The 63749-nt window shown below is 35.4% G+C and overlaps 1 protein-coding gene across 1 annotated transcript; it reads right to left on the bottom strand.

Annotated features, from left to right (window-relative positions):
- Positions 1-19659: 19659 nt before the first annotated feature.
- LOC112506519 (actin-related protein 4) lies at positions 19660-53956 on the bottom strand. The gene is made up of 20 exons (XM_025110632.1): positions 53833-53956; positions 53621-53712; positions 50606-50752; positions 50442-50515; positions 49217-49297; positions 47689-47749; positions 47511-47560; positions 38421-38475; positions 25612-25689; positions 25462-25515; positions 24695-24748; positions 24555-24615; positions 24234-24285; positions 23723-23789; positions 22014-22076; positions 21845-21907; positions 20808-20870; positions 20438-20502; positions 19977-20045; positions 19660-19897 (listed from the first exon to the last, which is right to left on the bottom strand). The coding sequence occupies exons 1-20, from the start codon at positions 53843-53845 to the stop codon at positions 19852-19854; spliced, it is 1308 nt and encodes a 435-aa protein (XP_024966400.1). The 5' UTR covers positions 53846-53956; the 3' UTR covers positions 19660-19851.
- Positions 53957-63749: the final 9793 nt, after the last annotated feature.

The raw sequence follows: 63749 nt of genomic DNA, 5'->3' as shown, positions 1-63749 counted from the left end.
AGGTAGAAAACCCACAAGAATGGACAAACCGGTAAGAGATAAATGCGGAAAGAGGACCACAAGATAACCAAGCATCCTCCCAAGCATTCGTGTTCCGACCATCACCAATCTGAGAAAAAAGAAACCGACGCAATTGGCTCCGCAAGTCTAGAAGTTTACGAAAAACCCAAGACCAATTAGAATTCTTACGAACCATCCAAAAATTCGAAGAGCGGAGATTATTATTATAAATCCAACAAACCCACATAGAATCCCGTCTCCTAGCAATATCCCACACATGTTTTGCAAGTAAAGCCCGATTCCAAGTGGTGAGCCTYTTAATTCCAAGACCCCCAGATTCCAGTGGCCTACAAACCATATCCCATGATAACCGACATCTACCACGCGTATCTTCCCTTGGAGCCCAAAGGAATTTACGAAAAATAGATTCAAGATCATGAATAATACCCGAAGGAAATAAGAAAACCGACATCCAATGAAGTTGGAGAGATTGAAGAACCGATATAATAAGCTGACGTCGTCCACCAAACGAAAGAAATTTAGACTTCCAGTTAAGAATACGATTCTTCACTCTAGCAATCAGCGGAGCATAGTCACAAGACTTTAATCGAGATTGAGATAAAGGAACACCCAACTATCGAACCGGAAAAACACCAAGCTTGAAAGGAAGGCATTCAAGGATAGCCTCTTTAATGTTGGAAGGAACATTCCCAAAGTAAACGTCACTCTTTTCAAGACTAGGTGCTAATCCCGAATAGTTCTGAAAAAGAGCCAGAGCTTTTTTAAGCACTTCAACAGAAAGGACATCCCCTTTTGTAAAGACAAATAAATCATCCGCAAAACATAAGTGGGTCATATCCAAATCCTCACAACCCCGATGGTAGCCAAAATCAATAGCCTCACGAATACACTTTTGGAGAAGCAGAGAAAATCCTTCCATAACAATCGTAAACAGATAGGGGGACAACGGATCACCCTGACGAGGACCCCTCCCTCCAAGAAAGAACCCATGGGAGATACCATTAATGGCTAAAGAATAAGGAGTCGACACCATCTCTTTTATCCACTTAACCATAACAGGGTGAAATCCCAAACCTTCAAGCATAACAAAAAGGAACCGCCAATCCACAGTATCATAAGCTTTTCTTATATCAATTTTGAATGCACAGCGAGGCGGACCCGTATTAGATTGATAACCAGAAACAAGTTCATGCGCTAAATTCGTCAGAATTAGTGTAATCAGACATTAATTGGAGTGATTGAGGGTCCATTTGGTGTTGGTGGATATAATTGGCCTATTTTTCCTCAAGAAGTCCAATTGGGTCAACACGACTCAAACTAGGTCATAATTAGTCTTTTTAGATCATAGTTTGTTTAATGGGCCCAATTCTCCATACGGAGTCTAATTGGGTTGAAATGACACCAGATGGCCATATTTGGTTTGTTCAAACCATAATGGTTATCATGGCTTATTTCTCCTATTCGAGTCTAATTGAGCCATAATGGTTCTAAATGGTTCAAAAATAGTATAATCAGACGTTAGTGGGAGTAATTGAGGCAGAATGGGTCTTGACGGTCCTTAGTGGATCCGAATGGTGGTAGTGGATATAATGGGTCTATTTCTCGTTAAAAAGTCCAATTGAGTCAAAATCACACCAACTAGGTCATAAACAGTCTCGTTATACCCTGATGGGTTTATTAGCCCCATTTCTTCGTAACGAGCCTAATTGGGTCAAAATGACACTAAATGAGTTATAGTTAGTCTAACTAGTAGTTAATATGACTAGTTGAGGTAGAATGCATCTTAAGTGTCCTTAATGGGTCCATGTACACTTCTTGGGTATATTGGGCCTMTTTAGTATAATCGAGTCATTTGGATCAAAATGACAATAAATGGATCATAATTAATCTGATTAGACCCTAGTTGGTTAATAGGCCCATTTATCCATAAGGATTCTAATTGGCTCAAAATGACACTAATCGGGTCATATTTAGCTTGATCGGAACTTTTTTTTGAAGTATATAATATTTATATATAGCAAATGCAACAAATAAACCCACACACCCTCCTCACCTATGGTGAGGTTTGAACCCCTGACCTCTAGAAGGCCAAGGGCTACAATACCGCTAGGCCAAAGGCCCTTTGGTGTTTGATCGGACCTTAATGGGTATAATGTGCTAAATTCGTCAGAATTAGTGTAATCAGACATTAATTGGAGTGATTGAGAGTCCATTTGGTGTTAGTGGATATAATTGGCCTATTTATCCTCAAGAAGTCCAATGGGGTCAACACGACTCAAACTAGGTCATAATTAGTCTTTTTAGACCCTAATGGGTTTAATGGGCCCAATTCTCCATATGGAGTCTAATTGGGTCAAAATGACACCAGATGGGCCATATTTGGTTTGACGCGATGCTAGAAGAAGTACTCCAGTTTGAGAGAAACAAGGTATGGTCCCTCATGCCTCTACCCAAAGGGAAGACGACCATAGGAACCAATTGGGTCTTCAGAAATAAGAAGGACGAAGATAACATTGTCATAAGGAAAAAGGCCAGGCTTGTTGCCAAGGACTACTGCCAGGAAAAAGGGATTGACTACGATGAAACATTTGCTCCCGTCGCAAGACTTGAAACCATCAAGATATTCCTAGCCTATGCAGCTCACAAAGGCTTTAAGGTCTATCAGATGGATGTCAAGTCTGCCTTCCTCAATGGCAAACTGCAAGAAGAAGTATATGTGCAGCAGCCTCCTGGGTTTGAAGATCCAAAACATCCAGAGTATGTCTACTTTATGGACAAAGCCCTCTATGGGCTGAAACAAGCACCCAGGGCCTGGTATGAAACTCTATCCACCTTTCTCATCAACAATGGATTCGAAAAAGGTACGATCGATACAACCCTCTTTCTCAAGAAGCATAAGGGTGACATACTATTTGTACAAATATATGTGGACGACATCATATTTGGTTCTACAAATGCAAAACATTGCGAAAAATTCTCAGAGCTGATGAAAAGCAWATTTGAGATGAGTATGATGGGATAACTTAGTTTCTTCCTTGGTCTTCAAATAAAACAAACTTCAGAAAAGATTTTCATCAATCAGTCCAAGTATGTGACTGGCCTTCTAAAGAAATACTCTCTCTCAAATTCATCATCGATGAGAACACCTATGGCTACATGAGCTAAGTTATTTGCTGATCCATCAGGCAAATCTGTGGATGTAACAACCTACAGAGGCATGATGGGATTACTCATGTATCTAACTGCTAGTAGACCAGATATTATGTTTGCTACATGTCTTTGTGCAAGATATCAATCCAATCCTAAAGAATCTCATCTCTCTGCGGTCAAGAGGATCTTTAGATAACTTAAGGGAACTCCTTCATTGGGTCTCTGGTATCCTAAGAACTCTGGCTTTGATCTAATAGCCTATACAGATGCAGATCATGCAGGTTGCAAGCTTGATAGAAAGAGTACGTCTGGAAGCTGTCAACTCTTGGGGGACAAGCTGGTAAGTTGGACATCCAGAAAACAAAATTATGTTTCAACCTCTGGATGAAGACTCAGCTTAAGGACTATGGCTTTCAGTATGAAAAAAATATCAATCCTCTGTGACTCCAAGAGTGCAATAGCCATCTCTGCAAATCCTATGCAGCATTCCAAGACCAAGCACATCGATGTAAGGTACCACTTTCTGAAAGACAATGTTGAAAAAGGTGATATAGAGATGTACTTTGTTCCCACTGAGATTCAACTTGCTGACATTTTCATGAAAGCTCTTGATGAGAAAAGATTTTTATTCCTAGTCAGCAAGATGAGTATGATGAATCTCATCTATTAGACCCAATCATTAGTTTGAAACCAGAGATCCTCAATATCTCATGGTTATGTCTATAAGTGATAAATATGATAATGGCCATAAACACCAAGTACTCTAAACTAGAGCCTCTGGTTGTATAGACTAGAGCCTCTGGCCATTTAGAAACACTTGATTAAATTTTGGCTAAAATTTTTATCGCCTTTGGAACCAGAGACCTCTGGTCCAAAGCATATACTTGCTACCAAGTACTCCCTTCCAAACCAGAGCCTTTGGTTGTATAGACCAGAGCCTCTGGATGCCAATTGTTTGAGACCAGAGCCTCTTTGGTCTCAAACTTGAACTTAGTCATTCATGCATATAACCAAGTCATATTCCATCACCTTTGGAACCAGAGACCTCTGGTCCAAAGCCAATACTTTGTGAACTTTTTCACTAAGTACTCTTTTTTCAACCAGAGTCTTTGCTTCTAAAGACCAGAGCCTCTGGATTCAAAGTCTTTGGAACCAGAGCCCTCTGGTCTCAAAGGCCCATCCATTTCACATATACTTACATGCACTTAACCAAGATTTCATATTTCTTTGCATCGCCTTCACAACCAGAGCCTCTGGTTCTAAAGACCAGAGCCTCTGGATTTGTTGTCTTTGKAAMCAGAGCCCTCTGGTCTCAAAGACCCATTCATTTTCATATCCATTCACATATTTAGCCACATTTCATATAAGTTTTCATCATCATATTCACAACCAGAGCCTCTGGTTGTATAAACTAGAGCCTCTGGGCATCAAAATCAACCTTCTTATTGTATCTAGGGGGAGTTTTAAACTCAAATCTCATCCCCATGCATCATTTGAGGGGGAGTTTTTATTTCATCATAAAGAAGTTTCATTGCATAAATATGCATTTTCCATCCCAGAGCCTCTGGTTCTACTATCCAGAGCCTTTGGACACCAAAAATGCTATATAAATGATGAATAAATCATGTGTATTCAACCAAAGCCCCTCTGGTCCTACATAATGGGTTGTCCATGCTTAACCAGAGCCTCTGGTTTGTATATATCCAAGGCTCATTATTCATACAACCCAACATTCCATCGATGAACTTGTTCATCACTCTCAACCAGAGACCTCTGGTTCCCCATCCAAAAAGTCATGATCAACCAGAGACCTCTAGTTCCCCATCCAAAGAGTCATGACCAACCAGAGCGCCTCTGGTTCCATGACAAAATTATTTTAATCTAAAAACCCATCTTTAATTGAAAACTTTTTAAAGATTATACAAAATTGCAGCTTTTGTGACTAAAAACTATACAACATGGGTTTTTAGAAGACCAAAACTTCGTAATTAGTATTTATCTTACAATTAGATGAAATTTTTAAATATAATTTTTTCTGGATTGATATTCAAGAGATATTATTTGGGATAATTATTTAAATTATCCCAAGTAATCCAAACGTCATCTTACACATGTCTGCCATCCATACAACCTGTTCCCCATAAACCCCTTCACATTACCCATCCACCCTTCCCATATTGACATGTGTCCTCCAACATTAATGGTATGGTACAGTCAAGACGGCACACGATCCCCACCAAATCACCTTTTTGCCAAACGTCTCCCACCATAATGATTAACCTTTTTAATATAATATTTCTTCAAAACCGTTTCCCATTCTCCACCTATATACCTTCTTCCCCAACTATTTCTTCTTTACGCCTCCTAAACCTGCAAACACTTAAGACGAACTGCAAAAAGCAAAACCTGCAACTTCAATAACAATGGCTTCTTCCGCCTCTCACGAATCGAACAACAACGAAAGCCATGTGCAATCAACCGGCGCAGACAACCGTGCACTAGTGTACCTCCCAATCAAGCCAAACAATCATGCTATAGACCTTCGAACCAACCTGTTTGAAGACAAGTTTGCAATTATGATTGAATTTTTTCAAAACTGCATCCTCCAACCCCCCTTGAACTTAATCGACAATGGTGTATCTCTCAAGTACGTCCAACAGTATTGGCAAACTTGTGAATTCTACCCGAGAACCGTGGCATCATGGGGGACGTTGATGCCCCAAATGACATGGTTTGCTTGGTCAAGATCTCCTGAGCAAAGGTCTCTAAAGTCCTTTGCATTCCCACTCGCCAAGAACTCGGCATTGACCAATACGCTGAGCCACCCACAAGTTCCGACATCCCAGACTTCATCAAAATGCTAGGTTACAATTGTGACCTACTCAACGCCTCCGATTTCAAGAGGCAGTTCTTGCCCCCAATGTGGAATATGTTCTTTTCCATATTGAACAGAGCTCTCACCTGCAAACTAGGGTCGATGGATCAGGGCAACATCAACATCATGACGATAATGTACGACCTCTTCTTCAACCTACCGCTGGACTATGCTTACCTCATCTACAATGAGATCCACGCAGCGGTAGTCAAGAAATGTAAACTTAAGGCCGCAGGAAAGCCCATGACTTCTGTTCTCTTCCCTCGATTCCTCGTTCTCTTCATAAGGGACGCGATGATGAAGACACGATCTACCGACCGTACACTCCACAGTTCCTGATGAACGGCCATTGACCAACGATCTCCAAGGAAGGCTACACCACGAAGAGAACAGTTTTCACGAGCCATGCTCAGCGTCATACCAGAGACATCTGAGATAAGGCAGAAGTATGAACGCTCTCTGCTGTCCCATTAACCGAGGGCAGCTACCCCAGAGCACTTAGAGCCGTCCCCTCACACTAACAAGGGAGCATAGGAGTCGTCTTCATCGGAAGATGAAGATGATGATGATGACACTCCTCGTGCATCCCCCGGCCCTTCACATACAATTCCCATCCCCTCTTTCCAAAGGGCAACCACCACCACTACCCCTGACGATCAAGGCCAAAGGGGTATTGAACAAGGGCGACCCAGTCCAATCTCTATCCCTGCCAGCCATCCAGAGGCCACTCTTCGGGCCTTTGGAGATGATATAGCCGAGGAACCTCACCATCCATCGCCCTGCTCCCAACAGAGAGGCGATGAAGAAATAAGAGCCACTTCACCTCATGGCTCGCCACCACCCTTCACACACCCAGAAGCATGTGTTGCTTCTGGCATTGATGATCCTCAAGATCGTTCAGAGAGATCTCCTCTTCGTGCACAACCCCCCTCCACCTTCGATACTTGATCTAGCGAAGGGGAAAAACACTTACTTCTCTTACCCGGCCTCTGAAGCCAAGGAAGAAGAAGAAGATGTTGCAACATCAAGAGATAGCTCCTCACTAGAGGGCTATCGAGGACTTGGTGGAAGTCCTTCAATGCCTACATTTTCACAAGGCATCCGTTGCTGTAGGGGTTACCCCTGTGGCTGATCTAGTCACAAAGGCTGAGTTCCAAGACTTTGTCGACTCGATTCAGCGGTCCTTGGAAGACCTAAAACTCATCATCCAAGGGATTGTCGACAACCCACCTTCCATCGATCTAACACCCATTCGACAGTCCCTTGCATCCCTCGAAACCCAAACTAGAGAAAACACCACCCGCCTCCAAATGCTACAACAAATCATAACCCAACACCATAACACCACATCCACCTTTGCCACCCAAAGAAACCAACTCATGATGAATTCCATCGCCACCCTCACGGCCCAGGCAACTGCGACCGATGAGACAATAGCCTCCATCACCGCCCAAATAAACACCATCTCCCAAACCCTTAACACCCTCCCAGCCACCATAATCTCTGATAAGTGTTAATTTATTAACCTTATTACATCATTTTCTTAACCATTTTCCTTTGTTTTATTTACCCATTAGTGTCTTAATTGAGTCTTTTTATGTCTTTTCTATATAATAGTAGTATTATGTCATATCTAATGTTAATTCCCTGTTTATGCAGGTTTTTGATGATTTTTGGGCCAAATCCTGCAGCAGTCCTGTAGGAGCAGGTGTGGCAGAGTCTTATAGCACCAGCCCGTGAGCTGCACCTTTTGCCTGAGCCGAAAATTCTTGGGCTGCTCCCTTGAAGTTGCGTGGTCAACGGCCTTGGGCCTGGTCAAAGCCCATTTTTGAAGCTTCTTTTGTCTTATTAGGTGGCTCCCATTGTGCAAGCTTCCTTAGCCTATAAATAGAGGCTTAAGGCTTTGTTTTAAACACCCACTTACGCACTTTTTTACACTCAATCTTTGAGTTAGAAACAATTGATCTCTAATTTTTATTGTTTTCGGTTTTATGCTTTCGGTTTTCTTGCTTCCAACCAAGAACCGATTTTTGTGAAGTGAAGTTGCGATTACGTTCTCAAGTTTTAATACAAGTTTTCGTGGTTGAGTCTTCATCTCATTTCTGTTTTTATTTCCAAGTTACAATACGCTTTCTGACTTTCGTTCCAAGTTACGAATTAGTCGATCTCTGTTGCTTTACATTGGATTTCATCCTTTGTGGCTCACGATTAATTTACGTAGATTAAATAAGTTGTTCTTAAGACTTTGCAAGTAACTTTTCGATCTTGGTAACGAAACTTGTTTTGCAAGTTTTGTTACTTGTCTTTGCAAGTTTCCTCAAAGTCAACTCCTTTTTCCAAAGTCTTCTCCTCTTTTCAAGGTTTTCAAGTGTCACTTCTTAGTACATCAAGTACTTATTTTACATCATTTCTTAGTTTAATTTTAATTAATAATATTTAGTTATTAGAAATTTAATTTCAGTATTTATATTTCAGTCCTTTACATTTCAGTATTTACTTTTCTGCATTTTACTTTACTGCAATTTACTTTTCTGTATTTTAATTTCCAGCAATTTACTTTCAGTCATTTATATTTATGTCATTTAATTTCCAGTACTTTAAATTCCAGTATTTCCATTTCTTGTAATTTAATTTCTGCAATTTACTTTCTACAATTTACTTTTTCGTATCAGTTATTTATTTTTCAATCCTTACATCATTCAAGAGAAGAAACCGAGCGATGATGGGCTAACACCTTAGCTTGGGGTGCAACGGAAAATTAAGACCAAGGCCGATGTGAAAGTACAAAGGTGTCTTATTAGCATTATAGTCTACTATTTGTTTCAGGTGCTTAATATTTYRTTTGATGATTACATTAAAATTAATTGACAACTAATTTTGTGTATAAAAATATATTGACTTTCAAAACCTGAGGTAATAGGAGAAGGCTATAAATAGCTTTACTGTCTGACAAATGCTATACTCCTACGGTGTAGGATGGTAACACTGTGTTGTACTAGGATTCACGACGTCTAACATAAATGATATCGTATCGATAGCACGTTGACCGGTGTGTGCTCTTGGGAGGCCGTCTGACCCCTAGTTGATACTGTCATAGTTATATAAAATCAATTATTGATTTTAGATAATTATGATAGGAATGCTATGTCACTTTTTTGCTGAATCATTTGTTTAATGTCTTAATCAACTGTTGCACCATGTGCTTCTTCTTAAGATTGATATTTTTCTTAGTTGTTAATCAAACCTCCCAATTTTAGATAAATCAAATCCCTCGTTTCGCCATCTGAAATTAGTTTTTATAAACTAGATTTTTGAAATAACTTTGCAAGCTATCTCTGTGGGAATGATATCTGGTACTTTACCATTATTACTTGTTACGAGACGACAGTAGTTCAAGGTGTATACTTACACCGAATTCTATTTTTGTGTTGAAATCGAAGGTTGAATAAACCGACGAGCAATCTCCCACATCCCCCAACCTTCCCATCCCACCACCCACATCAACCTCAACATCCGCCCCACCTCCCGCATCCACATCCACCTCCACCACCGAGTTTGCCACCAGGGCCAATCTAAGGGCCCTGTCAAAGGCACTTATATCTTCCTTCAATGAGATAAGTGCAAAATTTATCCATCGTGCCACACAACCTACCAAGGCTCTCTCCCAGAGCCTTGCCGATCAACAGGCACACACCAACTCTCTCCTTCACTCGATGGAGTAGAGTCGCAGACAACAGGTCCTGAAGGCATATCTTGCGACATTCAGGAAAGAGAAAAAGAAGAAAAGGAGCAGAGCATCGTGCTCCACCAGCCACCCGCAGAAGAAGCCGAGGCATGAGGACCCAGACCCCGATGATCATGGTCTTGGTCCTCATGAGGGGGAGAACCTGGCTACCAATGCTCAACCAATGGAATCTGCTGCACCACCACCACCACCTCAAACACAAAACCAACCATCCTCATCAACCCAAGGAACCTGAGCGAGGGAACCAGAGGCCCTGCCCTCTGAAGATGTACACAATGTACATGTTCCCTTCGCCACCTCCCAAGAACCCATCGAGCTAAGCTCATCAACCGATGAAGAACCATCCATTCCACAAACAGAAACCAACCTACCCTTCACCCCATCACCAACTCCCAACCTTCCATTAACCCCTTCACCAACACCTCGCACCATAGAACCCTTCACCACACAACCAGAAACCACAATTATCCAACCTTCCTTTCCACAACTACCTCCAACCCAAACACAACCCCATGAACTAGAAACCACCCAAACAGAAACCCATGAACCAGAAACCACCCCACCTGAGCCCAATGAACCAGAGCTACCCTAATCCGATCCAACCCAAACCATTCCATCACCAACCCACTCTCAACCCTTAACCCAAACACAACCCACAACCCATCCAACCCAGGTGCAAGCGGATGTTCCCTCTTCATCAAGTCACCCTCCTCAAGGGGTCGTCGATGAAATCATCGCCAACATGGAGTCGCTAAGGAGACGTCCAGAGGTGCCGCCAAGGGAGCCAGTCATGATTGAAAACATCCATCAATAGCTATATCATGATCACGATGAAGGTTTAGCCCTCAATCCTCCCATACTTTCACCAGAATCTATGAACCTCCTACGCCACAGGTTTGTTAGACAGACTACTCAACCACCACAGGTTGTCTTTTAAAACGATGGAATAAGGTTGGTCATGGACATCAAGATGAGGACCTTTGCCAACAGAGCCATCAAGTATATCGAGTACACAGTGGAGCGAGCCCACGGTCAAGTCAGCGTCTTCAATGACAATGACTTGATCAATCTCAATCCCTATGACTTGATCAAGCTTTATGCATACACGACTCAGCGACAGGATCAGGGCATACGATTTGGGATGGCAAACAGAGCGATTGTCCAGACGATGGAGACCTTGGTGAAGCATAGAGCTAAGAGTGATTTTGAAATTGCTCTTCGGCTTGGCATCGATAGACTTTCCTGCACTCCTCCCAATGAAGACTTCCTCGGCCTGCAGGAGAAGAGATCTGTCTCTGTACTTACTCAACCAGAACTAAGGTTATCAGATACAGACTTGGCAAATCTCATGTGCCGATGGGAGAGGGACAGAGACTAATTCATGAGATCTCTACAGTCATTCAATACAAAAGACTATTAATGCGCTTTTGGGAAATATCACAAGGGAGACCATGAATGTAGTTTCACTTATGTTTTGTATAGCAATATCTCATTGTAAGAATTCATCATTTTGTTCGAATGAAAATTTGGCAAAGGATATTTTTCTTTAGATTAGCCTCTGTTCATCACTTATGATTTAAATGTTCCTAGATTAGTTCATGTTTGTTCTTTCATTACTTAGGGGGAGATTGTTAGACCTCATAAGTCTTATGTATGGAAGTAATGAAGACAAACAAGGACGAAGAACCAGAAGGCCGATGGAAGACTTCAAGGCAAAATGACTAAGTCTGAAGAACAACTAGAGGGTCGATGAACTGACCAGAGATGCGATGGAAAGTGCATCTTCATAACCCCTCTGGGTACTAACACTTGGAGTTTTCCTCACTAGTTCAACCAGTGGCAAGCGATGAAGATATGAAGATAAGGTTGAATTAATGACCCATGGAAGATAGCTGGAGATGACCAATCAACAGCTGGATTCTACAAAGTTTATCTTATTTTGATGTTTATCCATGTTTAGATAAGCTTTCTCTTTTCTTAGAAGATTAGCTAAATAGTCTCACTAGATAGTTATCTTCTTAGCTAGATTACTAGTATAAATAGATGGTTAGGCCTATTGTAATCTAAAACTCTTTTACGTTTTTCACATCATTGAAATAAAGTGAAACCTTTGACACTCAAGTATATTATTGAATGTTCATAAATTGTTCTTGAGTATTCATCATTTTATTCATCCAAACACTATAATTTGGTTATTCTTAACTTAATTATTAGTGTTATTAAGAGATCTGAGATCAACATTACTGATAAGTTCTCTTGAGCTACTTGATGAAAAATTACAGTATCGGAATGCGCTGAGGAGGTGTGAGACAAATTTGGGCTTCAGAATGTCTCGTGCTTGAATCTAAAGGGGGAGAATGTTGGGTTTAAGTTGTGCCTAATTGTTGTATTCAAGTGTTTCTCCTTTGTAAATTTTGTCTTTAATGTTTTGTAGGTATAAATAAATTTTCCTTTGTAATTTGAAAGTAGTTGAACTCATTTTGTAATCTTCTAAGAATTTTGAATACAATTACATTTGGTGAAACTTCTCTCTAACATTCATAATTTTGTTCTTGATTGTTAATTATCTTATTGAAGATTTGGGATTCACAATTTCTCTGGAGTCTTTTAGAATATTCTTTTCAGCTGACGGGGTTGCTCATGATTAAGCAATATCCTATAAAGAGAACTGAGGGAAAGGGAGGACATGTCCTTAGACATCTTGAGACACATGATATAATTATCCCATGATTTTGGCAAACATTCAAGGAACTTTCTCAGCGTATCTGAGTTGGAATGTTCTCTTCCAACTGTTCTCAAATCAATAAGAAGACAATTAAACCGTTGATGTACTTCAAACAAAAATTCATATTTTCCACAAAGAAAACTTTCATATTATCTTACTAAAACTATCTTCCTCGATTCGTGTACTTCAGAAGTGTCGTCATATTCAACACAAAGAGTGTCCCACATGGTTTTCGAGGTTTTAAGCTTCATCACGAAATGATAAACCTCGCCAATAAGGGCCATGGCTATTATAGATCTCGCTCGAGTATCTAAAGCTATTTTCTTCTTGTCTTCGTCACTCCATTGATGAGGGAGCTTCAGAATCTGCCATTCAGGAATTGTGGAAGACGTAGCAGTAGCAGGAACTGCTGGAGAGATTGCAAATGGAACATAAGGTCCATTATCAATGTAGTATTCAGGATCCACATCGTCTAAGAAAAGAGACATCATGTTCTTCTAGAGACTGAAGTTGTCTCTGATGAACCGGGGAGGTTTTGCAAGAGAGCCATTATCGTGAAAGTTTGTGCTCGTGTTTTGTAAAGCCAGTTGAAAGGTAAATAATTTATTTAGAAGGAAGAGATAATAAAACACCAATAAAACAACACTACAACACTAAAACAAACACTGCTCTGATACCACTTGTTGGTCCTAACCGAATCTACAAGAGTTTATAGGTGACAGTTTGTAGAAGGGGGTGAATACAAACACAAGAGCTTTTACTTTTAAAAAAACTTATATTGATAAAGAAGATCAATATAGATTTTTACAGATTGTTTGCAGAAAAGATTAGATACATAACTTATCTAAACAATCAAACAAACACACAAGTTACAGATAGCAAGAAAGCAAAGACTTGCTCAAAGAAAAGGTTAAAAAGTCTTGTGCTCTTCACTTGGTTTTATCGTGGTATGGAGATAGAGAAGACAACTGAGAGGGAAGAACTTCTCGACTATTTATACCCATTGCATTAAATGCAAGTCAGAGGGTACAAAGCACGTGGGAAGCTTCAAGAGGTGAGCTTGTCCTTTATTGCAGATGTACAGGCTTTAGCCGTATATGAACAGTAATCTTTCACAAAGTATGTAAGCATGCTTGGAGATAGTAGAATGACTCCGTACAGTACTTTACTTTGAGAGGTATGAGTTTGTTCTTTGATAGCTGACACTGAAATAATGTTGAGGTTTCTTTACTGTTCGCTGGATCTTGAGTATATTTCACACTTATGTAGACGAGCTTGTTATCACTGAAAACCACATCAGATCACGAACTTGCTTGTCTCTTTCTTTAGCTTCTATCTTCAATATCGCTGAAGGTTATGTGGTGTGAGTTTTGTCTTCCTGAAGAATACTTGTTTCTTAACAAAATTACAATACATGTTCAACAATCACTGAACAGACTCAGTGATGATCGTTGAAGCTGAATACACAGATAGTACACTTCATAAGGTAAAAAGGATCATCATCAAATTACTGAGAGAGAGAGAATCAACATAGTGCTTCTTGGGAAGTAAAGTGCAAAAAGAATTATGAGCTACTTGTCAATCTTTCTTGTGAAAATGCATAAAATTTACATCTTTTAAATTGTTTGAAAGATGAAAAGGAATAGTATTTGAAATAAAAATAAAAATTTCAAAAGACTTTTAATGAGCAAATATCTGACTTATCAAATAAAGTAATTCTTTCAAAGTGAGAGACAAACGAGTATTTGATGTATGAAAAGTGTGTAATGAGAAAGAAAATTTGATTTCTAAACTTCAAAATCTTGAAGAAAATTTTCTAAAAAGAGGTCAAACTGATCAAACTATTTTAATGAATAAACCAAAGGAGTTCATGTATTTTCAACCTAAAGCAAGTTTGGGATATGAAAACCCAAGTTACTTAAAAGAAATGTTGTTTCTCAAGTTCCTACTTTGTATAATTACTTATATATGAAACTTGATCCTAAATATTGGATGAATTTTACTAAATCATATGATGAAGTTGAGGCAAAAGAAGATTTGAACAGAAAAAGACTTGATAAAATGAAACTTCCATTTGTGTATGCTAAACTCAATGATAGTTATAAATCTGTAAAACAAACTCTTTTAGATGATTATTTTAGAAGCTACACAAAGGAAGAACTTTCTGAAAATCAAGTTCAACATACTGAAAATCAAGTTGAACATAATATGTATGTTACACCTTTTCTTAAGAAAATTTTTTTGGAAATTACAAAGGTTTTTGAAGAATACTCAACTTTTGTTGAAAATTAAAGATCTTGAACTTTCTATTACAAATACTTCAAAATCTACTCAAGTTTAAGATACTGAAAATATTTCTTCCACTAATTCTGATGTTTCTTCTTGTAAAGCCTTTATGGGATGTTTAGAACCAAGCATTTCCCAAAAGTCTGATTCTAAAATGCAATCATCTTTTAGTTCGAAATCTTCATATGATAGAGTGAAAACTTTTGGAGAAATTGATTTTTGTGCTTGTATGAATTATGAGGTTTGTTTAAATGAAGAGTTTATTAAGTTTGACCTATCACCAAAGGACAAGATTTATGTTGATGTTTTGAAATCAGAAGGTAAAAAGAAGCAACGAGCAGATTCTGAAGCTAAACGAAAATCTTTTAGAGCAAAGTCTGTTGAACTTTCAAAGAAGATCTCTCAGTTGGAAAATAAAGTAGAGGATGACAGAAAAGTGTATGATAGTGAGCTGAAAGTTTTTGAAAGTGAAAAGAAAGTTTTTGAGAAGGAAATATTGAAACTTTCACAAAAATTGTTTGAGTTAGTAACAGATCTTGTAACTGAGCAGAGTTTGAGAATTGATTTTCATAAGGAATTTGATTTGAGTATTGGAGAAAGAAATGTTTTTTTCTAATAAAGTCATGGAACTTAAAAAATTATTTTCAAGTCTAAGCAGAAAATCAAAGAGAATTCAGATAAGGCTGATATCTCTAAACAGTTTAGTCTCGATACTACTATTTTTCCACTATATGATGGTTCGACTGATACTGATCTGTATTTTCATATAAAACTGCTTCTGGTTCAGTTCATGAATTTAATTCTTTTTTTTTTCTAAGCAGTGTTTGTAAGAATAACTATACTTCAAGTGTTGAATAAAACCGATGTTCTAACAAATACACCAAATCACACAGTTCTTCAAAATATCATACTCATACTTCTAATCCTTTTAACAAGTGTTGTCTTTATAAATCAGATAGTTATTCTAAGAAGGTAAAAATGGTTTGGAGAAAGAAATCAAGTATAGAGGAAATATTGGAAACAAGCCATATAAATCTCATGTAGTTGATGCAAAGTCATTAGTTTCAAAGATTGATTTACCGTGCTTTGTTTGTTCTACTAGTCAGTTAATCAGTCTTAGTTAGAAGATGATATGTTGTTCAACATGTGGAACAAATGATTTTGTAAATCAAAGGTATGTAAACAGGTCGTACGGTACTTATTCTATCCCTGAATCCCCAGTGATTAGATATAAAGTTAGGAGATCTAAGCTGAGTAGATGGTTTGGTACTTACAGTATACCCCAAAGCTAAGATACAAGGACCCATTAAGAGATGGGTACCAAAATCTGTTTTGCAGGTTTATCATGTGTGGTGATGAGTTCAGATTATTCAAACACTTGATCAGACAAATGATTGGTTTAAGGGGGAGTAAGTTTATTTTATCTTTGAGGGGAAAATATTAATTGTACCATATGATTTTGTTTGAAAAGTGATTGTCAAAGAACCGTGGTATTTCAATCTAAGAAACTTACTTGTGTTAGTTTCTTTACAATTGCCAATCTATTCTTGAATTACCACGTGTTATATATTTTTTTGACCTAGTTATTTCCACGTCTCATATATTTGTTGAATTTTCGGTGGAAATACACTCGTTTAAAATCTTATTTGTTTTTCAATGTGCATATTTCATATCAATGATTCGATTCTTATCTGATATATATTAATTGTGACATGCTCTTAACAATTAAATTTTTTTAATCATTGAATAGTTGTTGTATGCACTGAGCCTATTGCATCATTTTGTTTAGCATTCATATTTGTTCCTTTGACAATTCCTAAATAAATACTTTCTTGTTTTTGACTTCTAGATAAATCAGTCTAGAACTCGAAATTTAGTGTTTTAGTTTCTGAGCATCTCAGTTCAAGACCTGCTCTACATATTAGCTTCTAAACATTTCAGTTTAGAACCTGTACTTCATTGTTTTGACTCCTGAATACATCAGTTCATGACTCATTCTTCATTGTTTTTCTATGATTCAAAGTATATCTCTGAATGTGTGATACTTTTTGAGTGCTAAGAATATAGAAGTTTCATTGGTCAATTTAGAGCCGGAAGGATCTACCATGAAATACATCCCTAGGTTAGATATATTTTGAAAGTGAGTGTTTTGAGGTGAAATGTTGAGAGATTGAGTGTTTATGAGTTAAAAGAACATGGTGAGAGTGTGACAGAACTTAAAAGAAAAAATATAGTCCTTTCTAAACCAAATAGTTATTCGGGTAGCCACACAATCTATTCATTCTCATTCTTTGGAGATGAATATTGAAATAGACATGGACCCAGTGTTGACTACTCGTGTCCCCCCCCTTAGATACTCAAATATCTCACAAAAGGTGTTTGTTTCATATATCACTAAGAATTAACATATAATTTATCTATTCTTCATTCAGAAGATTTAGATATTGAAACAAGAAGAAGCACCTCCGGTCTTCGAAATTCATATTCTAAGCACATTGAGTCTATTGAGTCCAAATATATCTAGATGATATTTTCTTCACATATCCACGCGTCTTTGTAACTCAAATTGCATATCTTTGAAATTATGTTAGAACAGTTTGAGAAGTTAGTTCTATAACTTTACTTCATTGATAACTAGATGTCCTATCAAAGATCCACTATTGTCAACTCAGAAAATAGGCCACTCGTTTGAATTTATTTCGATTAAATAGTTACTAAATGTGTTTATATATGTTAGACGATTACCCATTTTTTCGAGGGGGAGCACGACAATGTGCTTGAAAGAGATCTATTTTTAAGGGGGAGAGAATGTTGTTTCTGACAAATATATTTTTCTGAGAAGGAGATAAAATCTTGATTTGTGTAAAGAAAGAGATTAACTGAAGATACTTGAGAAATTCGGATTCATTTCTACAGGGGAGTATATCTGAAGAAGTTTTGGTTACTAAGTTGTATTGTTCATAAGAGGTGAAATTTCAGTCTTTGATTGTTTATGATGCTCAAGATTCTCCTAATCATCATGAGGGGGAGAAATAATATCAAAGACAAGAAGAGAAGAAGAAGACATGATGCAAAGACATGAAAAGAGTACACTGATGTTACAGGAAAGAAATATTGTTCAAAGATGTTTATGACTAGTGTTGATGTTCAAAAGTGTTGATATTTGTAAATGAAGCTTAACTGGTATTTTGTCAAATCAATACATCGAAGAGAAGGTTGAATTTAAATCTTTTGAGTCTATGGTTGAAAAGCCATAAGATTTAAGATTGTATATGTTGATGAAAAGTTTGGTGCTGATTTGAAGAATTTGTGCTGACTTGTTGAGATTCATTGTTGATTTATCTGTGAAAGGAAGATTGAATTAGAGTTGTTAGAAGAAAGTTGTTGACAAAATTGGATTTTTTTTCGTGATATAATGGTAATAAGCTTAGGACACATAGTGTCAAAGCTTAAAGCCTAAGTGTCTAAAGCTTATCTGTTGTTTGAAAATGATTTCTTGAAGATTTGTTGACGGTTGAAGACCTCAAAAGAAAAACAACATGTTGTTTCAAAATGAATATTTTGATATGAAGAATATATCTGCTAAAAAGGGGAGATTGTTATCTTTCAGATTCTTCACACAGTGACAAAGACTGATTGTCTTTATTGGGGGGATTGTTTATGTCAAAGATCTTTTGAAGTGAAGACAAAAGGAATTTGTCTTGACGCATGTGATCTCGAATACAAAGGGAGAGATTGTTAGGTCAAACATTATTGTATTTAAGATCACCGAGTTTAAAAGATTGAAGAGGTCAAAGCTTAAAGTCAACATAGTCAACAAAAGTCAAGATTGTGCTCAATGAGTTGTATGTTTAGTCAATCTTAAATAGCTTGTTAATGGTAGTTTGTTGTAAGAAGTTAAGAAGAGAATAAATGCATTAGTACTTACATTTTCAATATTCAGTATTGTAAAATTCCCCTCATCAATATACAAGCCGAATTTCTTAAATCTTGAATTGCATCAAGATTGCATCTTACTTGAGTGTTGTATTTGTTCAAAACAGGAATTAACAAAAATCGTATAAAAAATAGACTTTTTGCATGGTTTTTATATATATAATTATATATATATAATTTTAAGTAATTTTTTTCCATTTTGTTACCAGCCATTTTTTCCAATTGTGTGCAGGCAGGCTGTAGATCAAATTCGAGTGTTCAATGTGGACAAATGGATTACAAAGGCTCAACAAGCATGTGTGATCGATTTGGTGACAGTAGTAATAAAGATTGCATGCTGTAACATATTTGATTCCCTCCCAAAATCAAAGGATAAATACAAGTGACCCTGAATAACGAATTTTACATGGAATTCAAATCTACAAGAACACAGCAACCACTAAATTCACAAATCCTTGCTACAAATCTAACTCAAACTGTTAATCGAATTGTAATATGCTTCTGTCTCTAGATTTTTCTTCTCATTACTTTGCAAAGAGTATTATTGTATGTATACCCCTAAATATTATTAATACATTCTATTTTTAATCTATAAGTGTTGGCCTAATAATATATTAGACGTTCCATTTTTGGTTGATTCATTGTGAACGACCTCCTCCTCCTCCTCCTCCTTGTAGATGAATTCTTGATATACGAATGGCCTTATCTTCTCTAATAGATGTACAATATCAAACATCCGTTACCATAAGAAGCCTTTGGATAAATGATTTACCTTCGTTTACTTTCAACTGCCTCCATCAAACATTATCTTTCACTTCCACAATTTGTTAAAGTTTCGATTGTGATAACAAAAATATGTAAATAGACATGAAAGTTTTGTACCTGCGTTCTTACCGTATCTCAATTTGGTCACATGACTTCTTTTCAACAAGCTTAAATAAGATAAGCATAGTATAAAACAATAGATGTCGGTTAGTAGATTTCCGTCACAAGAGTTTGAGATGATTCCAAGGTTAAAAAGGGCGGGTTCATTCGGAATCAAAATAAGTTATACAACACATTCTCTTCTAAGACTAGTATTACTACTACTATGAAACTTGCTTCCCTTCCTTCTCAAGGACATTTTCTTTGAATGTAAGAAGATCCATGCTCTTCGTACCTGTTGTTGCATGGATATCAATCATTTGATTACATAAAACTTGGTTATAAAGAAAGAAAGTCGATGATTACAAACTTACTCGGATTTGGAAAACCACATCTGCTGAAACGATCCAAGAGACGCTAATATGCTCCCTCCTATCCAAACACTGTCAAAACAAACAAATCCCAATACTAAACGAACCAATTGCTATTGAATTCACAAGAAACCACCATGAACGTAAGCAAATTATTCATTTCAAACGAACCAATTGCTACTAACAATCATGAATGTTAGCAAACTATTCAAACATTTAGGTTATGTTTGACAAACAAGCTGATAAGCTAGATAGAATAAAGTAATCTCATGTAATTTTGAACTTCATCTTTATTTATGCCCATGGACAAGTAACTGATAAAAGTGAGTTACATATGCTATTTGCATATAGAAAAATTCAATAAGAATTTCCAAATATTTGGTGTAAGTTTTGGCAAAGAAGAAAATAACCAAAAAGAGAGAGAGAGAGAGAGAGAGAGAGAGAGAGAGAGAGAGAAATCATACCTGAACCTTCTTTCGGTTGAGTTGCCGCTGGCTAATACTTTAACTCTAGCTGCTTGAGGAGATTCCTATATAGAATACACAGGATCAAAATCCATGTTGGAATGGTTGTAATCATAACAATAGTTTCTCCTATCAGATCACATTACGGTAAACACCATAGGCCACTCATACTGTAAATGTAATGCAAACCCTTGTTTTACACAATACACCTCAAAAGGTTTCCGTCCCTGCTCATGTCATTGTTTTCTTTCACCATACGCCTTAGAGATCAGAATTAATGTCATCATACTTTTTTCCATCTATTTAATCATATTTCAGGCCTTTAAATGTCGACAATTTTTTGAAGAAAGGCATAGTTTAGTGAGTGAACCTCTAGCAAGTCTTTCTCAAGGCGTTCTTTCAGTTGTTGCATTGATGCCGTGCCACCAGCAAGCTGTACAAAAGGAAACACAACCAACATGGATTTTGATCCTAATCAAATAGTACTACATAAAAACAAGTACTAAATTACATGCAAACATTATAGATTCTATCCCATTCCCTCCAGGCAGTCTAGTATATGTATTATTGCTACTCAAATATCAATATACTTTATTTGTCAGGGTGCAATCAATAAAGAACTATATATTGCACATATGTAGAAAAACCTATTATGATTTATGAAAGGAGACACAAGATAGAAAGAAGATATTGAAAAACTTTACGTGAATTTTCAAGTATCTATCATAGAATGATGGAGAGCAATAGATTCCAAAAGAATTACAACTACAAGAGTTCTAAAAAGTTATAGAGCTTCAGGCAACTCAACACCTGAATCTATCCCCCTTATAAATTTGGAACCATTTGACATAGACCACTAAACCATACCCAACTCTAAGGTCATCTGTGCAAACGATATGTATACATCAGAGTTGCATAACAAGGACAGATGGTGCATACTATATTTCAGACCGAAGCAAATACTAGGTAATACTTAATGATGTAAATTACATGACATCTGGTGATGCCGACTGCCTACTATCACCATCTGAAGATCATGGAAAAATTCATGGGAGTTCATAAACTCATTGGTGTGAAGCACAACACTTGTATTTACAAGAATCAGATATAGAAAAGAAATACCCTGCCAAAGATGAAACTCCATATAGGGTAATAAATAGAATGAAAGGCTTCTAAGTGAAAGGTGGCCAGCAACGACACAATGAAGGTCTCCATGACTAATGTGACAACTATCAAAAAATTTCAATCTAGATGCCATGGCAACATATCACATGGAAAAACCTTTGCAAAATGTTGCTAGGGTAACAAAAACGGAAAACAGAACCTATATATTTGCTAGAAAATAATCCCTCATATAGGGTATTTTAATAACCAAAGAGAACTTAAACCAAGGATCAAAAATATTACCAGGATACTACTGAATAATTCTCTCCGAATATCAACATCACACTTGTTTATGCTCTCTATAACCTGTAAATTTCAAGAATAAAAACACATGGTTGATCACTTGGAATGAATAAACAATACGAAGTACAACATTAAAACCAAAGCAGCAAACAGCTGTGAGAAGTTTTACCATTTGAGGCAAGCCACGAGCAGAAGAAGCAATATCTAGAGAACCTTCCATACCAGGGATAGTCTGAGACGAAATTTTGGAAAAAGATGCACGATGAGAATAGCATGAAGGCTGTGTTCTTAGGATATACAAAACACTACACTAGCATACAACGGATCAGTCTAGACAATCAAATTTTCATGTTTAGAGAAATCATAGCAATCTTTCCGAAACTATCCAAAATTAGTTAAACTCTGTGTTTATGTTGACAGTAGTCATACCATAGTCACATACATGAACAGCCCTTTGGTGTATGAGTTCTAATACAGGAGATCTAATAGTATCGAGCAAGTTATTTCGGACGTATGGAACATCCACGTTCATAGTCAATGTTGCCTAAAAAATATGTCCACAAGTAAGCCTTTGGGGAGGGTGGTGCACGTGCTCAAGTGCAACCGACATCATCTAAACATAAAGTTTGTATGCAAACTATTTATGATCTTGAGTTGGAACCCTAGATGCTTAAATAATCCAACACGGTGTTATTTAAGGTCCGAGACACAAAGGTCTCCTATGTACAATTCGTATGTAATTGCTGAACGATCTGTTTTTTCAACTTTCCAAAGATGAAATTGAATGATTATAGCCAAAAGGACATGTTCCAGCACTTCGAGACGCTGGAAATCTCCCCTGGCTCTCCCTGATTTCTTTACAAAATGGATATCCCACCCCACTAACCTCTTAGCTGTATTAACAAACTTCCCCCATTAAATTCCCAAACTACCCTTTTTGTTATATCCATACTACTTTATTTGCCAACCTTCAATTGCACCCTCCAACCCTTGACTACTTGACTATTTATTCCTACGCGCATGAGTGAACCTGATAAGAGGTTTGTTAATACCCCTCCCTTACAGTAGCAACTTGTTCTCAAGGTGGAATTCAGGCAACTGTTTGTTCATTACTGTCAAAGTGACTTAAATCAGCATCCAGTAAATATAGTAGAGGTGAAGTAGTAGACAAAAGTTACAGACTTGAACTCCAATCCATTCCCAATTCCACCAACTAGCCAATATTCACTAAACATTTGAAAGAAAAGAAGAAAAGTACAAAGTGAACAGGGAAAATCATCGGTTAGCAGCAGCTGGGACAACATTTGGCAGCAAATAATTCCATCAAGAGTAGCAACTATCTAGGAAAATTTGTTGAATTGAAAAACACACTTTGACTGCCATATACTACACCAAGAGATTCAAAACCATAGCGCTATAAAGATTCTGATTATCACACTTGATCGTAATGTTGATCAAAGATGGACTCATTGGTACTGAGATAATAGATTTTACCTAGTTCTTGGGTGTCTTTAATGATACAGGGTTGGAGTTCTGGGTTCTCAACTAAGGTTCTTAGAGGTCTTCTACAAGAAATTTGGTTTGAGTAATGGGCTTCTTTGTAGATGTTGGTTGTTTTCCAAGCCATATTTCTGTTGTAAGTAGTATGGTGTGGTTTTCCCTCAGTATGTGCATCCTTTCAAGGGTTAATTGTACAGTCCTATTTAATAGGACTTCTGTATTCATCCAATTAAAAAAATAACAAGAAAAAAAGAACAAAGCCTAAAAAAACATGCTAATTAGCATATTAATATAATCAGTATTACAAGTACCATAGTAGTCAATGACTTCAAACTCAGAATCACAACAAACCAATTTCTGATGCTAAGAACCACTGACCTTTACCAAGGACGGATTGAACAGAATATCAGGAGTCTTAAATCTGTCAGAACCAATCTCGATGGTCCTGTTAATAAAGGTAAATGACAAGCATAGTAACAATAACAAAAAAATTACTAGACAGAGAAACGAAAGAGGATGGACTGTGGAAACTGGTAATTTTAATGAAAATATTAGATTGTTATTAGTGAAAAGATCCCATTCATGTTCCAGAAACTTAATGATTTTCGTTTTTATGCCTAAGTCATGAGATACTTATCATTACATTACCATGTTAAATATTGGTTAATATGACCATTTGAATAAGTTCTATGAAGCCTAAACAAAAGAGCAAGTTATGTATCTTAAAAGCAATCTATGGTTCCAAACTAAGATCTACGAGATGCAAATTTGTACAATTGACCAGTTTTCACTTGCCATTGCAAAGATGGAAATAGTACCAACAGATTGCATGCCTATAACTGTCTTACATCTACACAACCCAAAACAAAAAGAAGAGGTGTTGACTTACTGTCCATCAGGAAGTTCATATGCTGTCATCGGAATGTTCGAATAAGAAATATCTGATATCAGGAAGAAAAGCAAGAAAATCAGCATCATAAATTTGATCCAAATAACCAATATCGTCAAATTGAATTATAATTCCAACGGTCACCCAACAATTGTTTTACATAGTAATATCCACTATTCTCAAGTATCATTTTTTACATAAAGAGAAAGCAAATATCAAATTAGCATTGTGATCGAGGATTTGAAGGCACACTCGTTCATTATAACTGGCATAGCCAGACAATTAAATTGACATGGATTAACATATGAAAGGGACACAAACCGTCATATGGAGTATCAGGCGCACGACAGACACATTCCTTTATATCGCTGGCAATAACCCTCTGTAATAGAAAAGGTCACATTTATGAGGAGAGCTTAAACAATTATTCAAAAGAAATTTTGGACCAAAAGATAACAAACCTGGCAGTACATCCTATAACTTTCAGTTGTGTTAGGGAAGTCGACATCTACAGTCTGTCAAAAAATCAATGATGTGAGAGCAAGTATACAAAGCAACCCACATTATCAAATAAAAAATGTCATGACTGACGTTTTGTATCCATTTCTTATACTGTTATACTACATTTGACTAAATGATTCAATGCTTATCATTAATGTTTCTGAACGCGAAATAAAAGTGTGTGCAATCAAAAATTAACAAACGCTACAGGGAACAGTTTATTAAATTAAATATAAATAGTATCATAAATGTAAGAGGAGTTAGTCCTAAATAAGAAAAAAGAAACAAATAGTAATCAAAAGCATACAGCAGTGCATGTATTAATTCTCAAATTGCATCATGCTATACAATCTGTCTGCACCAATATTGTTAATTGTTTTTTTTATTAACCTGGATATCCAACCCGCTATGCGAGCCGACTAATCCCAGGGCGACCACCTGTTTTGCAAATAGCCTGGAGTCACCGCATTTGAACCTCCGTGGGCCGTGGCCACAAGGGGATTCTTATTCCTACTTGGATTTGAACCTGGGACCTCCTGGTGCTTTTGACTTTTGGAGCCAAGCTCAAACCAATCAGGCACCACCCTTGTGGTTTATTGTTAATATAGATGAGTTATATGTCACCATGTATTACAGTGAATTCAAAGTGATGGAACGAGGAAGAATAGGAACGATTTCATTATTAGGGAAGAAATCAAATTTATATGTAAGGCAATATATAGCTAACCTGAAACTCTCCTGGCCGAACTTCCTTTCGCTTAAAAGAGTATCGAGGCCTTATCTGTATTTCAGACACAGGCACAAACACATAATTTTGTAACTTGCAACCTTGATCACCAGTAGAGTGTAAATTCATTCAGTATGAGCAGTAACTCACTTTAACTCCTTTGCTTTCCAAGCTTTTAATTAAGCAATCGGTAAGAAATTCACCTCCAATTGGAGACACTGAGACAGCCTATTGCCAGATTGAAACAAACGAATTAGTTGCATATGCACAAAATGTCCCAAAGTATGCATTGATCTTAATCCAATACTTCTTGAAATTTTGAACACAACTTCTAGAACATGGATTTTCACTCAGAATTACATCAACGTATAGTGTAGCACAACTAACAGAAACAAAAGCAAGTACAAAGACTATATACAAGCAAGGATCATAATGGCAAATTAGCACATGGTATAAGAACCTCTAACAAAAAATACATATAAGTAAGCTATCAGAGACCATTCGTAGACAACAATATGCTGTATTTTTACTCCAGTATATATTAGTAACTCTGTTATATGCCATCATTTCCATCATTAAATATGTACGGTTACTTCACTATTAAGCGGATATGATGCATTTTTGTTATTTGATGTAATTGCAGGTGAAAGGTGTAGCAAACAAAAATAGAAAATAGGGTTATGGAGTTCAATTCTGCAAAGAAAGCATAGACCTACAACTTTGCAGTTGAGGACCTGAGAGTAGGGCTACGTCAATCTCCATGAATTGCTCGTGGGTTAGCCACAACTTTGAAGTTGAAGTCCTTCAATTTGCTATGGTTGCAGTGAACCCTATGGCTAGCCACTATGCACGTGCAGAGTCTATCAATCGCCTATGACCAAACATAAGCCATAATCTTATGCCCATAATAGAAAGGATAAAAATTGTACTTTCGCAAGTATTTGTAGCATTTGGGTCAGCTAGAATCAAATTTAGAATCAGACTGAGCATTGTCGGTCAAGAATAGCAATAAGAGGAAGGTTAAGGACCATTTAAAGTGAGACTCATTCCATCTTCTCTCCCTTTAACAAAAATCACGGCTCTGTGCATCCACCATTACCCACTAATTTCCCCTTTGCTCTTCATCGTTAAAGTGAAAAGGTCATTCCGTCCTCCAATCGTGCCAACTCTGGTGGAATTCAAGGGTGGTTTCCAGGCCCTCCTTCCTTCACAGAGTGAAGCTGCTATAAGAGGTCTTTCGCATAGAGCCTCCAAAGAGATTTCTCATTGGAGTCAACTTATGATCGGCTAGGGCAGCTCGTATCACCCCTATGACAAACACCCAAGGTTCTTTCCTTGTATTTGTAATGTCGAACTTCATTGAATTGGATGATTATCTTTGACTGTATGAATACATGACAATCTGTACTGGATTTCATGATTAATTCAAGTTATTCATGTTGCTCTTACATTGTTATGTGTTGAGAACACCATGGTGGTTGGTTGATACCTCCCAATCAACCCAAGCACAATGGATGAACAGTTTCAGCACACAAAGATCACACTAAAGAACAAAACCTGGTTTATCATAGGTTAACTGATTTCTCACGTGTTGTAAGGGTGTAAGGTAGTTGGTGCTATTTGTCGACCTACAATAAAATTATTATAAATGAAGCTTTTGGTGATATATTGGATCAAGGGAAATCATATGAGCCCTATCTATTTTAAAAGAAAAATAGCTAGCCCTATAGTATTTGAAGAGGGCTTGGTATATAAAGATTTACGCGGTCTTATTCTGACATTTTTTTTATCAAATCATGTAAACGAATTAGACAGCAAAAAGGAAATATCATACAGTTCTCTGGTTGGAGCTAAAAGAAGAAAAAGGCTATGGATTGAAGGAATCAAGTGTGGAGCAACAATCAAGTAAGGATTCACCATTTGAGATAAGGTTCCAATTCTAATATTTAAATGCAAGCATTTTGGGTAAGGTTTTCAACGATATATTGAGTAATCTCAGTCGTATTATGTTGTATCATCGTTCAAAAACTCAATAAATGCAATTTTTTCATATAAGTAGTTACTACAAACAATTTTGGGGAAAATTTGCAAGGGGTTTTCATAATCTCTTACCTATTGTTGATATAAGGGTGAATTGGTGCTTAAATGATGTTGCATGCTAAGTTTTAGAATTTAGATTTAAAATAGTAAGATTTTCTAAACTCGAAGTTGAAAACATGCGATAACTTACAAATCAGCAACAACAAATTATTGCCTTTTCGGTACAAAGGCCGAAAGGTATGGAGTTGGAGGCGTAACTCTACACAAAATTAGGTTTTGTTTTGAGCTAAACTATTACAAGGATCTTTGAGCAACCATGCTTAGTGACAAAGGTTTAGAACTCAAGTTTGTTAAGTGACATTTGTTATGCAATACAAAAATTGCATCTAAGGAAGGATGTGAGTGTGTGCACGAAGAGGATTAGCGAAAAGGATTGATACCTATGAGAGTTGCATGTTCTTTGAAACCAAACCAAACCAACGGGCCCAATATATCTCACTTGAAAGTAGAGTGTGGGGTTAGAATGTAATCATATCATTCCTTCAAGGGGTAGAAAGATTGTTTCCATGATGACACCCGTTTGCAAAAAAAAATGTGGTGAAATAAGATCTAAACCGAGAAGTGATTGTTTTTCGAGGTTTTGGGAACTTCAAAAAGACTGGAGCCTATGAGACATAGGAATAGAACAAAAGAGGAACAATTTCTCTGACCAGGTAATAAGAACAGTAAAAAAGTATCAACAATAGTCAACAATAATTGATTAACAGTAGTAAGGATTCCGTGCAACGATTGAAACTAGCCCGGGCAAGTAAGGTCAAGAGTAAAGTACGAAAACACCAAGCCACTAAAACAAAATTACTAGGACCATATCCTCTCCCTCTAACCATGCTAGGGCATTGTCATCCTATCTGTCAGCTCAACCCTTACCCCATTCTACATAGCTACAAGTCTTACAAAAATCAGACTTAATCTTGTGTATCCAATAACTCCTATCATGAGCCATGTTCTTGTCATGGTTTAATCCCAACATGCTTTACCCTCGGTAGCCTCATCCCACATTCTCGGTCTGCTCTCCTTTTCACCCCCTCAACTGTTGCGATCTCTACCCTCCTCCCATCGCCATCATCTTTCACCAAAAAACGTGACCGAACGATCATCATCTTCCATCTCATAGTTTATCCATGATAGGCGCTATGAGTTCTAGTCTCAATAAGACTACTAATTCTTATTGTTCATGTCAAGAAATTAGAGAAAATGATGTAGCAAGAATTTTGGAAGAACTGAGAAATCGAAGGAATCTTATTTTCGAAATTTGGGATTATTCACAAATGAGGATAACCCAACCTATTTATAGGTAACAGCCAAGTCACACTAGAAGAAAAAAACTAACTATTTTAATTAAAGCCATACCTAACAAAATCTCCACCTTGGCTTTAATTCTAGTACAGTAAAAATTTTACTTCCAGCTATCAATGTTTAGGAGATCTAAACAATGCCTAAACTTGTTCAAAGAAACGGGTTTCGTCAGTACATCAGTTGGATTGTCGTCGGTCTTCACTTTCTTCACTTTAATTCTCCTTTCCGAATGTATAAAGTGATAACAAACATCTATATGTTTCATTCTCTCACGATGCACCTGGTCTTTTGCAAGACAAAGAGCACTCTAGCTGTCACAAAAAACTACAGTCTGATCTTGATGAAACCCAAGATCTCCAAGCAAACCTTTCAGCCAAATCCCTTAGCCTCCGGAGCCATATATTCAGCCTCTATCGTAGACAAAGCAACAGACGGCTGTAACGTAGCTTTCCAGCTCACTAAGGCATCTCCAAGAGTGAACACATATCCCGTTAATGACCTCTGTGTGTCGAGGTCAACTGCGTAATCAGAATATGAAAATCCAACCACAATACAATTTCCTTCTCCTGGTGCCTTTGAGGTAACAAAAAATACGCTTCACGGCAACCCAATGTTCTTTCCCCAGATAAGCCATGTAGCACGAAACAACACTAACAGCATGAGCCATGTCAGGTCTAGTACAGACTATGACATACATAAGACTTCCTACAGCATTAGAATAAGAAACTTTGCTCATATACTCCACCTCAACTTCTATATGAGTTGCCAAAGCCACTGATAGTCTGAAATTTGTTGATGAAGGTGTGCTCACAGGCTTTGTAGAAGCCATACCAAATCGAGAAAGTATCTTCAAAATGTAACTTTTCTGGGACAAGAAAAGTTTACGTCTAGATCTATCTCGGATAATCTCCACAACGAGAATCTTTTGAGCAGCCCCAAAATCTTTCATGTCAAACTCAAAATTAAGGAGTCTTTTTAACTTCTTAATTTTAGCCATATCATGAGCCGCAACCAACATATCATCCACATAAAGTCGCAGATACACATGTGACCCATCAGCATCTTTCTTATGATATATATAGCAATCATAAGGGCTTCTAGTAAAATCATGACTCACCATAAAGCTATCAAAACGTTTATACCACTATCTCGGAGATTGCTTTAACCCATAAAGCGATTTCTTGAGCTTGCAAACATAGTTTTCTTTACCTTGAGCTACAAAATCCTTCGGTTGACTCATATAGATATCCTCTACAAGCTCACCATGTAAGAAAGCCGTTTTGACGTCCAATTGTTCCAACTACAAATTTGCTTGTGCTACTAGTGCCAACAACACCCGAATGGACGTATGGCCGCACCACCGGCGAGAAAATTTCATTATAATCAACCCCTTTGAGCCTGTGAGTTTAAGGCCCTACAGATACCCCCACATCCAAAAGACTGAGATAGAAAAACCAAACGGGCCTTGTATCTCACACTTTCAGCTCCTGACAGCCCCGTTTTCCGCTTAAAGATCCACTCACTCATGGTTGTTATCCACACATCAGCCTCCTTCGTTGTGATTGTTTCTTTGTAAGTAGATGGCTCAAAGAACTCCATTTCTTCAGCAACTTGCAGAGCATAGGCCACCATGTCATCAAATCCATATCGAATTGGCCTACCAACTTGTCTTCGGGGCTTATCTAATGCTATAGATCGAAATTATGCAGGTTGGTGCTGATTTTGGGCACAACAGGTTCAGTTTGAGGTGAGTTACTGTGTTGTCCAGCAGTATTCTCGCCTTCATCGGGACCATTTAACTCGTACTCCACCTGTTCGGACACACTCTCCTCTTGCACACTAGGAGTAGATGAATACCTCACGCCACGTAACATACTCTCCTCATCAAACACTACGTCACAGCTAAGAATCACCTTTCTTTTATCAAAACCAAATTATGTAGCCCTTTACTCCAATTTTGTATCCCATAAACAACCCCTTCTTTGATCTTGGTTCCAATTTTCCTTCACTAACATGGTAGTATGAAGGACAACCAAATATTTTTAAGCCCGTGTAATTAGCCGGCTTACCGTGTTTAACAATATTCCTTCACTAATATGAGTTTTACAATCAATTGCCGTTGTCGGGGATCTATTCACCAAGTAGCAAATCGTGTTTAACGTTTCTGCCCAAAAACTTCTAGTCAACCCTGCATTTGTCAGCATACATCTCACTCTTTCAAGCAACGTTTTATTCATCCTTTCGGCTACTCCATTCTATCGTGGAGTGTGCCTAACCGTTCGGTGCCTTATAGTTCCTTCATCTTTACAAAACCGATCAAACTCACTTGAACAAAACTCCAATACGTTGTCCGTTCGTAGTCGCGTAATCTTCTTCCCAACTTGATTTTCAATGAGAACTTTCCAATCTTTGAACTTCTCAAACGACTCTCTTATGCTTCATGACGAATGCCCAAGTCATCCTAGAGTAGTCGTCAATAATTGAGGAAGTAACGACCCCAACAATCAGCGTGAAGGAACTTGTGAGGGACCCCAACAATCAGCGTGAAGGTAATTATAGTCGACTTGGTTGCATGGACAACTTTTGAAAAACTCTCTCCTTTGTTTTCCAAAGATTCAATGCTCACAAAAGCCCAATTCAGCAACTCAATGACCTCCAAGAAGTCCTTTCTTGCTGAGAATTACCATGCCTTTCTCACTAACATGCCCTAGCCTCATGTGCCACAGACGTGTCAAATCTGACTCATTCCCTACAGGATTAAGGGTTGGTGTTGCTAATCCAACAATTGTGCTACCTTCAAGCACATACAAGGTACCTCTCTTGGCACCTTTCATCACTACTAATGCACCCTTAGTGACCCGAACTACTTCACCCTCACCGGTGTACTTGAAGCCTTTTGAGTCAAACACTCCCAAAGAGATTAAGTTTTTCTTCAACTCGGGTACATGACGAACATCTGTTAGAGTTCTCACTATGCCATCATGCATTTTACTGCTCACCGATCCAATTCCAACAACATTGCACGACATATCGTTTCCCATCAAGACATTTCCGGTTGCAATCTTATCATAGGTGTTGAACCAATCCTTATGTGGTGTCATGTGAAATGAACATGCGGAATCAAGAATCCATACCTCTGACTGACTTTTGCAATCAACTACTGAGAGCACCAAATCAACCTTCGAACACAAATCATCTTTTGCTACAACAACAGGTCCTTTTGTCTTCAGTTTTGGACTCATTTTTCCAATGACCCGGATCTTTACCACAGTATCACATAGCATTTTTGTTGCAACCCTCCACTGTAACCATCATGCCTTTAAACGATGTGTAACATAGTCCTCAACATCTCCCTCCCTCATCACCATGGAGCATTAATACTTGAAACTGTTGGTAATGTGCAAGCCTTTTGTTTCCAATGCCACCCTCCACTACTCAAACTTAACATCTGCCTCTCTTTTCGCCTATGCTACATGTGCAATATAGTCAACAAATGACATACACCATGGAACACTCCCAAAACACAATAAAGAGGAATGGACTTGATGCCAAAGTATCTTGTATAAGTCGTTATCGTTGTGACATACCTCCATAGTACCCTCTCTCCTCAAGACACTCATCAATAACGATGTGTGCGTAATCTCAGATGAACGAAACTGTCATAGAAACATAGTCATCATTTATGTCTCCTTAGGGTGCGTTTGTTGCGCAAACTTTTATGAGATAGGAAGGGACAAAAAAATAGTCCCATGTTTGCCATGACATGGGACAAGACTGAGGTGGCACATAACCCATTTTCATGGGACAAAACTAGAATCTTTTTCCACCCAAAAAGGTATTGGACAAAAACTCAAAATTACTATTTTACCCACCTAACATAACAAAATCTAAATTTACTATCTATATAACATATATATGTATAATTTAAATATATATATATATATATATATTATAAAATGATATTTCATTATATGCATACATATAAATTATTTTTAATATATTATTGGTTGATAAATTATAATATATAATTATATGTATAAATTTCAAATTATGATAAGTTGTAATATAATATATTATTATATATACGTGTATATTATATATTAATACAATTACAACTTATAAAATAACATATTATTATATATACATAATAATATTTACGTATTATGTATGTATATATGTTAATATGAATTACAATACAATTTACAAATATATATATATATAATTTTATTTATATATAGATATATAGACTTGGGATCATGTGAGACAAGGATGTTTTTGTGAGACACGATTTTTACACTTGAAACTCCACAGCAGAACACTATGAAGGTAACCTTCACAGTGTTTTTGTTGTGAAGATTCGCCTTTTTTACCTTCTTTTTGTTGTGAAGTTTCAAGTGTAAAAATCTGCCGAGAGGTGTGACTTTAGTTCTAGTACACTTAGTTTAGTTAGTCTATTATTTTCTTTTCTGTTCTTTTCTGTTTAGCCTATAAATAAGCGGGTCATGTTGTAAACACTTCACATTCTTCTCATCTAATAAAATTCTCTGCCTCACGCATCCAAATTCACTAAAAGATCTCTAGTAATTTCTTAACAAAATCCTGTCTCACGTGAACCCAAACTCTAGATATATGTCATAAAGTAAAACTTTATTTTTTTAATAAAACTATTTAAACAACATATTAGGGCAATTTGGTTATTTTAACAGTTTTCTCTTGTCCTGTTCTAGTCATACCAAATGCACAACAAACAATTAGTCTTGTCCTGCCCAATATGATTCGTATTAACTACTCACAATTGAAGGGTTACAATAGATTCCTAGGCACTTCGAGACTTCCAAATGTCTCCCAAGGCTTTCACCAAAAACACACACTAAGTTGCTCGATGCCCTCTCACAATCCCAGCTACCTATTTGTACTAACCATTTCACCACCATATTTTACCTACTTGTACCACAACAACAAACACTTGTACATTCATGCCACAATCTACTCTATTTGACTTCCTAATTGGGCCTACCTTTTCTCAACTTATTTTACCACTCTCCCAGGTAGGGGTGCTCAAAAATACAACCAACCCTAACTGAACCCAAAGCAACCCGATTTCTAATCGAGTTGTATTTGAGCGCCCCTCTATATATATATATATATATGCAAATTGAGAAAATAAATTGAATGTGATATAGTTAAGATTTAAGAAGTATGGATAAGTTGTACGAAATCTTTGATGATGAAAAAGAAATTATAAGTAGACTAGAGAATATTATGATGTACTAAAGTATCAACATGACCAACCTGTGCGGTTTTAGTTAGGTTCGGTTGAGATTTTTCAAACTGCAAGCATTGGATTAGGTTGTTCAAATGCCTTCAACCAGATCAACCGGACCCATGAGCACCCTTACTCCCAAAGTATAACAGTAGCTTTATACCATGATATTTCACGCAACTCTTAAGTATCGTCTTTGTTCCATAACACTAAGCCTTCACACTACAGAACTATTGGCTTTCTGGAGGATGACATTAAAGAGTTCTGATTGCCACAATCCCCTTGCCTCCCTAATCTGACACGCCTAGTCCTCTTCGGTAATTCTTCAACAAAGCAATTGTCGTCCCCCACACCCCTCGAACTCTATCTCCCTCCCTAGCCTTGTTAAATAGCACATGGAAGTAATTACTCCATCTCTCCTTAACGCCATTCTCCTTTACTAAAACCCACAATTCTCAACTTCACTATACCTTATGTTTCCTACGTCTCGAGCCTCCGCTCCCCGGCTTTTGCCACCTTGTATATTCCATTCTCTCCACCTCTAGCATCCAGCCTCTTATACATCTTCTCATAGGGCTTATCCTTAGACGCTGTCACCGCTTGTTTTGCTTCCTTGTACACTTCGCTTGCCCTACCGTTTTCCTCCTCATACGTCATACACTTCTTAAAATGCGATTGTTTTACCTAAAGAGTGAGGCACAAGATATGTTGTTTGTGCTATGATGTTTAATGAAAACATGATGTTTACATGTTCATGCCATTGGAAAGTGTCTTTACATGCATGAGAGTTGCATGTCATATGTAGCTTTTATGATGCATTTTATACTCATTAACTACAGAGTACTTGCGTAGTTTGAAATGCGTTTTGGTCGAGATGCACATAGATGTAAATTTATTTTCCTCCAAGAGACGTACGATCTCACAAACGTCGCCAAAAAAAGAGGCATATGAAATTGCTTTGTGCTTGTGTGCCAATATTGTAAGAGTAAGGCAACATAAACTCGCAAGTACGGCAAACACCAGGCGAGAAAGGGCAAACTCACCCAGGTGTTGTGTTCATTGTATCGATAACTGATTGATGTTTAGTAAGCATGTGTATTGTTTACATGAATTTACCATGCATATTTGATGTTAGTAGCACATAAAACCATGATATCACAAGGCCTTGAGCTTATGCATGTGTAACTTGTTTCCTTGTAATCTTATAGTTGGAACAAGTAGCAAAAGAAAAAAAAATGGTGTATGGATGTAAAGGACCGATAAACTCTAAAGTGAGAGTGTAGTTAGAACACCTTAAGTTCCATAACGGTACTTTAATTTTTTGGTGCATTGTAACTTTTTAGAAAGTTTAGTATGGTATCGACTTTCTTATATGATAATATGTATTAAACGCTCAAGTTGTAATTATCCTTATTCAAATATTGTAATTATCCTATGTGGCATGTTGGTTGGTATTTTGATGATCACTCGTTGACGTATTAATTTTGTGATTTCGAGGTGTCACATTAATGCAATAGAAATGATGTTATATGATACACAATCTTTACGATAACTAGTCATGGATCCTTCGATCTCTCCAACTTATATTACTAGGTTCACTTCCCATTATTTAGATTAACCTAGTGCTTTAGTAATCATTTAATAATTTCAGATACTTCCTCATCTTTTAAATATTACTTGTATCTCGCACCTTATGGTGTTGGAGTATCAATCACTGTAAATACTCTGCATGTGAATTCCACACATCCGTGCACATATTGCATTTCTTATCGAGCATCGATTGAGGATCAAAACAACCCTTGACAAGTGCATCACAAGGTAAGTCGAGAGCTTAAGGCATAATTCACACTTTCCCCAAGTATATCTACAATCTACATGGTTCAATTTCGCCCATAAATTACAACAGAGTGGGACTACTTAGGTATTGTGTTGTCTAGTTGTTTCTAGTTGTTCTAGGATAGAATTTCCATGTGACTTGCAAGCTCAATTCAAGCCAAGAGTAATGAGTAGATTCGTTTGGTTTAGCACGACTTCAAGCTATTTTCGCTGCTGAAACACGCCTGTAACGACAGCTTATAGCTGCTGTCACAGTGGCGTTCTCAACGAAATTTCAAGTTGTTTGAGATCGAGAAATTTAGCACCCCAAATGCTTCACTAGGTAGCTCACCCTTTTATATACATTTTAGCATTTGTTTGCATCATTTTAGACAGATAGGTTGTGTAAAAGTCCAATTTGCACTGACAATTTCTATGCGCTTACATTGTATTTTATATCATTTTATCCTAACCATCAACTCCCTAATAGGAATGATACCCCTTACCCATGAGAGTAAGTAGGTTAATGAACCTTGCACGCACAAGAATGTATATAATGTTTTGCTTTTGCGGATGAGTCATGCTCTTAGCCTCTTAGGATTGGCCCTTTTGCTATAACTAGAAGTGTACTCATGTAATGCAACGCGATGCATCTAGATCTAAAGTGAACACTCGAACACTTGATCCTGATTTATGCTTTGTTCTATTCTTTGTCCCTCTCAATCTTATTTTATGGTTTTGTCTATTATGTTTTGAGAGAGATGGAGATTCTTCAGTTGGAAACCATTTTATAAAGTATTTTGTCGTATTACCAGGGCTCAACACTTGCCATGTATTTGAACGTCTTTATCAATCAGTTATCTACTTATATCAGGTATTTTCTTATGGAGTTCACATGTAGAGGTTAGAAGTTGTAAAAGTATTGTATAGTGTAATAAAAAATTAGAATCGATAGTCACATATGAATATACTCATGATCAAATTTTGAAAATCAATTTAAAATCTATGCTGTTAAAATCGCGATATATCGAATATCAGTCCCTAGAAAAATATCGGTGGTGAAATATCGGTTCCGATAATATCGCCGATATTTTACCGATATTTTGATGAAAAAATCGGTCCGATACACCGATTTTCTATAAGGCAAATGTTTGGGCTATTTTTATTACATGTTGGACTTAGTTTTTTGGGCCTCTTTATTTGGTCAACCAGTCAACACATATATTAGGTCTCACGCTTCTCTTCTAGGTTCTTCACAGTTCACGCTCACTTCTTCAGCGTAGATGTTAACTAGGATGCCGAAACTATTGCTTGCGATTAGCTCGTTTTTTAACACTTTTCCTATCTTGTTTTGTGAGACTTGTTTATGTGATGTTTTAATTTTGAAACTATATTTCTAAACTCTAATTAATGCCTATGATATGTTTATGGATGTTGCATACGTATAATATATATATATATACATATAATTCTAAGAAAGATTATATTAAGCGCTATTTGGATCGATATATCACCAATATAACCGAAATATAGAATATCGGTCCTGACCGATATTTTGTATTTTGGCCGCAGTAATAGTTTAAAGTTTTGAGCAAAATTATATTGATATGATGTCAAATTGAAGAGAATAAAATACTAGTTTTTTGATACAATTTGTTTGACAAAAAAATAATTATATTTAAGATAACTTAGATTTTTTAAATGGGGTAAATTATAGAGTTTATCAGTTAATTGTATGTAGTTTTAAAAGTAGTACGTTATTTATAATAACTTGTAACCTTGAACTTTAAAATATTTGCACTAACAAATGGTACTTGATGTTTAATAAGTTGTATCTAAGAGTTGTATCTAAGAGTTCTTGCTAAATGCATTATTAGCAAAAATATTCCACTGGATCTAGAATAGAAGGTTACGCACTTTGTGTTTGTACCAAGAACTGTGCTTGAAAGTTGTGTATAGTTGTTCCACAAACACGGTTTTCATGTGATTTGCAAGCTTAATTCATGCCAAGTGTGTCACAACTCACGAGGAATTCCTTTGTATTAGCTTGATTCCAAGGTGTTTTTGCCTTTGTAACACTTGGAATGGCGGCTTATAGATGCTATCACAGGGGCATGCTGAAGGAAATTTCACATCCTTTTTAATTTCTAACGGTAGTAATTCAGCACCTAAATCTTCTCTAGCTTGTTCATCACATTTTATTTAGTATTGTATGCATCATTTAAAGCGGAAGTAAGTTGCATAAAATTCAATCTGCACCGGGAGTTCTGTGCTTGACAGCAACGTACAGTTTAGATAAGTTTGCATTTGCCTGGTGATTGGAGTCCAAAATTGAGTTGCTCATATGGTAAGTGCTTATATTGTGCTCATATTATTTGCATTTACCAAATAGAAGTTCGCTTGACACGTATCATATATCAGCAAATTAAAAGCATAAAATTTAATTGGCAGCTTACAGGCAATTCTACAACTGGTTAGTACATACCTTCTGTAGAACATACCCATCATGTACAGGGGCAACAGTAGTTGATCCTCCACCACTGAAGAATCATTAACCAATCCAAGTATCAGCTCCAACTCAAGTAATAATAGAAAATTTTAAAATTGCAAATAGCAGAAAAAAGAATCAAGACATCCACAGCAAAAATTAATATCCCTCCATCCCTCAAAGGATTTAATGCTTGGCACTACATGCATACAAGCATATCATGCCCATTGGTTACTGTGGTGTTGAGCAGTAAGATATGAAGCTATTAACTCTAAATGTGTCTGCTAGACTCCATGAGTGCTTCTGATTGCATGTATGCATGAATTTGTCATCATTGCATAAATGACTAGTACATGTCACTAATCAAAACGTCCCTCCCTCTATATTCAATATTGGAATCTCCACAGTTTTTAAGTAAAGAAATGTGAGGCAAGGCGTTTTCCATTGACAAGGCAAGGAGTAAGCCTCGAGGTGGTCCAAGGGGAAAGCTCGGGGCGGAAAATAAATAAAATTCAAATATATATATACACAAAAATTATAATACTGAACACAGAATACATAAATACTATATATACAAACTATATATATATATGGCATTACCATCATGCACTATATATATACATTCTCTTCTAGGCTGCCACTACCAACGGAGGAGAGAGAGTAAACTACAATTTTGGTCCTTGTGGTATGTCGATTATAACAGTTTTCGTCCCTACAGTTTCGAAAATACAAAATGCAATCCTGGTTTGAGAAAGCGTCCAGATTTGGTCCCTCATTCTACGGCCGTTAAAAAGAACTTGTTTAGTGAGGGTATTCTCGACTTCTGTCATCTTCCTCCCATTTTCCCTAAAAATAAAGTAAATAAAAAATGATAAAATATTTATTTATATACAAATATAAACATAATATATACATATATCGACGCTTATCAACAGAAGGTACCCCTCTTCCAGGGACAATCAAATCACCAGCCTACATCTCTCTGCCTTCAAACCCACACCCCCACCTCCTGTATGCACCTCCGGCGACACAATTATAACCTCTCTCTCTCTCTCTCTCTCTCTCTCTCTCTTTCAACGATCAACAAACTTCTGTGAAACTCCCACCACCATCTCTGGTGTATCCCCCGGTTCCCCCTCTTCAATGATCTCTCTTACACCTTTGATGTACCATTGCTATCATCTCCCTCCTCCTGAGATCTTCACAAACCGCCTGCATCTAAATCACGTGGGTCTGAATCAGGAACCAAGATTACGAAGGAGTTCCTAAATCACAAACCAGAGTTTCGAACCTGTTTCTTTCATCACGAACCAGGTATACAGCCAGTTTCTGAATAACATGGATCTCATTTGTGTTTCTAATATTGAATCTGCATCTGGTTTTAGTTTGTGATTTTAGATTAGGGTTTGAAACAATATGATCATTGATTTTTATTTTGTGGTTTAGATTTGAGTTTTTAGTGTGTGATCTAAGGTTTGGCTGTGATTTGGCGGAAGTAGATGACCCTTTAATAAAAAATAAGACAAAGCTCAAATTCAAACCAAAAACTTGAAAAAGAAATTGAATGGCTGAAAGCAACCTTGGCCCGAGAAGGGTTAAGTCTTTTTGGCTTTTAATAAGTTTAATGCTTCAAAATCAGATTGAAGGACAAAAGCAATGTTTTGACCAGAGGGGTTCACTATGGAGAGGCAAATCAGATTCTTCATCGCCTTTAGTTTGGGGATGGTAGGCGACAAATGTCATGATTTAATGGGTCGATTAAAATGACTAATAATTTTTTAACGAAAAATACGACAAAAACTTGAAAAAAACAAAAACGCCCCTAACTTAAGGGCAAGATTGTTAACAGCAATTGAAAGAGGGGCCAAATCCAGATGCTTTTGCAAACCACAATGGCCATTTTTGTATCTTCGAAATTGTAGGAACGAAACTGTTATAACCGACAAACCACAGGGACCAAAATTGTAGTTTACTCATGTGTAGATACACTACGCTGCCATTACAATCGATGGGACTATGAGAGAGATATAGGTTGCTAGGTACATGGGACAGAAAGAGACAAGATGGGACAAAACTCACAGTCCCATGTTTGGCATGACAAGGGCCAGGGCAGAAACTCTATGTCCCACGTTTGGCACGACATAGGACAAGAACAGGTACAAGGATTGGGACTGGGTGGGACAAAAAAGGCTTTATTTGTTCCAACAAAATAGGAAGATCAAGATGGGACAAAGATGAGGTAGAAACAAAAAAATTACTAATCTACCCTCATTTGATATAACCAACCACCGCCCATTGCCACCGCCACCACCACGGCCCATCGCAGCCGCCATCAACCACCATTGGCCACCTCTTCTACCACCACCACCGCTGCCTATCACCACCTTCACTACATCGGCTATGACTACGTCCTCTACCATTGTCAGCTGCCACCACCACCACTATCCACCATCTTCACATCCTCCTCGGTCACTGTCGTCCACCAACCACCACCGCCTCTACCTCCACAAGCATTGTCACTGCAACAACCTCCACCACCCCTCTTGTCCACCATCCTTACATCATCCATAGTCACTTGTCCATCATCACCACCATCAGTTGCCACTAACACCGCCCACCACCACCACTACCTCCACCACATCAACTACACCTACCTCCTCCACCATTATCAGCCGCCACCACCGCCTCTGTCCACCGTTTTCATATCATCTAGAATCATCGTCATCCACCAGTCACCACCACCCTACCACCATTATAGCTACAATAAACCTCCACCGTGCATCCGCCAATTCATAAGTCTTACAAACCGAATTAAATTGAACTAATTTTTTCTCCAACCACCATCAATTATATCAAATCTTTCATCCAAATTTGGTACTATTATATATGTATGTATTTATGTATATGAAAATTGTGTCAAAATGTTTATAAACTAAATTATCAAAATAAACTTGATTTGTCTCATTTATAACTATTGTATTATATATAAAATCATCAAACAATTTTTAGGGGCAACTTGTCCAATCCTGTCCTACCCAGTCCTAGTCGTACTAAATACCAGACAAACAACTTGTCCAGTCCAATCGAATCATGTCTGTATATCAAACGCTACCATAATGTTCTTCAAAGTGGGAGTTATACTGTTATAGCGGTGAAAATACAAAATTACGGTCAGGACCGATATTTGAAATAGCGGTTATAGTGGTGGTATAGCGGTCCAAAAAGTCGGGTTCATATAATATTTCTTAGAATTATAATCTATATCTATACTACATTATAAAGCATTTGACAAAAACTCTTAAAAACCGTTTTTTATGCATAAGCATTTGACAAAAACTCTTAAAAACCGTTTTTTATGCATGAAGTACTGTTTATTGATGCATATTACTTAAAATTCAACATTACAAGTAAATTGTACGTAAGTACAACTTATTAAAGCTCCATTTTGAATTCGTGTAACAAACACGGATAAACATAATCAAATAGGGGATAAACATCTCATTTTAAAATATAAAAAATTTAAAATATAATGAGGATAATTATTGAGTTCTAACAAAATAATTAATTATTATTTTTATAAAAAAATATTATTAAACCAAATATAAATTAATTCGTTTTTAAATTTAATTAAATTATAATAAAATTTTGAATCAAAGAAATTATATAAAAACGAGAACTTATAGTTAATTTAATACTAATATCACTTATTTTTTTCAAAATTTTATGATATCTTCAAATTTATATTTCATTCAAAAATAAGAACATTTTCTTTTTTCTCAGAACCACATAGCATCATAATATTGATAAACCCAAAATATAAAACAGAACATTAAAATCAAGATGTATCTCGCTACATTGCGCGAGTACCTTTCTAGTATATATATATATATATATATATATGTGTGTGTGTGTGTGTGTGTGTGTGTGTGTGCCTTACATGAACACATCATATGCGTTAATTAAAAATATAGTTTCAACATCAAAACATCAACTTAAACAAGTTTCACAAACAAAATAGGAAAAATGTTCATAAACGAGCTAATTGCAAGCAATAGATTCAACATCCAAGTCAACATAGTTCTAAAGAGGCCCAAGCTAAAATATCGGAATATTGGTCCGCAATTTCACCTCAAATATCGGTCAATTGTGCCGTTAATATCGTGAAACGCAATTTTCACCGCAATTTTATCTTAGAACACAATCTGCTATTGCACCGTTATTGCAAGGCAATAGCACCGCAATTAACAACATAGAGCGGGAGACTTTTATACACACACAAACTGCTATTTTAACACAACCACTAACAACAATATATAGAAAGTAGGACTCTGAGAGAGAATGTCGATTGGTCTGACAGCACCACGAACAAAGGCTTAAATACAATATATAAAAACACTATTATCTTTAAACAAGGTGTACGCATCTCACACGCCTTACCACCTTCTCACCTCTACAAAGCATATGTCCCAAACAAGAAGCAAAAGGCGGTGCCTCAGAAACTTTTCCGAGTCGCCTCACCTTGAGGCACGCCTCAACCTATGTTTAAAACCATGGAAGTCACTGGTATAGTTGTGTGGGATCACACGTCCAATTTTACATGCCGCCTATGTGTTCTTCATTAGTTGACCTTCAACTTATTAACTCTATTCCTATGTATAAGTTTGATGTTCAAATCTTCTAGACATCTTGTTTGAAGTTAAGAGTACGAAACGAGGCACCAACGTATCACTTTCTTGCTTTCAAGTATATTTCTCTATACATTAACCTCCCTCTTTGTTCACCACCAAACGTATAGGCAAAGTATCAAGTTAGAACTTTTCATACAGCCAAATCAAAGAACTGAAATCATGTCTCACGACAGCTATCCTCTTTGTACGCTTTACAACGACGAAGTATCCTCATATTATCATCATTACTTGTTAGCATTTAACCATATCTTGGACTCTGTCAATATGATTATTTCAGCAATAAATTTCATCATGTAGCTTGTCACATTCTCATCATACGACCAAGGACCACATATAGGCCTATTAAGCATCAGGAGTTATTAAAATCCTGCAGCTTCAAAATTTCAAGTATTTTCTTTTGCCATTAGCACTTTAAACCTAGTTGCTACTGAAACACGTTTTCCTTAATGACGTCACTGTTGACGACTAGACTTTATGTCGATGCACCAATGAAAAACAAACACAAATAAAATGCGATACAATGTCAGAGCTCATCCCAAGTAATACTTGACTAATATGTAGTAGCAACTTCTTAGCAATTCAACTGCCATTCCTGAACTTAATGTKTACCTAAAACATAATTTTGTAGCACAATAAACTTATGTATCGATCACATTCTCAAAGAATATTAAACTTAGGGTGTAAGTATTACAAGTCTCCTATTAAGTGTGTCTGTGTGTGTGTGACAATACTCGTATTTCCTTATTCCAACACGCATCCATTTTTCTTGTAAACCTTAAACTGTCTATTTAGACCAACTTCAAATTGAGAATCACTTTGCAAATTGATTGTATTCTTCTCCTAAGATCTACCATCAGGTTAACAGAGAAATTACTCTTAAACAATATCCATTTGACTTGTGAATTCTTGAAAAAAAAAACAGCATTAATCCCGTTCATGTGAAATAGTATGATCAAAATTCTTGCAATAGCAGTCAACATTAGGGTACCATATTGTGGTTCATGTGTACCTTGAAACCTCCATAGTCAAGCCAAATATACTAAAACATTTGGCCAGACCTATAGAGATTAAAAATCTACTCGAACACTACCCTTGTCATCCAAACGACTAACCCATACTTAGCAAACAATCAAGAGCTAAAACAGTTTATCCTTGCTGCTTACTAATATGTGAAAATGCATCACAACTGACAGATAAGCTTGGATCTAGTTTCTTCCAATCATCAACTACATTGTCCACAGACCATCCAGAGCATAGGACCTGCCAGATTACTAGAAATGATGCTTGTCAAACTGGATTTGAGAAAAATAGCATGAAAAAACCCCAAGTCTAGAGAATTCTCTAAAACTTGATGTGAAGAGAGAGAACTGATTTTTTATTCATTCCAACCAATGAGATTGAATTATTATTATTTTATATAAAGTTCTTTAAAAAGTGTATTGGTATGATAAGATTATAGAATATTTTAATAATATAGTTGTTGAAATCTCTAACATAGAGAATCTGTTGGAGTTGAATGTGATATTATTTTAGAGTCTTTAACTTCTGATTCTCTATTTTAGAAAAATTATAGAGAATCTGTTGGAGATGCTCTGATTAGTTATGTACTTCATGTAGAATACATGATTGATACCTATGACAGGATAGACGCAACGGTTACTGCCAAACTTCAAAAGAAAGATGGTAACTGTGTGTACAATCTCTTATGGGATGGAATCCATGCATTGATATCATCCACCAGAACATCCTGCAGAGGGATTGTCTTCCTTCTTTTAGACAGGCTTACACATCAGCCTACAAGAACAACAACAGCAGAGTTCGATTCCAGCGAAGGATGACGCTATATCTTCAACCCGATTAATTCTTAACAAATTAGTATTACACCAACTTCTAGTTAGAAATATCTGCCTCAGTGTTCTCTTCAGGGCCTATATCCTATGCATTCATGACTCTTCAAACCCATCTCAGGACAAATGTGGTAAACTTTAACCGGCAAGAAGCTGTGTGGGAAACCTCACAGGAGATATCTGATTTATAACCCAGCAGGTAAAAAAAGGTTAAACAAAGGTCAATCTCTCAAAGTAGACAAGAGAGAAGTGCCATCTCAATGGTACAATGTTTGCTGTTTTTTTTTTCCTGATGGTTTCTTCTCCAAAAAGAAAATCCAGCCAACCGTCAGCAATATGATAACTCAGAAAAGCATATCTCCAAAAAGAAAATCCAGCCAACCGTCAGCAATATGATAACTCAGAAAAGCATATCTTCCTCTCACATGGCCCCTAGTGCATCTACCATGTCTTCAGCTTTTAATCACTCATCAACTTTTTCTCTTTTGATCATTCATTCAGATGCTTCATATCATGTCACAACTCTCAGATGAATTCTTGCATTTATAAGCCTAGTATCAATATACACAAGGTTGGAATCAATGACAGTTCTTTTTCACTACATCCAGCAAAAGTTACATTCATTGTATTAACGCCATATCATTGTCACCATCTCTTAATACCCTACTTACGTAATAGTCCACTCTCAATTAGTAAAATAACCAATCATACCAACTGTGAACTGATGCTTTCGGGTTGCCATATTTAAAAATTTGAAACAAGGGTAAAGCTAGTAGTCATAGCTTGTATGACAGACTTCACTAGCCCGATTGAGCACAAGCAACATTTATACAGCCAATATTTGTATACACAGATAACATATTACAGGTGTGAGATATGGGTATTATGTTTACATTCCTATATGGGGGTGCATTATCTGCTAGTTTGTAGGATTTTTCTTAAATCTATGGATCTAGTTTATATATTTTAAGCGGGCTGCAAATCCATACATAATCATATTGTGCACACATGTCTGAATTAGTGACAGAAATTATTCATCAAATATTTGTATCCACAGGCTATAGGTGTGAGATATGCATATTACAGATGGTTTACTATAGAGGGTGTACTATATGCTAGTTTTTAGGATTTTTCTTAACTCAAAGAATCTAGTTTCCGTATCTAGTAGGCTGTAAATCCCTATATGTTAAGCATGTAAATACACTTATGAATCAATGTAAGAAATTATTCATTAAAAATTTCAAATAGCACCAGCAATTAGCATTTCAAGTTTCCCAAAATTTAGCAACTGCGTGTGAAAATCTTAATATTCTTCCGATTTTTCAAATCAAACTAGAACTACATCCTAAATCCTTTAAGAAAAGAACTAGCTATTGGCCCATTCGATTCTGCTCCAACGCTTGGGGTCCATCACTTATCATATCAAGGAAAGACTACAGTTAGTTCATAACTTTTATTGATAACTGCATCTCAGATAAAGTCCATTAGATATAGAGATTGTACTTCTAGTTTCTTAGGAGAGCATGGTATTCTAGAACTCGACTTGTCTCCTCCTTTTCAAGTATTTGCCCAACCATTTGCCAATGTACCACACTACTATTCATTTGATCAATTAATCTTACTAACAACACAACTTTACATGTTTCCAACTTCATTATTCAAGCTATATTGTATGGTATGCCCCAATGAACAATGATAATGGAATGAGTAAGTGCCGGGTCTTTCCTCATAACAAAGAAAGGAGTTCAAGAATGATCCACAGGCGATCCAGTTGATGAGTAGTGGGTAAAAGTAAAACTATACAATACTGAAACCATGCAAAACTTCCAGTCGGCAAACTTTTTGGCTGCTACCAACCACATCAAGAGTCAAATAAGATCAAAAGGCATTTATAAGTAAGAAACTTTGTAGCCACGGTCATAGTTGTTAAAAGTGTGCCTGAGGCGCGCCTAGGCTCTGAGGCTCATAAGGCTCAAGGTCTTGGGCTTTTCTCAAGTCGAGGCTCAGCGTATTCACGAGGCTCACTAAGGCATTGCGCCATGGCTGAGGCGCCTTGTGGGCCTAGGTGCGCTTCATAAAGAGTTACTAAATACCTAGTCAAACCCTAAGATTAAATAAGTTTCCTCATCTTCTCATCTCCTAGATTTCTTAAAAAAGGGTGTTATTAAATAGATGACATAAGTCAAACCCTAATATTAAATACCAAGTCCTTAGGACTTCAAGCCTCCTTCTCTATAAATACCCAGACCTAAAAACTTTTCCTTCACAGCTCACGCTTTAAACCCTTCCACCTCTATCAAAGTACTGTTGGTTGCTGCATTAGAGACTTGTGTGTAACTGTGTGTGAGAGTGTGTGTGTGTGTATTGATAAGATGCGCCTCGCATTACTGAGCCCCGCCTTACGCCTGCTCCTCTCGCCTAGGCCCCGGGACCCCATTGTGCCTAAGTGCGCCTTGAGCCTTTTAACAACTTTGGCCACGGTTATAGTCTTTGGATTAAAAAAGCCAAATATGACTTGTGGGCAAGTTGACAAGCAAATCATGTTTTCGTACCTATCCACAACCAATGAGGTAGCACGTCCTGAAGCAAAAGATGTGAGAACCTGGCAGTAAAATAAGCAATCAAGATCAGATCACATGCTCAATCTGAAGCCAAATGAACTCATTGGCATTAAGCCTGCCTTCAAGATCAATCTGTTAGAAAGTAATTACAGAATGAAGGTGAGCATACAGCATTTTTTGCTAAAAACAATGCAGGAGCTTGGTATTTTTCAAACATAATCTCCGCTGTCCTGCCACATTAAAAAGTACAAGTAAATTTTAGAAGATGCACATAAAGAAAGTTATGGTGTAATATAGTTTATTTAATGAATTAAAATCAACAAATATTCAAGCATGCAGAATAACCGGAACCAAAGAGAAAACACCAATGAATTGTTAAAGCATATGTGAAATGTTACTGTCACCCACTCTATTCACAACTGGATTAACATGAAAATATTAATTGTATTCTTCCCCCACGGAAATACTTCTATTGATAAATGGACTACATCCAAATGTCATGCATGTTCCTATATATATTATATGTTATTATTGTATATGTATGAAATTAATTTGATGAAAAAGTACAGTTCATTTTTTATTCACTGGCCCTTCACCAAATTAACAATTGTGTCATTGCCGTTTCACTTCTAATGATCTCATAATCCAGTTATTTCATCCATCTCTGAGAGAAAGCCAACTAAAATATCAGCTGGACATTTTTTATTTCACTTTTTAAACTAGTTTCCAATTTTTGTTTATCCTTCTGACTTGGTATTTTTCTCATTAAACTAATAGTTAGAATTATATCTCTTGATGTAAACTATGGAGCTAACATATACAAACAACTGTCTGTAATAAGTCCAGATATCACCACCGGATTGGAAATCACATGACAACAGCAGATACGCTTATCCAGTTTGGTGTTGGGATTGATGCCAGCTGCTATTTGTGTGAGCAACAAGATAAGTCCAGATATCACCTATTCTTTAATGTGATTTTGACATTAGGCGTTGAGTTCATCATAAGCTCTGTAGCTGGCATAGTTCTCCTAGGAGCTTAATAATATTTGGATATCATGAGAGATGACTGATGCATCAGAAAAGAACTTAATACGAGAAAATTGGGTTGTATCGGTAGTAGTGTTTATTTTGTGGCAAGAGTCGAATCAAGGGAGAAAAATAAGAGCTCCTCGTGGAAAAACTAGATTGTGTGCATATTGTAAGATGTTCAGGTTGTAGCATGTTGAGTATGTGTAGGAAGTTTGTTCATGAGCATAAAGCTTATTTTATACCTTTTTTGGCTAGATAAAGTACTCTGACATAATTGACAACCTCTAGGGACTAGGTCTTTTCCATCAACTTTGTATGGTTTTCCTTTTTCCAACTATCCATTCACCAAAAAGAAAAAGAACGTCTTTGTGCCTTCAGTCAGAGAATTCACGACTAATTGGAAAAGATCAATTTAATCAATTACAGCACTCTAAAATCCATTGCCCTTTTGTTACTTTCTTGGCACTTCCACCTATCTCTAGACAGTCCACACAATGGTTTCTTTGCAACATGTCAGTTAATCATCTTATCCTTTGATTAAAAAAATTCATGCAGCACCCAAAAACGAACATGTAACAGATGTTTATAGTAGCACCATCAGAAAGTAATGAGTAAATATTCCAACAAAAGGTATCACAGCACCAAGGGCATATTGTAACTGCCTACTTTTCTCTCTGTTGTTGAGTGTTAGATGATGGTTCTGCCAGTAGCATCGGATGCTCTTTAGGATCAACCAGCAGACATTCCCTGCAAGACAATGGTCATTGGTAACAAACACAAAATGAGCAATTTCCAAAAGTGTATAACGATCTCAAAACACTGTAGGAAAAAAAAACAAAGTGTGAACACATAAACAGCACAAATATTTTACAGGCCTCCTTGTGGCATTAAGAAGTGCTATACTGCAAACCTTAGTAACTTTTGTCATTGAAAAGCATAAAAATTTGCTACAATCCAGTTTTTCTTAGAAAAATACACACACCCTTCAAATGTCTCCCATGAGATTTGAACTTCCATCCTTTGGATTGAGAGGAATGATTGCAATCCTTGAATACCAAAACAAGCTAGGATTTTAATAGTGGTGCAACAGTTCAGTTCGACTTTTCACTTTTGCAATAGGTGAGCAGCTGATTGAGAAGTAAACAAATTGTTGAGGCAAAATAGGAGTACTGAAAAGAAGTATCCCAAGGCTGCACTATAAGGTTTATGATATTCTTCAAATAACATAATAGATTTTAAACCGCTCAATGTAAGCAGATAACTTGATATATCACTTCGATTCGAAGTCATAACTCAAACCAAGCTGAACACGGACCAGGAATTTGCTTTGCTGTCTTTTGTCAATACTAGGCATAACTCATCATGCATGAGGACTTTAAATCAAACTCCTACTCTCAGATTTCCCTGTTCTAGAGTTCTTCTATTTCCTTCCTCCAGAATGTTGCAAGCAGAAAAAAATCATGTAAAGAAATTGTTGACTGCTAGTTCAGTCAAAAAGAACGTCATTGGGATAAATATTGATTAGCAAAAGAGAGACCTTGAGATCAAAAAAACTTCATAATTGATAGATGGATATAGGACATAAAGCAAGGATATTTTTCTTTTACAACAACTATGATATCATTCAATAACTAGATAACTCATTGATAAGAGAAACTAAATACTAATGTAGCCCTCCAATAATTCCCCAGTCAACCAAAACCTTCACACTAAAGAAGTATCAACTGATGATCCAGTGGACATAAGACAGATGCAGAAGATAAAGTTCTTCATCATTCAAGATCTGAAGATCTCATTATTCAGATTTAAGAGGGGTTATTATAACCCCTCATCTTATAAAACTGACTCCAATTATTTATTAGTTATAAGGCTATAACTGGTTGATGATTACCTGAAGGTATGATCCCAAATGCTTTCCACGATATCCCAATCAGTAACAATTCCATCCTTTATCGACGGTATCACCTGGTGAAATAGTGTACAAATACCAAAGCACAAATTATAATTTATTAAAACACGTCAGATATTATTCTGTTCTCATGTTAGAACACTGACCTCCATATGATCCCGGCGGTATCCCATTGCACTAGACCCTACATATAATTTGCGTTTTCCTTTGGATTTAGACTCTGTAACAGCACCAGTATTCTTTTCTGGGTTATCATTCTCATCAACTTCCATTTGATCAATTGATCCAATGACCTTCATATGTGCAAATGATTAGATAATAAGAGAAGGAGGTTGAAACAGCAAAAGGATAAATGATGCAGCCATGTCATGTCTAGACCATAATGTGCACAATAGATGCCAATGAAATTAAAGAAAATTCTAAAGTTATGGCTATCTTACTATATTAGCTCGTGGGTTGCTTACTAAGTTACTACATAAGGTCATAATAGAATTTCTGATGCACCTACAGAGAGCCTTGGTTCAGTGACAAACATAAGTATGTCAACTTGGGATTCTGCACAAGAAATTACACGGGCCGAGAAAGAATGCAGACCCTGTAACTTCAAACCAATATCAATCTGGGATTCTGCACAACAAAGTAAGACAGAAACTGCAGATCCTGCAACTTTGAACCACAATCTCATGAACACCTCTACAACACGGCAAGCATTTTTAGATGTAGAGATAATCAACTATCCCCCATCTTCCATTCTGATAAAAAAAATTATTCTATGTAATGTAAATGATTTTGTTAAAAGCTTCAACATCACAAATGATTTTATTATAGATTTTCAGAATCTTGCAAAAACTATGACCCTATACCTCATCCACATTCATATTTCTTAAGAAAATATTTTACACCTCAGAAAGTGCTTGACCCACCATCAAAAGTCCATCTTGCAAGGACATTCCATTGGTTTTATCTCTAATCTACCTGAATCAGTTTGCATATAACTGCTCACCCAGCTAAGTCAAGTTGACATGAGTCATGCAAAGCCATTTGAATTTGTTTGCAATACATACATAGATATATACAGATACAGAGGTGATGATGAAGGTAACTCGAGATCTTATGATGAGCAAGTCAAAGTACAGTCCAAGATTTATTTGGATATTCATTGCACTAGTCAAAAGACGCAATCACGTGACATTAATAGTTTTCATAAGAGATCAAAATTCGCGCATCATATTAAGAAAATCTTGTTTGATGGTGGAAATGGTGTAAGGGAGTGATATGTTGTATGCCATCAGCTAACAACAGAAGAGAAGTTATGGCACTCATGCCCCCACTTCGATTTATATGTTGTTGTCTTAAAAGTTACACACATTTAGGGAAGATTGTTCTATTAAATTGGATTCCTAAAAGCTTTTTGAAATGAACTAGTGCATATTGCATCCTAGCATAAGAGATCATCGTAGTATTTCAACATTTTGTAATGCAATTGCTTCGAATCAAATTTGAAACAATCAAGTATAACATATTACGATAATCAATCATTCTGAAAAGTAATACTATCAATTAACATACAATCAAAATGTTTACTCAAACGTTTTACATAATTTAAAAATCCTACTCTATATATTAGATCAAATTGCATAGTGTGTCCACTTCAACCTCCCCATATAATATAAGTACTAGAGATCACCCGACCACCTAGCTCTGTTTTACATATTTCATAACACTATAAAGATCATTAATTTAAAACACATATGGTAAGAATTTATCTATGTTGTTAATTGTACCGCTATAGCGGTGCTATCGTGGTTAGCGGTCATGAGACAAACCATGGTTTGAAATGATGATCCCGTGATAAGCAATATTATTGACCTCTAAATGACCGTATTTTGAGTGCAAAAAAGCGGCCACATAACCGTATACGTATTTGTAGATATGTTGTTTTTGGTTTTAAAAAAGTAATTTTGTGGTCTTCTATTTTAGAACTGCATTCAGAGTACAATATCAAGGCTTCATTATTCTATTTCTTTTTTGGACACCATTATTCTTTTTTGTGGATTTGGACACCATCACTTTGAGCGCTAGTATTCACATTGTTCAATTATTTTTATTTGGACTTGGACAACTTTATCCTTTTATATTTTTTATTAAAAGCATATAATATGTTGAGTTATGTATGCATATATATATATATATATATATATATATATAATTCTAACTATCATTTGAACCACCATTATTGGACCGTTATGACCACTACTTCAAATCACGGTCCTGACCGCTATTCGACCATTCAAATCAAGGAGTTGACGCACAAACAAAAAAATATTACTATTGATCACAAGAATATTTTTGTATCCCATTATCATACATTAGAAGTTTACCCGTCAACCAGCCAAAGAAACCTTTATATTCATGTGGCTACTATAGATTTTGGGTCAATATAAAATAAATATCCATAGCACATTCATTTGCTTCATCAATTCAATTCAAATGAAATGAAAACGTTAGATATAAATCATACAAGTTTGACAGTTACTGTGACATTAGAACTTTAGAAGTTTCAAAGTAGCCAAAAAGCATTTGGAAGTTATGTATTCTGTTAAGGCTTCTAGTTCGTCGAAAAATCAATCAAACCTAAACCCCCTATAACCAAATTTCCTCAACTTTGAAGGATCGATAAGGGAAGTCCATACAAAATATTTCCCTTGCATTGTGGATGGTACCTACAATCTATGCTTTGAGAAATGTTTTGTGGAATTATCTCTCGTATATTGCCTTGAAATTCAGTTATTCTTGGTGATTCATGGGAGACTTTAATCTATTAAAAACTGAATGATTGGGATGCATTTGGTGATTTGAACCAAGATATAGAATCTATTAAGAACCGAATGATAAATGTGGGCCTTAAGGATATCAACATTCAAGGGCATAATTTCACATGGACTAATGGGGAGCATCCAGACTCAACAAAATCCTGGAGAATTCTAGTTCGCTCTCCCCAATGACACAATAGGATTATGTTTCTTTCAAAAGTTATGCAGGTCTACAGTCGTAATGTGTCATCCTACCTTCTCAAACTTGACATGATTGTTCATAGTTCTAGTGAGAAAATCCAGGCATAAATCACACTACAAAAAAAATGAGTGGGCTTAAGTCCTTACAGAAGGGAATACAGCTTTTGGAGCATCTTCACCAGCATAACCAGCTTTACATGTATGCGAACCCAAGTCTACAACTATCGCAGATACTTCATCTGATAAAAACAAACATTTGCAGTTAAACTCTCATGAATGTGCAGAATTAGGGTTTACTAAGAGGTCAGTATACATCTGATTCAGTTGAAACACTAAAAAGCGAGTGGAATTCGACTTACCTCCTCCGTACATGGCTCTGCTTAGGGTTTGCTTCTTCGATTTTGGAGGGCACTTGTCGTTGGGATTCCCCTTTGAATGTATTCTACTCTCTGTGTGCGAAAGAAAAACAACAAGAAGAACACCGATTGCAGGACTCAGGAGTCAGGACTGTATTGCATTGGGCCAAGAATTTGGGCCATTTGTCTCTAATGGGCCGATTTTTTATTTTCAGTATCCGGTCTTTTTAACCCAAACTCGGACATATTTTATATTTTTATTCAAAGGTAAAATAAAAAAAAACGACCCGGAGTGTTTGTAATCCGATTTGGGTTGTTTAAGCATGAAACCACAAAACAAACTGTAACGATGGTTTAAGAATTTTTTTCAAACCGAACTAGAAAAAATGGTCTGGTTTAAACATTTTGAAATTATTATAGGTTTTCAATGTTGAATCTGTCGTCAAATTGACTAACACGAGAATGGGCACAGCGGCTACATGGACCCCTTCCTTTCTGTTGTTGCCTACACTTTTCTAGGTTGTGCCACTAGAGAAACATAACATCTATCTTCGTAATAAAATTTGTACCAATACAATATTATTAAAAGAATATCACATAGAATTATAGAAGAAACATTTATCTCTAAAATTAAAAGCTACATTTGAGCAAGTTGAAAAGGGTTAAGCAAGTCCACCAACAATTGTTGAAATTGTGGACAAACAATGAGTAAGTCGAAGAACGATTTGAAATTTGGATTTTAATTTTTGATAGATTTCGGATTTTTGTCGATTTAGAGAATATGGACAATTGAGAAGTGAAAACTAAAAATTTTATATCTTGGACGAGCGTTCTTTTTTTAATTGGGTCATAAAAGTTAAGCCTACAAGGCTGCAAAATGAAAACTAAAAATAATTAATGCATGTGTATTTTGGTAGTTAGTTAGGTCCAAACACTCAAAGAAAGATTCAAACCATGGACCCGTTAAGACCAAGCAGTTTGGTTATTTTTCAAATGAGACCGGATTACTAGATTGTTTAAACCGCTAAAATTGTCCGATTTTAATTTGGTTTGACGGGTTTAAGCAGTCCAATGGTTTTTTGACAGTTTTAAAAATATTGTATGATTCATGTAATATAATTATACGAATTTGACGTCACTTAAACAAAAAATGAGACTTGATATTTCACGAGACAGTTTCAATAACATGTTCTTAAGGATAATTTTGTAACGTGTACACTTCATATCCTATTTTCAAATGAGATATACCGAGTTTTGGTTCAATTTATAATGGATAAAACAATTAAAATATTAGGTTAAAAAATGTACTCATTACACTAATAAAGAGTGAAAGCAATTATGATATTATTGGAAATAAAATTTAACTTAATGAACTAAAATAAAATGTATTCAATATATTGTTTTAAATGCAAAGATATTATTCGAGATTGTTACAAATATATCCAATTTTTTCATTACATCGTTCAAACATGGTTTGTGGTAGAATAGATGGTAACTACACAAGAATTTCTACAGTGAGTTATTATGTTATTTTAATCGCTCTTGATTTTTATACAATAATCAATTATGAGCAACTGCAAAAGGATTTTCGTCAAGGGGTTGTTTCGAAAAATAAGAGTGGGTTTCCAGAAAAAATCATGCACGGTTTGTTTCTTAAACACTTACTAGTGTGGGAACCGTGCGTTGCACGGTAGCATGAATACTTTGATTAATGATCTGAAGATTGTCTATATAAATATATGTTAGCCGTTAATAGAATCATCAACAAATAATATTTAAATAATTCGAAAAAAGTTAATAAAATATAATTAGTGAAATTTTAACATATATATATATATACACACACACACATGTATAACAGAGAGAGAGAGAGAGAGATTTGTTTATGAATAAAGTTGTAAAACTAAATAAAATGAGTAATAATAACGACGGGAATATTAAGAAATCTGACACAACTCAAGATAAAAAAAATACTCCACATAAGGATATTTCGTCTTCAAATATTTCAACTTACATTAATGTAAGAAAATCAATTAAAAGAAACATAAAAGAACCATATTTGAAAACTTAAAATAGACGATGAGTCAATTTTAAGGCATTGCAGAAATCTAACTTCAACTTTTCGTTTTCTTGTTTTGTTGTAAAAAAGAATATGTAGGGTTGTTTGGATTGACAATAAACTTATCAATGAACATTTGCGCAACCAAAAGATAACTCAAAAAAATCCTGACATAAGAAAAAGAAACTATCAATAATATCATAAAAAAATCAACCTAAAATATATTGTTTTAACACATATAAAACGAGTAAATTAAAGAAAAACCAAAAGATATTTGTATTATACATAACTAACCTCATAAAGCAGAATGATTACTTAGTGGAGGGAGAAGCGTAAGCGTCTTGTATGCCAAGAATTATGAATATTGACGGTTGCAATTGATGTCAACAATCATGGCTTTCTTTTATATGCAAGATGGAAAGAGCCAACACATATTGCACCTTAAGAAATTATTGAAGACCTTTAAACTTTTTCAATTAATTTCATCATATAATTGTATTATTAAAAATGTACAAAATTATATATGATTCATGTAATACATCATACATGATCCAAACGACTTTACCTTGCGACTTAAGTGGCCTCAAAAGTCGTACGCTTCCATTTAATGTAAAATCATATGTGATTTTGTACATTATGACTTTTTTCTTGCTTTCTTAAATAGTTAGCGTTCTCGTTTGAACATTCCTCTACGTATGTATTAATATATATATATATATATATATTATATTTGTGGATTCTAATTTCATTTAAAAAAAGATAAATATGGTTGAACCTTTTTTCATCATCAACACACACCTTGACTTTAGAAACACAATAGCGAATGGACCAACCATATGATATGTAAAAAATCGCATACCAAACTTGAAGACTTCAAATCTTTATAACACAATAGATAAAATTATAATGCAATCAAAATCACAACATGAACATATATAAAATTATCATACGACTAAACTTACGATAATAACATACTTAAAAAAAATTAATGCAATCAAAATCATGATACAAACATGCATAACATTCTGATACACTCTAAATTACAAAGAAAACTTGAATAAAATTCTTACCTTAGATCATAATCATAAATTCCCACAACTCAAACTTGAAAACTTCAAATATTCAAAGACTTAATATATAAAAGTTAAAGAACTCGATAACCTGTAAACCAGAAAACGCTCAACATAATTAAAAATTACATATGAACTTGAACACTTCAAATCTTCACCTAATACATAAGAGTTATAATGCAAACAAAATCACGATACAAATATAAATAAAATTATAATGCAATTAAAATCATGAAACAAATCAAAATATAAAATTATTATCTAATATTGCAACCAAAAAATCAAATAATGAACTTGAAGACTTCTTCAAATCTTCATGACATAATGCATAACAACTATAATGCAATGTAAATAACAATACAAACATACATAAAATTATGAGAGAAGTGAAAAAACAAAAAAAAAAAAAAAAAACTATGAAGATTATCAATAGTAAAATATAAGAAAAAACAAAGATAAAGAAAATAAATTTAGAGATGTATAAGATAAAGATAGAATTTGAGAGGGTGTGAGAGATGAAGATGAATAAATGGTGATTGTTTTTATTTATATATATAAATAAATAATTGATTGGAAAAGATGAATGGTTTGGAGTTATGTTATTTGAATTAATATAGAAAGAAATGAATGGTTTGGAGTTGAATACAAATATTTAACAAAAAAACATAAATTGACAAAAAAAATATAGTAGTGAATATTGAGAGAATGAAGGAAAAAGCAGAAAAATGAGGTTCCAAGCTTTAGGAAAGGCCACCTCAAACACTCATGGTTTATTCTTTAATCAGTATCATGCATTGCACGATGACTAAAATTCGTGTTGAAAAAAATGTATAAATTATGTTAATTGGTTATTTTCATAAACTTGGAACATGTTACAAGGTTGATGCAAATGAGTGTAGTTGAACATTATTATTCTCAATTTATCATATAAAAACTGGTATAATTAATAGGGCTGTAAAGTATATTAGGTGTGTGATGAAATTTATTAATAACAACCATAGTTTAAATATCCACCGTATAACATAAAATTTAATTGTACTTTAATTAAAATAAAAAAATGACATATAATTGGTGTCATATTTTTCTTTTATTTTTCAACAAATTTCATATATTATGAAATTATCTTGTTAATGAGTAAAAATTTTCATTGGTACATACGTCCTTTGGATTCGATTACATAGAATTATCCGACATCTTCAACCTTTTTCATTTTTCATATGTATAAGAGATTTACCATCTTCATTCACTCAATTAGTTACAACTTTATTCTCTATAACATTGATGATAACGGTATTGATCCCATTAGATTGTAGCATAATTTCATTGTCAGCATTGTCAAGTTGTATAAAACAAATAACTAAATTCATAAAAACAATTAATATACTTTTAATCATGATTAATTATAAATAGTTGAAGGTCATAACAATAGTTGAAGAGCATCAACCGATTAATCAAAGTTTATATTTTCTTAAAATCTTAATTTCTTAAATTCAACATTAAAACATTTATTACTATATAACAACTTAAGAATCAAAACTAAAATGTAGATTTTACTGTCACTTTTGCTAGTAACAATGTCATATCATAATAAACAATAGGGTTAAATGCATGAAATAACAACCTACTTTCATAAAAAAAATTATTATAGCATTCTACTTTTGTTTTTCTTTATTACAGCAATGTACTTTCAAATTATTTTTTATTAAATCATTGTACTTTAAAAAATCTACCCATAATAGCAATKGGTAACCTGTTACCTTTTAAACCGGTTAACCCTTTGACTTTTTTGCTTGTGTGACTTTAATGAGGTGATGTGGATGACACATCATTTTGATGACTTAACTAAATTAAAATAAAAACCTATTTCAAATTATTATTAGTGATTTTCATTTTTCATTGCTATGATCTAAAAAACATTTATTTTTTTTTACTTTTTCTTATTAAGTTACATTCAAATTAAATATTTATTAAATAAATATGAAACATTATTTTTGAGATATATTTTGTTTGTAAAAAAAGTAACTTTTCCTATTTTATGTTGTTCAAATAAATACATATCTTTTAAAGTTCTCTTTAAAATATTAACGAAATAAATTGTTATCTATAGTTTTTTAATATTGTTATATTAATAAATAATTGAAAAAATCTAATTAACTTAATATATTTATACGTCAAGTAAAAAGCTTTTGAACAAATATAATATATTCTTTAAAAGATAATATTTTTTGGTAAAAAATGAACAATTCTTATTTTTCTTTTTCCAAAAAACACATATTTTTTTAAAAAATATTAGCGAGATAAATTGTGTTCTACTAATTTTATTGATATTGGTATATTAATGAATAATTTAGAATTTTTTAAATTCATTTAATACATTTATTAAATAACATGTAAAATATCTAAAAATAAAAAATAAAAATACAGTGTTTAATAAGAACTAGTAGATGCTATGATAAAATAATTTTGAAAGTACAATGATGTAGTAAGAAAGTCACATCACTATAGTACATGTGGACAGGCTACGTGGACAATGAGGTGGCATGTAAACCTAGTATAATGGGTAAATTTAAATCAAAAGGTTACTCAATGCTATAATGGGTAAACTTTTCAAAGTACAATGTCCTAATAAAAAATAGTTTGAAACTACATTGCTGTAATAAGAAAAACTGAAAGTACAATGCTATAATAAAGAAATTTATGAAAGTAGATTGTTATTTTATGCATTTTGCCCTAAACAATATTCAAATGTTCTATTAGCATTGTGATGACTTTTGAGGGAAAAAAGATAGAAATGAGAATTAGGGTAATAATAAATCATGAAATTACAAAAGAAACAAAATCAATTTTAAATTGAGACTGGAGTAATAGTAGATTGAATGACTTACATGTAATAATATATATGTATATTATTCATGAAGCTTTCATGTTCTTCAACATGTTCAAATATCTTCATAGCTTCTTTAGACAATGAAATAGATATAACATCAAATAACAAATTCATACCTTTGATTGATCAAATATAGTAAGAAAAAATATGAGAGAAAAGTTGTTTGACAACAACTCAAACCATTAGCCAACTAAAAATGAAAAATCATAATGTGAAATAAATAAGAGAAAATGAATAGTTAATTAACATAAAGAAGAGAAAATGAATAGTTAATAACATAAAGAAAGGAAAATGAATAACCAATTAACATAAATTGCAATATGCATGTAGAAGTACAATAATCCCCATGCTTTTAATAAAAACATAAATTACACATAGGGATATAAAAGTCTTTAGCATATTAAACATTTTTAAAATTCAAAATTTCGAGAAAATTTAGAAGAACCATTCCTACTCTCTAACAATGCCATGTCATCATTCCAACGTTTTCTATAGGTAGGTAGGTAGGTAGGTAGGTAGGCAGGCAGACAGACAGACAGACAGACAGACAGATAGATAGATAGATAGACAGAGAGACAGATAGAGAGACAGACAGAGAGACAGACAGACAGAGAGACAGACAGACAGAGAGACAGACAGACAGACAGATAGACAGACAGACAGACAGACAGATAGACAGACAGACCGATAGAGAGACAGATAGATAGATAGACAGACAGATAGATAGATAGATAGATAGATAGATAGAACAAACAATCAAGGAGTGATGTACAAAATCAAATTATTCAGAATATGAGAGAAATGAATGAAGATCTGTAAGTACACGTTTACAGATTTACATATTCAAAGAATAACGAAATGTATATCAATCAAAGAAAAAAAATATCAAAAAAACAACTTTGATTACAAACGAGTGTATTATCACTGAAAATGATTTTCATTTAAGAGACGTGATAATAACGGTTTGAAGAATAGCTGAAACATGTATTGGAATTATGTTCGATGAGAAATTACGCAAGTAAAATCTCATGAAATACCTGCTCAGAAAACGTACTCGTTTTCAAAAATCAATTCCAAATCCAAAAACATTTATTAAAATTTTCCAGAGACTCCCCTAGAAAATAGATTTAAGTAATATTTCATTTCAGCTCAAAATAATAAAAATGAAACATTTTAGCACGGGTCTTGAACTGAATTGTTCAGAAGCCATAATCATTTAAGTGCGGGTCCTGAACTGATGTATTCATAAACCATATTTGGACAGAATACAAACTTCCCCTGTATTTGTGCATCATAAGCATGATTTTCTTATCAACGCAGTAATGACACACCTGCAAAATCAAATCAAACAGATTTTGGTACCCAGACGAACTTGGGTCCTTTTTTGTTAGTATCAGGTTAAGGAATATTGTAACTGCCAAACCATCTAATTATGTTAGATTCTTTTTAGCACTTTTAACAGTTGATCATATACACAATAGGATCCATACCAATTGTTATCATATCTGTTATAATTTTTCCAGCTCTTCTGATAGCTGTTGTCTGCATACCACATGTTGTACCTTTTCCTGTTGACAAAGTCATTTGTTTTCAGTGTAGAGCACATGAATCTTCTCTTGTTAAGATTGATTAGATCATTAGTAGATCTCACAATACAACCAAGAACATGGTTAGTAACAACAGAGTTACAAGACGAAACAGAATCAGATTTATTAACCCAAACATTTTTAACCTTTGAATGATAATTGGGTGATCCAATGACATACCCTTGATAATACTGATTTGAAAAATGAGAATAGCTTTGAGAAACAGTTGATTTAGGGCTGCTTGAATAACTGTTAGATTTAGAACAATCATAAAAGCTGGTTTTACACTATGATGAAGAACCAATTGAACTTTGAGCACTTGAAAAATCTTTTACTTTCTTTAATAACTGGTCTCTTTCATCAGCAACTAAATCATACTTCTTTTTAAGTTCAGTTCTCATGTTCAATTCAGTTTCAAAATCTGTCTTTAGATCAGACAATTTCTTTGAAGTATCCAAAAGTTTACCTTATAATTCCTTCTTCAGCTTCTCAAACATATTCCTTTCCTTCTCAAACTTCTTTCTTTTTTCATCTGAACTTCTCTTATCATTTTCAGAAGCAATGTTGAGCTTTTTTGTTGTTCCACTATGATCATTCTTCAATCTTCTAATAACAATCCATGGCAGAATCTTGATTTGAGCATTCAAGAACACAATGAGAGAGATGAGAGAAAAAGTCAATCTTCACAATCTGGTCAAATATTCTATTATATATAATGGATATTACAAATGAGCTTCCTACTAAATTTACAAAAGACTTACCCTTTATATAGGGTCAAAGATGTAAGCCAAGTCAAAGTCAAACTATCTCTAGAAAAGTCAAATACGATGACTTTTACAATTATAGACAATATTTAACTTTCAAGACGAATACAATTTAACATTGATTTTCAGTCTCAACATTCTCCCCCTTTGTATTCAGACTTGAAAGAATTTGCGCGCTTTGAGTCTCGTTTGAACTTTGTCTCTTTAAGCTCTTTATGACTTCTTCAAAATAATCTTTACTTTGAAATCTTCAGACAATCGTTTGTTGAGAAAGATCTTCTAACATTCTCCTCCTCAAATGTAGAACAATGATGATCTTCTCTTTTGACAATGTAGAATAAAACAGCAACAATCTTCAGATAATGAATTTCAGACATTCTCTCCACAAAAGAATTTCTTCACACAAAAATTCACAAACTTTCACTTCAATGAGAAATCTCTGTCAGTAAACTTTTGAAAYGATGATCTTCACATTCAAAAACTCTCAGACATTGTAGCACAGGAATAATCTTTTCTAATAATCTCCAGTCACACTCCTTTGAATCCTTTTGCTGATCTTCGATGTTACTCCCCCTTGATCTTTATAACATATTCCCTTTTTTTGTTGTTCGAAATTGAACATTTCATTCATTATTTCATACTCCCCCTTATGATGAAATGAGAATCATTACATCATACTTCAGAATGAATGAAATCTTCAGCGAGAACCGTCAATTCAAAAAAATATAAGCATATCTTTTCAAATCTACTTGTTTAATCTTTTCAAATTAAGGGAAAGGGAAGATAACAACCAATTTCAATGTATGAAATTGTTTTCAATCTTATAAAAAGATTGGACTGTGAGTTTAACAGATATACTCAGTACAACAGATGTACTGTATATATGAGACTTTATAAGGTTCATCTCACCAGGTCTTCCATTCAATCATCGATAGCTTAATAATAGCATATATATGAATGTTTTGGCAAAAAAACATATAATTTGCAAAATCTGTGTAGTGTAGAAAGATAAAGCAACAAATGCTTCTGTTTAGGCTCAAAAAGATAAACCGTGTGGACTACACAAATTTATCAGACTCAATACGTGATCAAAAAGACTTGAAGGGGGGGGGGGACATATATCCTTCTATTTCAATATCAACTTTCTCTGAATGAGAAATTGATAGATTGTGAGTTGTGTGCCCCAAGTGTTATTGAAACACTTGTCTGTTAAGAGATAAATGAGTAGCTGGTGGGGTTGTGACAAGAATTGGCATGGGCTTTGCCTTTTTCAATATTAGTCTCGAAAGAATTGAGAACTAATAGATTTCGTGGTATGCCCGGTAATTTGAAGTTCAGAACAGAATTCTTGTGTTCTTTTAATCCTGACACAACTCTCATCAATTCTTTTGGCTCACAACAACTACCCCTCTCTTTTTCATTTTAGTCTCAACACACATACCCATTTTGAGTTTAAGCTCACTCATATATTGTTGTCCTCTTGGGTAGGGTTGTCGGTTCTGACATTCCATAGAGGTATTTCTGTTAAGCACTCGGTCCCTCCTAAAATAACAT

The sequence above is a fragment of the Cynara cardunculus genome (assembly GCF_001531365.2).
Source record: "Cynara cardunculus var. scolymus isolate 2C chromosome LG 2, CcrdV1, whole genome shotgun sequence".
Lineage (NCBI taxonomy): Eukaryota > Viridiplantae > Streptophyta > Magnoliopsida > Asterales > Asteraceae > Cynara > Cynara cardunculus.
Note: the sequence above shows the minus strand (reverse complement) of the source record. Positions and strands in the feature narration are given on the sequence as shown.

Bases quoted from the DNA above. Each gene is read 5' to 3' on its own strand.
- LOC112506519 (XM_025110632.1), bottom strand. The intron at 47,750-49,216 runs GTAGGCAGTTAC...TTAATGTGGCAG, and splicing joins ACTCAACAACAGAGAGAAAA to GACAGCGGAGATTATGTTTG. The intron at 20,503-20,807 runs GTTCACTCACTA...TATTCTATATAG, and splicing joins TTGAGAAAGACTTGCTAGAG to GAATCTCCTCAAGCAGCTAG.